The sequence below is a fragment of the Solea solea genome, chromosome 15 (genome assembly GCF_958295425.1).
Source record: "Solea solea chromosome 15, fSolSol10.1, whole genome shotgun sequence".
NCBI classification, from domain to species: domain Eukaryota; kingdom Metazoa; phylum Chordata; class Actinopteri; order Pleuronectiformes; family Soleidae; genus Solea; species Solea solea.
In genome coordinates this window covers 9,884,214-9,941,469 of record NC_081148.1, presented here as the reverse complement: position 1 = coordinate 9,941,469, position 57,256 = coordinate 9,884,214, and the positions used below count along the sequence as shown (strand labels likewise).

The 57,256-nt window shown below is 39.7% G+C and overlaps 3 protein-coding genes and 1 long non-coding RNA gene across 4 annotated transcripts in view; 2 read left to right on the top strand and 2 right to left on the bottom strand.

Annotated features, from left to right (window-relative positions):
* Nucleotides 1-16,024: 16,024 nt before the first annotated feature.
* LOC131474359 (uncharacterized) lies at nt 16,025-22,256 on the bottom strand. The gene is made up of 5 exons (XR_009242282.1): nt 21,899-22,256; nt 21,219-21,292; nt 16,617-20,767; nt 16,368-16,539; nt 16,025-16,272 (listed from the first exon to the last, which is right to left on the bottom strand). It is a non-coding gene; the product is annotated as an uncharacterized LOC131474359 (long non-coding RNA).
* Nucleotides 22,257-23,665: 1,409 nt separating this feature from the next.
* Nucleotides 23,666-43,779, bottom strand: adss2 (adenylosuccinate synthase 2). Its single transcript, XM_058652174.1, has 13 exons — nt 43,512-43,779; nt 35,196-35,298; nt 34,679-34,747; nt 34,545-34,595; nt 34,322-34,388; nt 29,995-30,102; nt 29,478-29,559; nt 29,271-29,397; nt 27,381-27,535; nt 26,251-26,375; nt 25,957-26,054; nt 25,532-25,681; nt 23,666-24,412 (listed from the first exon to the last, which is right to left on the bottom strand). Exons 1-13 carry the CDS (start codon nt 43,701-43,703, stop codon nt 24,360-24,362), a joined length of 1,380 nt encoding a protein of 459 aa, XP_058508157.1. The 5' UTR covers nt 43,704-43,779; the 3' UTR covers nt 23,666-24,359.
* Nucleotides 43,780-45,188: 1,409 nt separating this feature from the next.
* Nucleotides 45,189-49,797, top strand: LOC131474358 (RB-associated KRAB zinc finger protein-like). Its single transcript, XM_058652175.1, has 3 exons — nt 45,189-45,207; nt 46,892-47,083; nt 48,492-49,797. The coding sequence occupies exons 2-3, from the start codon at nt 46,909-46,911 to the stop codon at nt 49,478-49,480; spliced, it is 1,164 nt and encodes a 387-aa protein (XP_058508158.1). The 5' UTR covers nt 45,189-45,207; nt 46,892-46,908; the 3' UTR covers nt 49,481-49,797.
* Nucleotides 49,798-53,189: 3,392 nt separating this feature from the next.
* Nucleotides 53,190-57,256, top strand: part of LOC131474062 (equilibrative nucleoside transporter 1-like) — a 34,806-nt gene continuing 30,739 nt past the window's right edge. The window contains exon 1 of the mRNA XM_058651797.1: nt 53,190-53,304. The gene's annotated coding sequence lies outside the window, so the exon portion shown is untranslated. The remainder of the gene's footprint in view (nt 53,305-57,256) is intronic.

The following is a 57,256-nucleotide window of genomic DNA, read 5'->3' as shown; positions in this document are numbered from 1 at the left end:
AGTTAAGGGTTATATACTGTATGATTGATAATATTTATATATATGTTGTATTTTTCTAGTTACTACACTAAAAGTAACTCTTAAAAATACACTTAAACTGTTAATGATTATTCATTGTCATTGTTTTTAAATAGCAAACATGTAGTAAACATGTGATTTCATTTTAAAAAATGCTGGTTGTTTTGGTTTATTTTAATTTGTCTTCTCGACACATATGTTGGCGAACTGTTGACTTTCTCTGTGTTAGCTGCTTGTTTGCTGACAGGCTTTTTTCTGGTGAAAAAAGAAAAAAAGGAAAACATGACAAACCACCTCTTAATCACTGCCCAGGTGTGTGTAAACACAGCAAAAAAAGGGGGAGGGGCACACAGGTTTACATATTCATACATAGAGAAAATTATGACGTGTGTGTGTGTGTGTGTGTGTGTGTGCACGTGGGATGGCGAGCATGCACATCCTTCCTCAACCCCTCCTTACCTAAACAGAACAAGCGCCTCCTGGGCAAATATTTAAAGTCAAAACAGGCTGGGCCCATAAAAAGCTGAGAGGTGCTGCTGCTGCTGCTGCCGCTGCTGCTGCTGCTGCTGCTGCTGGTGGTGGTTGTGGTGTGGCTGCATCTGTTGAGGGTGAGGGAGGGAGACATGAGAGAAGAGGGGTGGCAGCAGCTGCCAAAATGAGTATGGACACTGCTGACACCAACACCTGTCCATAGTGGAGACACACAGCCAGCAAATGTCCAGCCACAGCCCTGCAAACACACACCACATCACACACGCACATACACACACACACACACTCCCACTCACACACACACACACACACACACACACAAACACCATGTGTGGAACTATCTAATTGTTGAATAAGTTGTATGACAAACGTTAAGTACTACACACAGACACACACACACACACACAATCACACCTGTGGTTTCCCTAGGCCAGGGACATAACACACACACACACACACACACACACACACTTACCTAACCCAGACCTCTGTACCTCACCACACCCCTTTTCCTCTGGTTGACCCCCATCTGTTGCCTCCCTGGGGAGTGAGTGTGTGCATCTGTGTGTGTGTGTAAGAGTAGGAGGTCATGGGGCGGGGGGGGGGCAGGCAGGCATTGGCTCCGGCTGCCCATTGACCAACAGCTGCTGGACTTCTCATGCTGGGCTGGACGGCGGGGAAGGTGATGGCAGCTGATTTGATGGGAAGGTAAAAATCTGAGGACAAGACGCGAGGACCTGGGGTTTGGAGTCCAGTCTGAAGCTGGGTTTTACAGGCCGAGGTGGGAGCAAGGGTTGGAGCTGGGGTTTTGAGCCACGGTAAAAAGGCCAGACCATGAGTGAGGACAGGGAGGCTCCAGGAGTGACAGCCTAAGAGTGGGGTTGCCAGAGATGAGCAGAAAGGCCTTGGAAAGAAGCCAGATTCTGTGCAGGGTTTTGATGCCAGAAAGACACAATGAGGTTACATAGAGGTGAGGCCAACGCCAGGGCTATGTTTGAAACAAACTGGAACATGTGACGTCTCACCTGAACAAGTCTAAAGATAAAAGTGTTGCAACGAAAACAGGAGGTCAAACAATCTTTGAAATTCCCATAGAGAAGGATTCACCTACACCTCTAATCCACTTCAATTCTGCTGGGATGCTTTCTGGATTATAATCATCCACAGAATGCAGTTTAGTAACATTGACCACAAACGCATTTCTTGCCATTGAACCCCCTTTTTTTGACTGGAAAGTGCGCACCAATCTCCATAGAGAAAATCATTAATTTTACATTACATTACACAGGAGTTGTTGAGCGAGTGCTGCCCCTGCCAGAAAGTTCACTTGTGTTGTTTAGTGATGTTGATGTTTCAAATTGTTCGTTCAGATTTTCCCATTAGACAAGCAGCTCCTGTGTCCGCTTTTCTCTATGGACTTTGGTGCAGGGGGGAATAAATGATCTGCAGAGTTCAACTTTCAGCTGAAAAAAGGCTGTGAAACGGCGAGATAAAGCTGTGAATATGACAACTTAGACTCAAGCAGACATAGATTTTTATTAGAAAAAAAATCACAGAAATCACTTCAAAAACCCTTTAAGTTAAGTTAAGTGTCAATTTAAGTTTTTGAGGCTTTATCAGGGTGAAGAAGAGAAAAGAGACAAACACGTGTAGGGCCTCAAATATTGTGGATGTTGATTATTAAAGAATAAGAAGTCACGTGTGTGATGTATAATTGGTCTTGTGTAAAAGAAAAAAGAAATGTCGACTTTGCTTTTCACGGACAGGAATTCAGGCCTAACGCTTGCGCTGCAGCTGTTGGTGATAGTTGTTAGGAGGACAAACAGGTTTGAGCGTGAGGTCTGGGCTTAACATGAGCTGATATAAGAGCTGACAGCTGTTCACAGTGTCGACCGTCACACATCTGCTGCGGACGGGTTCTCTTACAGAGTGGCCACAGTTCAGGGGCTGGGGAAGAGGGAGGGAGGAGGGGGGAGAGAAGGGGGGGGGGGGGGGTGAACCCGGGTGAGGCAGGAGAAGGAAGGCCAGGTGAGACAGTGGTAAAAAAAAACAACAACAACTTTGCAGGCTTTTATTGCCACAGATTCCACAGTAAGGTTACAGTCACAGGTGTGGAGTGTTGGGTGTTGGAGCAGATCAGGTGGCGGTTCACTGGTGTCACACAGCTCTAAATCACTCATGAATACTTTTATTTACGTTTTAAAAAACAGGCTTTTACATTATCATGGTTTTGAGCGTTGGAATGTTTGTGTGGAATGTTCCTCTAAAATGTGTAAAAAATTTAGTCAAATGAGGCAGATGTGCCTCATTTTAAAAGCTGCTACTCGTTGACCTTTGCCCAAAAGTCAGACCACCTTAACGGAGACACAGAGAAAAGGTCACGTGAGCGGGGAGGAGGTACACTCATCACCTTTGGGGCATATCTCCACCTTAACCTAAGGCAGTATGGAATAAGACTCCTCTGCTGCTAAAAGGAATGGACATTTTAAGAAATATTGATATGATTAGTTCAACACAATCTCTGCAAACAATAGGAAATAATTACTGTAGTTATGAAAATGTGTTCTCTTTTCTGTTTTTTTTTATTATAAGTCTTGTTTTATCTGAACTGTACCTTAACTAACTGAGTAGTTTTACATTGGCCTTATTATGTTGAAGACTTGACTTAACTCTATAAGTTACTTATTATTAAATGGTATTTGTGTTATCTGTATAAACATTCAGACAGTGGTGTCATCCAGTATATTTATTAATATTTACATAAGGGCACAAATATTAATATAACTCTGGAGGACATTTAATTATATATTCCTTTAACTTACACAAAAGTGGTACAGCTGTCTAAAATGAAGTGTGATTTTCCTGTTGTCTTATATGATTGTGTTTTTATCTATTTTATTTTGGAAGCTTAAAGCTGCACTTATCAATAGCTTTATGTAAATGTGTGATGTGAAGCAGGTCTGACAAAGTCTTGAGCTTCTCTTCAGCTCTGTTTCACATATTTTGCTGCTTCTTTTTGGTTTCATGGCGTCATACAGTGTCGGTTCACACTGACGCTCAATGTTTCCAGCAGCAGCAGCAGCAGCAGCAGCAGCAGCTCAAAGCTTTATAGCTGTAGACTCTACCAGCTCCACGTGTCATGTTATAGGTGAATGTAGTGGAGGAGTTCACATTCACTGAGATAAACCTCTGTGGAGACTAAGACCCCGTTCAGACCTGGTAGTAACGTCCAGGTCGTGCTCAGCAGCTCTGAACAATTAGTCCTTAGATCCAAGAACCACAGAAATCACATTCGGGGGACGTTTGAGTACGTTTGAGGACGTTTGTATCCACATTCCTGAACTTCATGAACTCGATCGCTTCTAATGACGGAGTAGTAGAGACGACCTCCTCACCTGAGGTCTTCTGATCCACGGCAGTTTCCTTTTTTTTTTAACACTAATCAGTGCCTGTATGTTATTTGTTTTCAAATCAATGATTTAATTCAAACATATTTCATGTTATATATCAGCATGTGTAGAGTGTTTGATTCTCCTGTCTCTTTTTTCTACAGACACACACACTGACAGCAGACACACCTGTACAGTTAGATTCTTTGAAAACCTTTCATTTTGTTCTCGAATTAAAGGAGATGATGAACTCTAGGTCTCTGTTCCAAATGTTCTCTTTCACCGTTTGTTTCAGAGAACTGGGGATTATTCCTTAACCTACAGTTCCCTTTGGTCTCTCTTTCACTCTGTGTCACCACAGACACACAAAACCCACACACAGTTATACTGAGAGTCGTGTGGAGATGACAGGCTGAATCAGCACTGTGTGAAAACATTATGGCAATGTTTGAATGTAATGGAGATTTGTTGATTGTGAAAAGTTACACACGACAGATTGAAGGCTTTTAATGTCTCTATGTGTCCATTAGTGTCTTATTTCCCACTAAAGTATCCATAACAACTTCATACGGTGAAAATATGACAAAGTTTTAACTAAATATTTAAGAGTTTCTTGGGGCAAGAAAAAAAAAACTTTTTACATTCACAGTGAAACGTGAAAGTAGAGAATTACAGAAAAACACAAATATCCAGCATCCGTGTTTTCAAAGATCATGGACACACGTGTAGGGAGAGAGGTTCGACTGAGAGAAACACGTTTGTGTTTGTGTTCCTGTGTACACATGAGGGCATCGGAGCAGGTGAATCCTAACACAAAACTCATTTGCTTGTCCATTTACTCTGCAGCAGCAGCAGCAGCAGCAGCAGCAGCCAGTGCAGCACAAAGAGGCCTCACTGTGGGATTCAAATGAAGGAGGGAGGAGGAAGGGGAGCAGCGGCTCATAGAAAGCATGAAGGGCTTGTTGGCGGGGTACAGAGGTTGAGAGGGTAGACGCCGGTATTGAGTGAGTGGCACAAGAAGGGGGAGGAGGTGACAGATGATGAGGAAGGAGGAGTTTGGTTACAAAATTAGCTCAGCTCTAACCCAAATCATGGGGCAGCATTGCCCTCTGGCCCACTGTGACAGCGTCCAGCCTCTCATCAACACAGTCGCACAATACTTGGGAAGGTTAGGCTTCATGCCAGATGCCCGTGTGTGTGTGTTGAGTGTGTGCGTGTGTGTGTATGTGTGTGTTCAAGGTGACACAATTTATTGTCAACAAGACAACCTCAGCATCAGTGAGTCAGTGAGTGTAAAGCAGACAGGATGTTTCTCTGGGTGAGAGTTTGTGGGCTTTTAGAGGTTGATGGTGCATTCACATCCAGTCAAATAGGGACAGGAAGCTCAGTGACCACAGGGAAATTAGCTGCAGGTGAGGCTGTGGTCAACAGCCCACAATAGTAAACAATGACATGGAGGAGGGAGCGAGAGGGAGGGAGGGAGAGAGAGAGAGAGAGAGAGAGAGGGAGAGAGGGGGAGACCTGTGTGTGTGACTGTTTTTGTTGTCAGTGCAATTTTCCATAAATCAAATTAAAGATTCATCTGGAGAGATGAACCTGCCTCTAAGTGAGTGTTTAGCTTAAGCAGTTATTTGCAGTCAAATACCTCCCTCTAGTGTTCATACAGAGAACTACTGCATACAGAGGCGACTGGATCAGATCAGTAAAGACAAACAATTATTAGTGATAGGTAAATGAATGATACCGAGGCTTTGGAGCTTGTGTCGCTCTTCCTGAAGCCGAGGGGTTCAAAACGCTGTGTCGGAGCTTGTATCAAAACACCGGTGTCACATGACCGAAACACTTAGTGCTTCATTGCTTCAAATGTTTCAAAGCGTTTCATTGGCTCATGGTCTGTCAGTGCGTTTCATTGGCTCGTAGTGTTTCAATGTGCTGTGAGCCAATGACAGCTTGACAGGTTTGACAGATTTGAGTGGTTTGGCGCATTTTCGTTTTAAAATACAAACATTAAAATTGAATTACAAGGCTTTTTTCTTCGTCATTGTCAGAAAGTTATTTGTTTTTCATTACTAAAGTACTAAAGTATGACTTTTTTCATAGAAGATGAGAAGATGAGGTTCTTCTCATCACTTACAAATCCCTCCATAACCTGGCTCCCTCATATCTCACTGACCTCCTCCACCTACACTGTCCCACCCGCCGCCTCAGATCCGCTGACTCCAACCTCCTCACTCCCCTCAGGACAAAGCGCCGAACCCTGGGGGACCGAGCCTTTGCTGCAGCCGCCCCCACTCTCTGGAACTCACTCCCACAACTCATCAGGAACTCAGACTCACTACAGACATTCAAATCATTACTCAAAACCCACCTGTTCAAAACTGCATACACTTAACTCTCTATTTCCCATTGTTTTATCCCAGTCCTGTCCTTTGTTTTTGTTTTTGTTTAGTCGTTTTGTGTTTGTACAGCGTCTTTGAGTGTTAAGAAAAGCGCTATAAAAATACGATGTATTATTATTATTATTATTTTTGTCACATTTTGGACAACATACTAAAGTATGACTTTTTTGTCAAATTATGGACAACGTACTAAACTATGACTTTTTGTCACATTTTGGACGACAAACAAAAGTATGACTTTTTGTTGTCATGTTTTTGACGACATACTAAAGTATGACTTTTTTGTCACATTTTGGACGACATACTAAGGTATGACTTTTTGTCACATTTTGGACGACAAACAAAAGTATGACTTTTTGTTGTCATGTTTTTGACGACATACTAAAGTATGACTTTTTTGTCACATTTTTGACGACATACTAAAGTATGACTTTTTTGTCACATTTTTGAGGACATACTAAAGTATGACTTTTTTTCACATTTGGATGACATACTAACCTATGACTTTTTTGTCATATTTTGTTTGTCATATTTTGTATGTCATACTAAAGTATGACTTTTTTTCATATTTTTGACGACATACTGACCTATGACTTTTTTGTCACATTTTGGATGAAATACTAACCTATGACTTTTCTGTCACATTTTTGACGACATACTAAACTCTGACTTTTTTGTCACATTTTGGACAATATGCAAAAGTACGACTTTTTTGTCACATTTTTGACGACATACTAAAATATGACTTTTTTTCACATTTTGGATGACATACTAACCTATGACTTTTTTGTCACATTTTGGATGACAAACTAACCTATGACTTTTTTTCACATATTGGACGACATACTAAAGTATGACTTTTTTTCACATATTGGACGACATACTAACCTATGACTTTTTTGTCACATTTTGGATGACATACTAACCTATGACTTTTTTGTCACATTTTGGATGACATACTAACCTATGACTTTTTTTCACATATTGGACGACATACTAACCTATGACTTTTTTGTCACATTTTGGATGACATACTAACCTATGACTTTTTTTCACATATTGGACGACATACTAACCTATGACTTTTTTTCACATATTGGACGACATACTAACCTATGACTTTTTTGTCATATTTTGTACGTCATACTAACCTATGACTTTTTTGTCATATTTTGTACTCTATACTAAAGTATAACTTTTTTTCACATTTTGGATGACATACTAAGGTATGACCAGTGCCGGCCCTGAGTAATTTGGTGCCCTAGGCAAGATTTTAGCTGGCGCCCCCTTGCATCGCAGCAGTCAATTTCACAATCAACTTTCATACAATCACACAGAAACTGCATGTGTGTATTCAAGATTTTATTTCTTTGAGTAAAAAATATCACACCAAATAAAAACTAAAGAAAGAAACAAGTGATAAATTAAAAAGGACAGGAGCACCTGATGCTGTGTCACTGAAGAGAGAAGAGAAGTATATGTGACGACTGCATGTTACATTTTAATAAAAAAACAGATGCTTGGTGTGCTATACATGAGACTAATATAGACTAATAATGAAAATGTGATGAGATTCATTCAACTTTATTGTCATTGCAATGCAATTCAGTCTAACCAGAGTGCAAAAACCAGTAAAGTGCAGTGAAATGAATATATATGTATAGCCTATGAATGATTTGGGAAAGCTAAGGTATGAAATATTAACAGTAATACACTTTAACTGCACTTTAACACTGATGTAAACTTTAACAAACATAAACTGTGACACATAAAACCAAAGGCTTACAACCACCCTATTACAAAGGGGAAGGACAACTTAAAGCATTTTAACTGACATACAAGCAGGAAAGACACCTGTAAAATAACACCTGAACAGGCCTAATGTTAAGTTTCCAAACGTCCCTGATGAATTTAAGGTGGAGTAACATTAACACACGTCGACTCAGCTATTTATTGATTATTAAACAATGTTGCTATCGTCCGAAGTAAGCTAGCAAGCTAACACTCTGCTCCAACAACGGTAACTACGATGCATTATTTAATAATCTTTGCTATGACTTTATGTCGCTGTGGGCTTATATAATATTTCGAAATAATAGTAATAATGGCACTGGTAAAAAAAAAAAAGTAGTATTTATAATTTAAAAAAAATAATAATTTTTTTTTTTTTTTTTTCCTCCGTTTTCGGCGCCCTCTGCGGATGACGGCGCCCCTAGCATTTGCCTATACTGCCTATGCCCAGGGCCGGCTCTGGGTATGACTTTTTTTCACATTTTGGATGACATACTAACCTATGACTTTTTTTCACATATTAGATGACATACTAACCTATGACTTTTTTGTCACATTTTGGATGACATACTAACCTATGACTTTTTTGTCATATTTTGGATGACATACTAAAGTATGACTTTTTTTCACATATTAGATGACATACAAAAGTATGACTTTTTTGTCACATTTTTGACGACATACTAAAGTATGACTTTTTTTCACATTTGGATGACATACTAACCTATGACTATTTTGTCATATTTTGTACTTCATACTAACCTATGACTTTATTTGTCATATTTTGTACATCATACTAACCTATGACTTTTTTGTCATATTTTGTACGTCATACTAAAGTATAACTTTTTTTCACATTTTGGATGACATACTAACCTATGACTTTTTTGTCACATTTCGGACAACATACTAACCTATGATGAAGACATACAAAAGTATGACTTTATGTCACATTTTTGACAACATACCAAACCTATGACTCTTTTGTCACATTTTGGACGACATAATAAACTATGACTTTTTTGTCACATTTTGGACGACATAATAAACTATGACTCTTTTGTCACATTTTGGACGACATAATAAACTATGACTCTTTTGTCACATTTTCGACGACATAATAAACTATGACTTTTTTGTCACATTTTGGACGACATAATAAACTATGACTCTTTTGTCACATTTTGGACGACATAATAAACTATAACTTTTTTGTCACATTTTGGACGACATAATAAACTATGACTTTTTTGTCACATTTTTGACGACATACTAAAGTATGACTTTTTTGTCACATTTTTGACGACATACTAAAGTATGACTTTTTTGTCACATTTTTGAGGACATACTAAAGTATGACTTTTTTTCACATTTGGATGACATACTAACCTATGACTTTTTTGTCATATTTTGTTTGTCATATTTTGTATGTCATACTAAAGTATGACTTTTTTTCATATTTTTGACGACATACTGACCTATGACTTTTTTGTCACATTTTGGATGAAATACTAACCTATGACTTTTCTGTCACATTTTTGACGACATACTAAACTCTGACTTTTTTGTCACATTTTGGACAATATGCAAAAGTACGACTTTTTTGTCACATTTTTGACGACATACTAAAATATGACTTTTTTTCACATTTTGGATGACATACTAACCTATGACTTTTTTGTCACATTTTGGATGACAAACTAACCTATGACTTTTTTTCACATATTGGACGACATACTAAAGTATGACTTTTTTTCACATATTGGACGACATACTAACCTATGACTTTTTTGTCACATTTTGGATGACATACTAACCTATGACTTTTTTGTCACATTTTGGATGACATACTAACCTATGACTTTTTTTCACATATTGGACGACATACTAACCTATGACTTTTTTGTCACATTTTGGATGACATACTAACCTATGACTTTTTTTCACATATTGGACGACATACTAACCTATGACTTTATCGTCACATTTTGGATGACATACAACCTATGACTGGGCCACACGGTGATATAGTGGTTAGCACTCTCGCCTTGCAGCGAGAAGACCTGGGTTCGAGCCCCGGTTGGAACAAGGGCCTTTCTGCATGGAGTTTGCATGTTCTCCCCGTGTGTGTGGGTTCTCTCCGGCTTCCTCCCACAGTCCAAAAACATAACACATATTAACTTATGACTTTTTTTTCACATTTTGGATGACATACTAACCTATGACTTTTTTGTCACATTTTAAACGACATACTAAAGTATGACTTTTTTTTCACATTTTGGAAGACATACTAACCTATGACTTTTTTGTCACATTTTAAACGACATACTAAAGTATGACTTTTTTTTCACATTTTGGATGACATACTAACCTATGACTTTTTTGTCACATTTTGGACGACATACTAAACTATGACCTTTTTTTCAAATTTTAAACAACGTATTAAACTATGACTTTTTTGTCACATTTTGGACGACATATTAAACTATGATTTTTTTTTGCCACATTTTGGACGACATACTAAACTATTACTTTTTTGTCACATTTTTGACGACATACTAAAGTATGACTTTTTTTTCACATTTTGGAAGACATACTAACCTATGACTTTTTTGTCACATTTTGGACGACATACTAAACTATGACCTTTTTTTCAAATTTTAAACAACGTATTAAACTATGACTTTTTTGTCACATTTTGGACGACATATTAAACTATGATTTTTTTTTGCCACATTTTGGACGACATACTAAACTATTACTTTTTTGTCACATTTTTGACGACACACTAAAGTATGACTTTTTTGTCACATTTTTGACGACATATTAACCTATGACTTTTTTTGTCACATTTTAAACGACATACTAAAGTATGACTTTTTTGTCACATTTTTGACGATATACAAAAGTATGACTTTTTTGTCACATTTTGGACGACATACTAAACTATTACTTTTTTGTCACATTTTGGACCACATACAAAAGTATTACTTTTTTGTCACATTTTGGACCACATACAAAAGTATGACTTTTTTGTCACATTTTGGACGACATACTAAACTATTACTTTTTTGTCACAGAAATGTATACAATGTGCATGACCTCCTCCTATTGTCATTCTAACAGTTGTAATCAATATTATTTAAGATTAAATCAGAAGTATGCAACTAACAAGTTAAGAAAAGGAACTGTGTCAGCATTTAGATAAAAACAACAATCATCATGTGAGTTCATCAGGAAAAGGTACAGATGAGGCTATATCTAATAATTCCCCCTTTTGGCATGATTTAATCATGCCACAAATACATCTATGAGGGAAGAGCCAGCTGCCAATATCATATCAGCTGGCCTCAAACTGTGTTGCACTCAGTAGTCCCCAACACCCATCCCTAACACTTCCCTACTGCACAAGTAGCCACAGTAACATCTTAAGTTATTAAGAGTGTCTTTATGCATATGTTTAAACATTAATTTAGGTGTCAGTCCTCTGTTTACAGAAGATACTTCACTCTTTCTCCTTAAAGGCGACATAGACCGGAAGCTCCAATTAACGCTGCGTTTGTGTGTGTATCTGCGTCATTACCTCGTTTATGAATCCCTAAAGTTTCAGAACAAACAGTTCAGCCACTGCTGAGAAAATAGGGTTTTATTGTTTTCCTGGGCTCTGCCAAGCGGATCGGCACTTCCTTAATTTGATGTTGTCATCAGAAATCCTCACCACTCCTCTCACCACCGTAGCGCCTCCCGGTGCGGGCACTAGTCCGGGCACATCTGGTTGCGTACATTCAACCGCAGAAGAAGAAGAACTACTCTCGTTGTAGCTGCTGAGATGCAGAGCATCCACCGTGCCAGAGGGGGAGCTGTGTATCTGAGAGCTGGCCTATCTATTACGTCACTTCCAGGTACCTGGCCAATCACAGGACAGTGGGAAAGCTCTCGTTGGCTGGCCAATCACAACACCTTCCACATTCTGGGGGTGTGATTTGGTCTTAAACAGCGCAGCTGACGAGAGCGTCAGTGAGGAGATATTTTGATCGTCACGTTTGCAGCGATTAGGAGGTTTTTAACCATGAAAACAAGTTAATAAATGTAAGTAGACCTCCATAACTAACATATATGTGTGATACAAGCATTCAATGTCACCTTTAATGTTTGTGCTTTTTATATTCTCCACAACCACGGGAAACCCCAGTTGACATATTTCAAACAAACTCCCCTCACAGTGTGTGTGAGCCAGAGCTGCTCATCAGGGCTGAGGCTGAGTAATTGTGACTGTGCCTGCCTTAGGTTGCTGAGTTTTGAGGTGGAATCTTACCCGTCATAAGCTTATTTAGCCTTCTATACTCTCCTGACATAGAGGGCCAAGTGGTAGATTTCCACGTAGATGTATATTGATACACAGGAGAATATTTAGGTCCATACTTTTGAGAGTAGTAGCTCTGAAAATAATTTCCTGTCTGAATGTTGTAAACGAACAGCTGTATAGTGTAATTTAACAGTAGTTAACCAACCAGGATGGTAGTAGAGGAATGCTGGGCACAACATCACCTATCATCATAAAGATAACAGCCGGAATATCTATACCCTATCTCCCCCGTAAATTCCCCACAGAATTAACCTTGGCAGGAAAAATGTCAGCAGAGTTCTCCCCACTGACTTCCTCCCTTCAATAGTACTCAAGGTTGAGAAACCACCCATAACAATTGTTCAAGAATTATTTCTTTTTTTATGAGCCTTTGTTTAACACTAATCCGTGCTTGTGCAAACAAATGTCTTTTGAGTAAACTCAAAAGCTCATTGATTTTATTGTAATATATAGGTGAAAACGTCCTGTATATTCGGGGCTTATGTATTTTATCATTTATCAAATAAGTCTCCCTTTTTAAGTTCTTGTGTCTCCAAAAAGGAGCTCATTCATTTTAATTGTATAACGTCCCCATACAGGCTCATATATGTATTTTAACACTGAAATAGTAACATATATCCTCTTTATTAAATTCTAATAATATTGATTACACACAAAAAACTCAAACCACTTCACACACACACACTCAGAGCTCAGAAGACTGAAGTGCATTAACACAAAATAAATTCAAAGTGATCACAACACACAAACAACACTAATCCCAAATTTTCAAGTCGACTCATTCATACTTTCCTATAGCATGCTTTTTGCTGCTTTTTCCTTTAATTCTCTAAATTTATGCTACCTTGGACATAGGCTTCAAAGATTGGTCTCATCGAAAACTAGTTCATGAACTCAATATTCGGGAGGCGACTTAAAGCCCACATAGACCGGAAGCTCCAATTAACGCTGCGTTTGTGTGTGTGTATCTGCGTCATTACCTCGTTTATGAAACCCTAAAGTTTCAGAACAAACAGTTCAGCCACTGCTGAGAAAATAGTGTTGTATTGTTTTCCTGGGCTCTGCGAAGCGGATCGGCACTTCCTTAATTTGATGTCGTCATCAGAAATCCTCACCACCGTAGCGCCTCCCGGTGCGGGCACTAGTCCGGGCACATCCGGTTGCGTACATTCAACCGCAGAAGAAGAAGAAGAACTAGTCTCGTTGTAGCTGCTGAGATGCAGAGCATCCACCGTGCCAGAGGGGGAGCTGTGTATCTGAGAGCTGGCCTATCTATTACGTCACTTCCAGGTACCTGGCCAATCACAGTACAGTAGGAAAGCTCTCGTTGGCTGGCCAATCACAGCAACTGTTTGGTCTGAAACAGCGCGGCTGACGAGAGCGTCAGTGAGGAGATATTTTGATCGGCTCGTTTGCAGCGATTAGGAGGTTTTTAATCATGAAAACAAGTTAATATATGTAAGTAGACCTCCATAACTAACATATATGTGTGATACAAGCATTCTATGTCTACTTTAAAACTTTCCTTTTTGATAAAGCTTATAGTTAGAGCTGGGTCAGGGAAACCTGGACCAGGCAGATGGCTGCACATTTCTGAGCCTGGTTCTTTTCCTCTCCACTGATGCCTAGTGCTTGCTCATTGTGTGAACTGTTGGGGTTCTCTGCTCTCCTTGATGTTGTCTATTATATCTACAGTGCCTTGAGATAATGTATGCTGTGATTTGGTGCTATACAAATACATTTGAATTGAATTGAACAATCATCATGTGAGTTCATCAGGAAAAGGTACAGATGAGGCAATATCTAATAGGTTGTTGCTGAAGACAACTATGTTGCTGAAAACGGTACATTTTGAAAACGGCGCCTCCTGGTGGAAGCAGATAATACTAAAAAAACAAACTGTTACAACTTTGTGAATCCTGGTCCAATCTGAACCAAACTTGCTAGGATTGATGATAGTCCAGCCCTGAAGCTGCCTGTATAAAAATATTCAATTTCGCCCCCTGGTGACGGCAGACAGAATTACACATAGTTTTAGATGCTGCTCTAACAGGGATTGTTGTATCCACCTGAAACTTGATATGTGAGACCCCAGACCCATCCTGAACATGTCCGTAAAAGATTACCTCCCCACAGGAAGTAGAAGCCCAAAACAGGAAGTAAAGTCTAACATTGTCAGATCTGCACGAAACTTGATATGTGAGTCAAGGGACCTTCCCTGAACATGTTTACGGACACGCCTTCCACCCAACAGAAGTCGTCCATTTTAAACACGAAGTACCCTCTAACATTGCGCAGGGGCGGCGCTGAATATAATTAGCACTGAAAATAACTAGTACCGCAAGTGGTGAATGAACGGGAGATGAGCTAGAGGCGCGCATGGCAACGTGGGTACATGGAGACTCCCGAGCACTCGAGCTCGAACCCGTTCAGAACCGCTTGCTGTACTGGTTTTAAAATTTCTTTGTTCCATATAACTCAAATCATTAAAACCAATTCATTTTGTGGACAAAACAAGACATTTGAGAACATCATTTCCAGGTTTGAGAAACAATGATAAACATTTTTCAACATTTTCTGGTCCAAGGAATCGACTTCACTGGTGAATTGATTAGGAAAAAAAAAAATCAGCCCCCTTCTCCACAAAAGCATCATCACACAACCAAAATGTCGGTCATCTCGTCTTCCTGTCGAATTCATGATGCACTGGATGCTGAGACTGGAAGAATCGTCTCCTCGCCCCTCTCTCCATCTTGGGTTACCAGTGTTTGCAGCTTGCAACAAGCCACTGACTTCTTTGTCTAGCGCTCGGTTGTCCCAAGTCTGAACTTTACTTTGGGAAACATCTTGTACATCTGTGCCTCACACTTTGGTGTTTTATTTAACTGCTGAATATTTTCCTGCACTAATGTGTGGAGCGTTATCTGGCTGTGATTCATCACATCACCGACCTGAGGCTGAGACAGTCAGAAATATTAGCATAGCATGTGTGGCTGCTTATATTGCTGCTGGTGTTAATGGTACTGCAACACTGTTCAAATAAAAACAACTCTACAAAGTGCTTTCCATAGCAGAAAAATAAAAACCTTTAAGAGTAAAATGGTAGCTAGAATTAAAAGATAAAATGAAAAGCCAGATTAAGTAAAATAGTAAAAATACATCTGTAGTTAAAAGAAGGCATTTTAAAGCAAAGTAGTGTAATGTTCAGTGGCATATCTTTATGCATTAGCCATATTTAGTGTTAGTGGCCAGAAGTAAAGAAGTTGTGAGATGGGGGCAAGTAGCAGCATCACCATCCACTGTAGCATTCCCTGCTTTAGAGTCCAATTTATTATATTCCCTTTAAAACCTTGTACAAATCCATATAGGGTTTGAGTTTTCTGGTTAAGATCAACCGAACACTTGAAGCAGTGTCAAAAGGTGCCAAGTCTACAGATCAGTGCAATTCGTTTTAAAATAATTCCACATCTTTATGTTCAAAGCACTAACTTGTCAAAATAACGCTCATCATAGAATCACTGAAAAAATACAAGTCAACCATAAAGTTAAGAACAAAAGTTTTACTTGATATAAAGAAGGCAATAAATACAAGTTTTCAACGTCAAACATTACAGGCTGAAAGTAGCAGTGTCTGTATTTTAGTGTGGTGATGCATCACATGTACAGTGTTTTGTCATGTGTGGTTTTGGGTCAGTGGGGACAGGGGGGTATAAAGTCCATTTAAAAAAAAATCAAAAAATCTTGTTGACCATGTCCTGTTGGGCAGAGTGACGTAGCAGCCATTGAGGCATGTGACCAGTTTGGCAAGGTCCAACATCTAACAAAAAAAATAAAATAAATAAGAGTCAGCACATTTTAGTATTAAGTAAATATGGATTAAACATATTGAGTACTATCTGAAAAAGAACATACCTGAAGACATCCCGTGGAAAAGGTCGGTTCATCTTGGGCGAAGTCCTCGTCGTAGAAGGGTCGGTTCATCTTGGGCTAGGTCATCACCACAGCCGTCCAGGACGGGACTTCTCCAGGTCGTGGTGTCCAACATGGAGTCCTCTGATCCAGGAATGTGCTGCAGCCTTCATCTCTTCAAAACAAGGAAGAATTTGATAAGTCACAAGAAAAAAAAAAAGTAAACAATTGACAAATCTTCAGGTAGCTCACCTGGTCAAGTGTGACAGGTCCTCACATCCAGTCAGAGCTCACCGATCGATGCCCTCCCTAACCTATACCTGCCTTTCCTGTCCTACACTGACAGTTACAAGCAATCTTTGCCAGCCATTTGGGATGATGCTAACCCCAATGTCTTGGTCAGCTCCATGAAAAACTGTAACTCTCCCAGTTGCCCAGACAAACGTTCCTTCTGATTCTGTAGCCTCGCCACAAAAAGGTCCTTTGCTGAAACCCTAATTTTGCTAAGCATGAAATCAATTCCACTTTCCTGTCCTCAGATCTCATTTTCACTCCCTGCAACCTTTCAACAGCCATTGCTGTTGTAACATCTGCAAGAGGCAGCAGTTTCACAATTCAGAGCTTCTTGTGTGTTTAGCAAGATGTGGCACAAGAGTATTGACAAAGCAGACACCTGAAAATGCTTGACCACAATTTAAACAAATGCTTCACCATCTCAAGTGATGTGATTTACACTACAAACCTGTCCATTCCAATCGATGGTTTCGGAGGAAGATACATGCATATCATGACAGGCCGAGTCACAAAATCAGATGGATCCTTGTCTGATTTTGGAAACTGCACAGCCACGGTATGCCACTCAGTCAGGATCCGTGGCCAGATTTCCTCACACACAGAGAAGAAGGGGAAGGACGAAATGCCTTACCATGTTACGAGTCGACTCAATTTACCTTGTTCTCTGCTGTGTGAAGAAGACCCAGCTCATAAAATCTTGACTGATTTAAAAAAATTGAGCAATTAAATAACTCAAACATCGATGCTGTTGGGTCATGCAGAGAGCTTGCGATCTCTTGCATGGTTTCCCAAACATTTAGAGGTCAAGTTACTGACCCCAAGAATGTCAAATACAATGATTTTCTGTACTAAACTGACAAACCATTTGGGTAAATTAGATCAAGTATTTAAAAGGTGTTTACATTGTTAGTAGTCTAATGACACTTCTTACCCAACACATGAAGACGCAGTGAATCAGGATACGGCTACCTTTAGCAGATGCAACAGCAGCAGTGGTGGTGGAAGGCTGCAGGGAGAAAAAAATTGATATGTAGACAAGTTGGAGGAATCATTTAATGCATAGCTCAACAAGAGTTAAAGCGGAGAGAAACTTTAGGGCAAGTCTACAAAAATCAGAGGAGGAACTTCACCAACACAACTAAGAGATAGCAGTTTCTCATGCAACCAACCAAGACATTGGGATTAAGCATCTTCCTAATGACTCTACAAGCTGCCTAAATTGTGAAATTTGAAAGAAAGTCATGGGTAATAACCGTCTACAGACACTTGTTCGCTGAAATAGCTAGTGCATGGTGAGGTGTTAACCCTATGCTCTATCAAAAATCCCACTTTGGGCAAGCCATAAAGTCCTATCATTTCAACCAGCTGCCAGCTTCGCAAATAAGAGGCAAAAGACCACTTGTGTTTACACATTTACATGATCACTGTTAACCACAAAGCTCCAGACACCAAGTCAATCCAAGAAACAAATCAAATAACGAAAAATAAATTAAAAAGCTGCAGCTGCTCACTCCTGCTACAAGAGGGTACTTGCACAACAGTCTTTAACATGAAGCCAAATTCTGTCTGATTTCTGTCCGAATTCACCTCACAAAGGTTTTATTTCAAGTCGTATCGATAGATAAAAAGTTTGAACATTTGGCGCAACTTTCACTTAAATAATCCGAGTTGTCTCTCTGCCAGGTTTGTGTCCTCCTAAAGAAAAGAAACGCGCTCTAATCCTGCAACCTACAATCTCATTTTTGAAAGAAACTATGCAGGATAGCCCTGCATCCCTAAGGCGAGTAACGCATAGTTTTGCAGGGGAAGATATAAACCCCCTGCTGGGAGGCCTCCCAACATAACGCGCAAAAAGACTATGAACACAAAAAGGTTCAACTCCTTTAGAGGGAAATAAACTTGGCAGAGTGAGACAAGTCAGCATTAATATTGAACACGATTTCAGTTAGCGACTACAAAGGCAGTACTGAAAGTTTAAGACTTAAAATGGATATCAAAAGTGTGCCAACAAATGCCAGATTTAAACTATATAACATTATCCATGGGCTGAATAACACCTACAATCTAATGTGACTACACTTGCATATAAATCAAAAGTTTAGCTTCATTATCAAATCAGGAACCAGTTATCTTATCAAAGCAATTACCAGTTGAGAATAAAGGAAGACCTGGTCTAGCTCATCATAATCAATTACTGCATTTTTACAGCACTTTGAAAGAACTTTAAACAAGCTACAGTAAACTTTGATGCATTTACTACATGATTCATCAGCTTCCACGTTTGTCAACAGTCCAAGTTGCAACTATGATAACTGAGATTCAAGACCAAAATTACATTTTTAAATTAAAGCCATTTCAAAATAAGGTACCATGATTTCCTGCAGAAATCAGACGCCTCAAGACCAATCAACTTTAAAATCAGTTCAACTCATCAAGTTGAGACTATAAAAGTGACTAAATTCGACACAGGACAGACGGATACCGGACACACAGGACAGACAGACGGATACCAGACACACAGGACAGACGGACGGATACCACACACACACGAAACCTTAGTAGGAAAAACAGATCAGAAATTATAGACTGGCATAAACACCAAGTACAGTCATGACACAGTGGCCATGAAGAATCAAGATTGAGGTCAGAGCAGGTATAGTTATGGCACAGCGGCCAAGCAAGAAAGAAAAACTGCACTTACCATTTGAAATTTTACCTCAAACTAAAACGCAATCTAATTAAGATGGACATGCAGGGATGTCGGTGCTCCTCTTGATTGATGCTAAAAGAAAAGTACAGGTTAGTTCACTTACTGTGCATGGACGCGGAAGGCACCCATGTTTGCCTAAATGACTATACGCGCAAGGCCAGACGTACAATAACACAAATAGACCACAAAGGCACGGGCACAGTTAGCGATCATGGCCTACTTGCATTAAGGGACGTATGGCCATACAAAGACAATGGCAGGGCTGCCATCCAAAGCCAGGTACTGTGTTTGTAGATCACCAGGATCTATTTTAACGTTCTAGGGCTAACGGTAGATTAATGGCCACGATGGAAAGGAAAAAAAAAAAAAAAAGGCACAGCGGCCAAGAAGTCTAAGCCTTGTGACAGAGTGTACAAGGCACAACATTCATTTTATTTCTACCATCTAGCTTTAACTGTACACCAACATCCATTTAAACCTCATTTAAGATCTGGTCCTCCAACATCACTATATTTTAGTGCTAAAGAAAACAGTTCGAGTTAATATTTTTTTTCCCTTTTAGAAGTGAGGAAAGGCACGAGGAGGGCCAGGAAAGATCGACACGGCGGCCGGAAGAGCGATGGCCCGCGGCCTGTGTAACAGTTGGAAAGAAAAAGTGATTAAGGGCACAGTGGCAAGGCAAGAAAACGCCTACATACAGAGGCGTGTTCTTACCTTTGCATGTGATTCGTTAGCTGTGGGCAGCCAGACTAGCAAGTCAGTTGCCTACACCTAAGTACCTTCACTTTTAAAAAAAAAAACAACACACAAGTTTCTTTTGTTTATTCCCCTACTCTGCAAACCCTACCACACATGGGGGCCAAGACGGTAGCCCCCAGAGAAGAAATAAATAAAAATATGGACTCACCATTTGTAGACGGACCTAAAAAGGAAATGTTAGTGCATTATAACTTATCAATCATCTAAGCCCTTCAAGAAACCATATCTACTTTAATGTGAACTGCTGAACATAATCATATTCTCAGACCATCTTAACTATTCAATCCAGGATTCTCAGTCACACACAACCCATTCATTTAGAGAGAGAATTTCAAACCCTCCATCAGTCACCTCATTCTTTCAAATCACTTGCTCAGCAGTTCCACAAAAATATAAACAAGGACCAGATCAGACCACCCAATAAAGTGGACAGGAACATACAAAACCAACCTGTGGCAAATGCTCCATGTACAACCCTCAGCTATTTGACAGATGGAAAGCAGGAGAATAGAAAGAACGTGGCCATGTTGGACAATGCAGAGAGATGTAGGCACAGCGGCCAAGAAAGAGTGGGGACACAGAGGCCACCCAATATTAAATCATGACACCTTACTATTTGATGATCTTCATGAAGATCAATCTGGGGGGAAAAAAACAAACAAAAACATGTTAGAGTCCAGTCTCCAGCCTTGACAATGTTCAAGTTCATACAGTTACAGGTGTAAAATAACTAGGTAAGGTGTTCTAGAATGTGTTTGTATGAGGTACAGACATGGTTCACCCAGCCTGAGATATAAAGACTCATTTTCAGGGAAAACATTCCCGCAGCACAATTTCTATTCTAACAATGAAACAAAGAAATTAACATAATCACAAGTGATGTAAATTAAAGTTGATTAAGATTTATGGAATGACTTTTAAGTTCAAGTATAGAAATGTCAGTAGCCACAATCTTTAAAAACACAAAAAAACGTATATTATACATGTGTGATTAAATTAATATGATATATTGCCATCAGTTAAATACATTATGAAAATTAGCCATAACATTTTCAATGATGTAGTAAATTATCTCTAAAGGTGTCACTCACCTTTTTTTGACAGCCTCAGGCTTTTGTATATGGCGGGTCCGACCAGGTCTCCGTGAACAGGAAGCAGGTTGTTCCTTTAAAAAAAAAAGTTTGTATTTTAATGACTACATTAAAAGTTTAGAATTATAAAAGACATGTATTACCCTGAATGTGTTTTTAAACATTTAACATAACGATAAACAAATAAGTCTTTCCAGTGAAAAATAATAGTAATGACCATGAGTGGAACAGTGAGTTAACATAGCACAGCAGCCATTTTAACTTGTTTTTATTCTTGTTTTGTCTATTATGATAATGGATTGGTTTAAGTGTTTGACTTTCAGATTGTTTTTATTTTGTTAAATGTGAATATTTCCTAATTTCTTTGCTCTATTTAAGCAATCACTGAATCCAAATAATTTAAGAATATAACCAAATTTAGTAATGGTATACAGCAGTTAACATTTTATGGATCAAACATGAAAATAAATCACAGGTTAATGAAAATAGAAATTAGCTGCAGCCCAATTTAAACCAATGATTTAACTACTGTAACCAGACAAAACGGCTGCCAATTCAGATAACTTGCTGACAATGAGGCACATCTTGAATATTGAGGTAAGGCTAATTTTGAGCTAAGTTTGATCATATAATTCAGCAAGCAGGGTCATCATTTACATAACTTGACAAAAGTTACTCACCATTCTAAACGGGCCACCAATCTGGACCAAGTCGAACACGCCATCCTAAAGCGCCTTGCTGCGTTTTTATAAAAGGAGCTGATGCACGCGGCCACCTTTTCGGCGTCTGACGTCACGCCGCGGTAGTTTTCTTTTTTTTCCTCTTCGTTTTTTAAAGTTCCCTCATTTTTTGAGGTTTTATCGCGGTTGGTGCATTAACGCCACAAGTTCCTTCTTCCCGGAACAGTTTCAGTAGTTAAGCAGACACTTTTTTCACGTCTTTTTTTTTTTCCACGGCTCGTGCAGCTTCTCTTCAAAGAAGCAGCGGTCATCAGCTGATTGAAAAACACCTGCGAAGACGAGCAGGTGTGTTGTCTCCGCTTTATGCTTCTTCTTCTTCTTTGCTGTTGGCAAACAACGATTTGGTGCATTACCGCCACCATCTGGTATGGAGTGTGGCTCGAAATGTTTAACTGAACTGTTACTTAAAAGTAAAAATAATAAAATAAATAATAATTATATACATATATATATATATATAAACATAATTATAATTCTTATTATTTATTTTATATTTATATATAGATATATACATATATAGATATATATACATATACAGATATACATACTACAAAACACACACAAAAAACCTATATATGTATTCATACACACACACAAATCCTATATTTTCCCAATCAACTTTGTGGTTTTAAGAAACTGAAGTAATATCTTGTAACACTCACTCCGGTTCTTCCGCAATACATCTACCAACTCCAATTCCTCATCAATGTTTTTTTAATCATTACTTCTCTCTCCCTTTGGTATTTCTGACATTGTGTTATAATATGATGAATGGATTCCTCCTGCCCACAGTGATCCCATCCGTCTGTATTGTGTTTATTGATGAGAAATAATGTGTTGTTCAATCCTGTATGGCCAAATCTGATCCTCGATATTATATTTTCCTCTTTTCTGCTTCTTTCCGTGTGCCTAGCCACTCCCACTTTTCTTTGGATACTGTAAAACCATCTTCCTTTCCTTTCCTCCTCCCATTGTTTTTGCCATCTCTCCTTTAGTTTTTGTTTAATGATGGATTTCTGTTTTGCTTAATTTTATTGCTAAATCTATATTATTATGTCCTGTTGGTGCTTTTGCCACCTTGTCTGCTATTGTGTTCCCTTTAACCCCAATGTGTGCTGGTATCCATAAACATATTACTGTGAGTCCCATCATCTGAATTCTATATAATGTATGTTGTATTTCTATTATGAGGTCTTGTCTGCTTTCAGAATGGCTGGACTGTAGGCTTGTGAGCAGTGTTGGGTAGTAACACGTTATTAGTAGCGCTGTTACGTAACGTTGTTACTTGATTTTTTTTGAGTAACTAATAATGTAACTCCATTTCCGTTACCAAACGCTGCATTACTCCGTTCCTTTTGGTGAGGTTTTACAACGGCACACAGTTCTCATAACATTTTAGCGATCAATACATTTTAATTGAATTGAAGAAAAAAAAGCACTTGTCATCCTCTAGAGTCCCACAGGTAATCAAACACGTGCCATGAAGAGGACTGGACAGGTCAGGGCACGGCATGATGGCGAGCGAGAGGGGTAGATAAGTTTCTCGTAAATAAACAGATGCTACTTTAATGATTCGATTTCCTTCTTATCCCAGACTCTGTACAGATTCATGGATAAACAATAAATAAAAACATAAGCACGTTCCACAGCGTGGGAAGATGAGTGTCTATGTTTTTTCCGTGAACAGTGCTCAGTGGAGGCACCTCCTACAAGAATTTTAAAGGCTAATTTATTTGGTAGAATGACAAGGCAACATTTTTGTGATAAAAGAAAAAAAAAAACCTGAACAAACACAGAAAAGACACATTTAAAATATTAAGGGATCCCTTTATCAAGTCAGGAGTGTCTGTGTGTGTGTGTGTGTGTGTGTGTGTGTTAAACATGAAGCAGGACAATTCCAGAGCAGCTAAAGAATCAAAAGATAAAACCAATAGAAACTGATTCACACCAGATTGGCACAGTGCATTTGAACACAGTATAGATGAACAAAAAAAAGAAAGAACATTAATTAAGTTTGACCAAGCAAACGCCTGTGGGCAGTTACTGTGGTCAGTGTGTGTGTCCCTCATGTCCTCTCTCAGTCCTGAGGGCAGCTGGTGTCGCGTGGCTGAAATAAAAGGCTGTGGTATAAACTGGGACAAAGTAAATAGAGACTTGACCGTGGAGGTTGTTACCCTAAAGTTTACAACTGTTAAAAACGCACATGGAGCTGCTCAAGTGAGGAGGTGAGTCTGGTCTAGACACGGTAGAGTCCAACAGGTGCAGAGCGTTAAGAACAGACGTAGTGGTCGTGTCTTTAGTCGGGAGAGTTGAAGAAAGGTAGGTCAGTAGGCTGAGGGTCGAGGTGAGTCACTGCTGTTCATCCATCCTCTCTGCTTGAGTTTGTCCCTCCTCCCTCTGTCTAGAACCGCTGGATCATGGACTCCCGAGACTTGCCCACTCCGATCCATTTGACTGAGGAAACACAGAAGCAGAGGTGTTGAGACACACAAAGGTTTTAGGCAGGTGTGGGAAAAATGCTGCAAAGTAAGAATGGTTTATTTTCTTCATTTATAAAAGCATTGAGCTAACAGAAATCTAAAACACATCAGTAGTTGGTGTGACCACACTGTGCCTTAAAAACAAGATCAATTCTGTGTCCTGGGAACATGGGTTTCATGTTTTAACTGCACTTATGATGGAAGACACTGTGTTGGTCCTGACTTTTACTTGTTATACTTGTCAGTGCAGTCAGAGGTCAGAGGATAAACACATGACATTTGGCATGTGACGATATGAACATAAATTCTTGAGCAGAATAATTCACCATATATTTGTGGTTATTGTTCACATATTCTTAAATGTTGTTATTAAACACATACAAGCAGAGCTTGTAACCTACAGACCTCAGTCCTCTCTGACATGCAGCCTAGGGTCTCCCCTGCACAGAGTCTCCCTCAAAAAATGTCCACAAATACAGACTTTCATATCCTCAAACTACTGTTATTATTATTACAAAAATTAGAAGTTACAATTATATCATTATGTACATTGACATTAACAAATAAAAGTTACATTGTTACATACAAGGATACATACATACATGTATTATTTTAAAATCTTAAATCAGTTCATTTTAAAAGGTCATAAAATGACTAAAAAGATAAATACTGCTCCTTTTGGCAGTTTGTAATAAATCTCTAGCAATAAGTTTTGCGTTAGTTCATTGTCATACGCTCTCGCTGTTATCAGCTGACTGCAATCCATCAGTCACCCTGCAGTCACAGCCAGTGTCACACCAGGGACGACTCCTTCCTCTCTCATTTCTTGCTACACCAATGCTGCCTCACACTGCTGCTGGTAGCAAAGCTTTGCTGACACAATTCCAGCCTCCAGTTTGTGAGAGCATATTCAAGTCACTCACATAAAATACTAAACACAGCTCATATGGTGCTGGCTGAGGTGAGAGAGTGTTTCCAATGGTAATTCAGTCAGTGTCAGTGAGGGAGCCAAACAATTACTCACTTAACCGAGAAAACAATCAGGATATTTGGAACAAAATGATCGACACGTGAAAATAAAGAAATGCTGTACCAGGCACTCCCAGGTGCTCCTCGATGAAGCAAACGTATTTCTGGGCGTTTTCAGGCAGCTCCTCAAAGCTTCTAACAGCCGAGGTGTCGCTGTTCCAGCCGGGCAGCGTCTCGTACTGGACCTCAACGCGATGCAACACCTCCTGATTGGCTGGTGGCACAGGATCAATAAGAAGACAGGTTATCAATGTGCCTTAACATTTTAATAAAAAATAACCCCTTAACCCAGAGATCCTCAAACATGGGTCTTTTTGCTGCAAGGCAACCGTGCTAGCCACTATTCTACCATGTGACCCAGCAGTTTATACTCAATTTTTAGAATGAAATGACAGACTTGCTGGAGAGAGGGACAACAGAGGGTATTTTCTCTAATGAGAGGCACCTTTGGTCTCTCATTAGAGAGTCCAAAGTTAAAGACTGGCTCACCTGGAAAATGAGGTATAGTTTGGTTGTTGACTTTGTAGGCCACGCCCACTTTGATTTCCGGGCACACATCCAATATGTCGAGTTTGGTGAGTGCTAAACTGAAAGACAAGAGAGGAGGCTTTTCAACAAACCAAAGAGCAGTTTATTATTCTCCTTTCTAAAGTTGATTTAGATGACATGTCAAAGCCAGAGCAGATAAATGTGTGTGTAATTTAGGAAAGGTTATATTCAAATTCTATTTGGAGTTGACAAATCTTATTAAAAACCACATAAATGACAACACTTTGTACTCACGCTGTGAAGCCATTAATCATGTGTGCATATTTGATGAGCACCAGATCCAGCCAACCACATCGTCTCTTCCTGCCTGTGGTGACGCCCACCTCCTTCCCTCGAGTCTGGAGCAGCTCTCCGATCTCCTACAAGCAACAAAGTCAGTGTCACTTCTTAAAGAGGAAGTTCCAATTCTGTTTTTCTTGACTTAAGGTGACGACTGAGTGAATCAACGACAGAAGCCAAAAATATTCAGTCTGTCATTGAACCTTGGCCTCTGTGACCAGGTGTCTCGGCAAATTTTATTGACCTTAACAAATCTACTTTACTGTGAGTTATTCATGGTAGTGCAGCAAACTCTCCACTGGGTGGTGCTGTCTGAAAACAAAACTACTCGACATGTCAATAGAACAGGTTTTAAGCAGAAAGTTGACTAACACAACTGTGCTGACTGTGTAAGGTGTGGATGAACAAATGGTTCAGCCAATAGACAGAAAGTTAACTTCTTCCAGAATGGAAACATTGTTTTCATCATTTTTAACAAGAATTTACTAGTTTGCCTCATGAGAGCACATTAAATGTCTTTTGATTCTCTATCAAATGACATTTGATATGTTTGGCAATTATTTTGAAACTGTAGAGATAAAATTACAAATCAATTTGTAAAAAAAGAATCAGAAGTCATCACTTTAGAGTATATAGTGTACTGTATATAGTTTTCTGATATGTTTTCATCTTGGATTAGTTGTTATAAACATTTTTACTTTAAAAACAGTATTTTAAGGGCTAAGCTTAATGTTTATACAGCATGTTTGCATACTGATGGCTGGTTTAAGGTTCCAGTGTGTAACATTTAGGAGCATTTATTGGTAGAAATTTGAATATACCGTTTACAAAAATGTATAATTGCTTTAAAATAGAAATAGTTTGATTTCCTTTGCCTTTAAATAAGCATTTAACGTGTATTTTAGACATGGGTTTCGCTTTAAAAAAGCCAGAAGCTTACAGCCCAAACAAATGAGAACGGTGTCTTTTTTTGGTATGCTAAGGCCACCATAGTTCCTTGATGCCTAGTTTGAAGTTTTACCATTAGATGTCACTAATTCCTACACAAAGAGTCTTTAAGTTACTGTGTGCACGCGCCCTCTTACATTGCTCTGCTCTGAGGGGAATGCTCCGATGCCCACTCTGGTGGTGTACGCCTTGACGACGCCGTACACCTCCCCAACGTTTTGAGGCGGCATACCAAGCCCGGTGCAGACCCCGCCCACCGTGCAGTTGGATGACGTCACAAATGGGTACGTACCTGCAATGACATGAGACGTGAAGACATGTCACAGGACATTTATATCATCGGGAGATTAAACAAAGCTAGTGCGTCATTACAAAAATGTAAACTCATTTTTGTTTGTTTACACTTACAACTGCATGTGAGAGCCAGTCAATCAGTCCCTGAGCCCTGAGTCAGTGTGGCATACTAATGCAGCTTCATCTTCCATTAGCATTTCCCTTAGGAGTACTTTGGTTACTTTGCTCTTGGAGCACAAGTAAAGAGTTTGCCATCCACTGTAGTGTGTAGATGAGGATGAGCCGAGACCAAATCAATGGGTGACATGAAAGTGGATTACCACTTATGGCGTATTTCCACCGACTCTACTCGCCTCGCCTTGCCACGGCACGGCACGCTTTAAGTAGCGTTTCCACTAGCATAGTTCCTGCTCCAGCGAGGTTCCAAAAGCGCGCTGAGTAGGTACTATGTGATGATTGGCCAGAGTGCCGTCACAGGAAGAGACGTCCCACATACAAATCAAGCCGAACAGTGCCAAACTGTGGATCAGTTAAAACTTCTAAACAATCCTGAAAATGTGGGTTAATCTCCAACAACTACCAGGAGTCTGGTGTAAAGTCACTAGTCACTCGTTTGTGTGTGTGTGTGTGCCGAAGCGAGGCGAGTAGAGCCGTTGGAAATAAGACATTACACAGTAGCTTATCATAGCCTTGCAGACAAATACCTGTTGCCTGGTTCAAAACCAGAAAGTTAACTCTACCCTCTCTGTGAATCTGAGAGCGTATTTGACTTAAGGCTATGCTGGTTTGAAGATAACTGGGACTCCTGAAAAGATAGAAGACTATCTATCTGCCAGAACAAAGGCTCAGTGAAGTTGGAAATCGTGTCAATTGTCTAGCGATACATGAGGACATACCCTAGGGTGACAGCAAACCTGGCACTAAATCACCTCAGAGGTTTTAAAGAAAAGGGTGTGCTTTGGAGAATGTGTTTTAACAACTGAAAAAAAATGTGTAATAGCAGCGCACATGCAAATCATCCCAACATTCAAAGTGACTGTTGTGCAATAACAGAACAGGTTTGGTGACTGCTACAGACCTAGTGTCTTTAATCAAAGCGGCTCTTTAGTAAAACACTGAGGTCCTAAGTGTGCCCTCGAATCTTGATAAGACTGATTGTGCAGATAAAGTTAAGGGCCTGTGCTACTGCAAGGAATTCTAATGAAGTACAGCTTCAGCCAGTCAGTAAGTGAGATTGCATTACTATCAGTGTTCAGAACACTGTGACCCCACAACACCAGAGGTTTAACTAACATGATGACTTTAATAATAAACAATGAACCGCAACTCATATTTAATCTGCTCCGTGTCGTCACTGCCCTGAGACACAATGAGATATAAAAGACAAGTCTGTTACCTCATTAGATTCAGATTCACTGTGCGTTTGTGTTCATGCACAGATGGCCTTGTGGCGCTTTTGTGTTTTTACTTGTGAGCGTGTACGTCAAGCCTTGATGCAAGAGCACATCAGTAGCATTCGGCAGACTTACCGTCATTCTTAGCCTGAGCTCCAGGTTGCAAAGAGCATCACAAAACTTTAAATGTTTCAGCGTGACATCACTGGATCAGTTTATATGCTCTACACATCGAATTCCATTTATTCTTTTGGTTAGTACAGATCATTTGGCTCAGTGTCACCAGAATCATTGCAAAATGCACAGAATCAACACATGAATACACAGTGACATACTGACCAAAGTCTATGTCCAGCAGTGCTGCGTTAGCTCCTTCTACCAGGATCTTCTTTGGAGGACCGTGAAGAGCCTCGTACATGTAGTGCACACCATCTCTTACCATGGGCTTAATCCGCTCCACATAGTCCTAAAACAAAATCATGCAAACGTCACCATAAATGAGACAAAAATGATGTCATGTATTACACAATACAAATGCTATATTACCTTTAATTTAATCAGCTCTCCCTCGATATCAATCTCCAGAGTTGGGTACATAGACTTGTACTGCTGGGCCAATACTTTATACCTGTAACAGTCAACATTGTTCCACTTTAATTCATTTGTTCATCATATGAGCTGGTGATCTTAAGGGTTTTGTTTTCACATTTCCAACACATTTGAAAACTGAAGATGAGACAAATTGCATGAATAATTGAACAAGAACAAGAAGCAGATTGTCTGCTTTGCATTTGGATGCTCAGTGATGGAAAATACTATGCACAATTGGCATTAATGGAAAAAAGTAAGACCAGACCTGCTGCTCCAAGGTCTTTTGGTCAAAATGCAGGAAAGGCTCCTGAGCTCATTGGTGAAAAGAAATGTTTCCTCAAAGGAAGGGAACATGATAAGTACTATACTGATCGCAGACTTTAATTGATAACTAAACCAAACTCATGACACAAAGGTCTTTGCAAAGCTTAACCTGACTGTAACCCATAAATCCTGTAGTTATGGAACTGACCTTTCAGAGAACTGAGTGAAATCAGCCAGTAGGTCACATATCCGGAGGCCACTTCGAGCTGCCTTGGCCGAGTACACTGGTCCAATCCCCTTCTTTGTTGTTCCCAGACTGGGCGGGGCCAAGAGAGGAGGGATGGGGAAAAATAAAAAAACAGAAGCAGCATTAGCAAGCGATCTCAATCTACAACATGGCTGTTTTCTTTATATAGATTCAAGGTTCATCTCCCAAATTACTGTGAAAACGTTGGACTATTATAAGCAACTGAATGCAACTTCTTGATGGAGGACTGACATTTAACAGGTTTTATGATGACTCTTTTTTTGCAACTGAACCTCTGACCTAGCATGACGTAAGAGACTGGTTAAGAACACTGTGATAAGTGTGTTACTTCAAACTGAGATAAGATAAGATGGCCTTAAACTTGACCAAAACACTGCAGACAAAGTTGTCCGTCACCTCTTTAATGATAGTTATGCACATTTTCACCGGCTCTACTCGCCTAGCCTTGCCTCGCCTCGGCACAACACAGCACGGTCCGGGTTGCATCTCCACTACAATGAAAAGTAATCGCTGCACGGAGTCATCGATGCACAGCTGCGTGAAACTGCGGTGACTTTGTCTTTGTTGACACACACACACACACACAAATGAGTGACTAGTGACTTTTACACCAGACTCCTGGTAATTGTTGGAGAACCCACGTTTTTAGGATTGATGAGTAGTTTTAACTGATCTACAGTTTGGCGCTGTTCGGCTTGATTTGTGTGTGGGAAGTATCTTCCTGGCCAGTCAGTGGCCAGCAGTCTGACCAATCATCCCATAGTACCTACTCAGCACGCTTTTGGAAACTCGCCGGAGCAGGTACTAAAAATAGTACCTGGTACCAGGTACTATGCTGGTGGAAACACTACTTAAACGTGCCGTGGCGAGGCGAGGCAAGTAGAGCCGGTGGAAATATGACATTAGTGACTCCAACAGCCAGAAATAGGCCTAGTAAGAACAAGTGTAATGCTGAATTGGAGGAAAAACACTTAGAAGTGATCAAAAATCTTTTTTTACAGGTCCAACAGAAGTTACATAGTGTTGCGTTAACGTCACCTAAATTGGCATATTTAAAAAAACCTGGTGAATCAAACAGAGCTTGTAGCTCTTACAGCAAAAACCTTTTGGGTTAGGGTTGAAGTTCAACACTTCATCTCTGTATCATTTGGAACTAGACTTTGCTTCCACAGTACAGTCCCCATATGCACGGCAGAGGAAAAGAGAAGAACAAAAATACCATGTCACGGCAGTTAAGCATTTACACCCTCAACATGACACCCTCAACATGTTCCTCTTATAGCTCAGCCAAGGCAAGACACCGTAGAATCTCCACACCCGTCATGTGAGGAGCGGAGGGGGAAATAACTGAAGATCTTCTCTGGTTATTTAGTTTCATCATTAGCAGCAGCCTAAGTAAAACATGCAGGATCCAATCACCTGCTGAAAGTAAAAGTGCTGCATTCAAATGATTATTTTAGTATTTTGTAGCATTTAATACCTTTCCACTCCAAGCTCTTTCTTTGGGGAAAATACTATTTTATTTTACCATTTTTGAAAAATTGAAAGTTATAGAAGTAAGTATCAAAGCTACTAGATGGAGAAATCATATGTTCATCTGTAATGCAGTGGCATAGATGTGTAAATTAAAGTAACATGAAACACACTCTCTCTCTCTCTCTCTCTCTCTCCCTCCCTCCCTCTCCCTATCATGTTATATAATATTATATTATATATGTATGTAAAAAAATATAGAAACCGAAGACTAAATTCTGGCTAATGTTCAAGAAATGTTATATTCCTGAACTGTGCATTTATTCTTTTGTATGTTTAACTTGGTTCTGTTAAATCAAATAGTAAGTTCTTATATTTTATACCACTAGGCGTTTTAGGGTGCGAGATCCTGATGGTTTACAGTATTGTGGTATTGTGTCACCTCCTTCAGCTCTCGTACCATCAAACACACAGCTGACTCACTGCTCGCACCGAGGAGGAGAGGTCATGTCCCACTGTTTCTAGCGAGTCATTAAAAACAGCCTTTGATAGTGTGACTTTTGAATACCATGATGATAAGCTGATTCTGAAGGCATTAGAATAAAACCTGGTACAAAATTCACATGTAAAGAATTCATTGAATACACCTATGAAACTAAGAATGCCGGAATGATAGTTTTCAAGCACACCCACTGACTGATACAATAACATGTACGTCTAGACAGTGTGAGTGTACTCTGCTCTGGCTTCCAGCATTAGAGCTGCAAATCCACCAGCCTGTCTGACGATCTGCTGAAAGCTTAAAATGACGGTGCCATTAAGGCTCTGTGATGCATTCTCTCTCTTTCATACACACACATATACAGTACATAACACATGCACACACAGTTACTGGCTGGGTGTTCTGGGTCTTTGGTTGCCTCTAATGAGTTTCAATGTCCTCTACAGTCACACATACAGTACATGGTTCTGTTTTTACAAAGTTGTAGAAGAGTGCGGCGTGAAAACACTACTGAATATCAGGATTTACTGCAGGAATCCCTGAGCGTGGGACCTATTGGTCTGTTGATAAAGCAGAGTCTCTCTGTCTGCTGCTCGACACTGCACACATGCCTTTCTGACAACCCTGAGGACAGGACACCCCCAGGCAGAGGACTCCTTACATTAAAGCCATAATGAGTGTCACAGTGGACAGTGTTTAACATACTTGTAGAGGGTGAGACCACATGTCTATGCTAATTAATAATGTATGTACTATATTTCTGTATTTCTTTTCCATCTTAACTTAAAGCTTTACCATAACATTGTATCATTTATCGAGACCAGAGTTGGGTACATGTCGAGACTGTTCCATTTATAATATTTTTAAAGTATAGTGTACTATTGAATAGGTATGTGTATAAAACCCTCAGTGGATTTGTTTTAGACCAACGACGTGTTCAGATGCATGTGGATAGCATTAAGTACGGCTGTTGACACCTGTCATTAAAACTCATCCTGGGTGTGTCTCCCGTGACCATGTGAGATTGCAAGAACAAAATAATGTGAGTAACGAGTCCGACTGTATAGGTGTTTTCGTCATCAGTGATGGGTGTGTCTGTCTGTGTGTTTGAGTGTGTCTGTGCAAGTGACAAGGAGAGCAAGAAAGAGAAAAAAAAGATGGGAGAAGTTCGAGTAAATCAAAGCTCTACTCGTGCTGCTGTAACATTTTTGTTGGATTTTGAGGAGGCGGGCTCTAACGCGTACCGAGGATGGGCGGTGTTTGTTTTTGCTCAGGAATGTGGACGCATGCGTTCCTAAAACCACCTCCGTGTGTCCGTCTGTAGACACATTCAGGACAGACTGGGAGCTTTCAGACTTGTACTTAGCGCAATATGCATGTGACGGATGTTAATACCAGCTCTCAACTGGGTCATCATCAACTTTAAAATTGTTGCGATTTTAATTAACTGTTTTTGTTTACAAGCAGTTACAGAGCAAAGTTATTGTTTACTTTGAGTAACGTTTCTGTTCACTGGTCTAATGCAATTCCAACACTCACTCCCCTATTTGCTCAGTTTTTTTGTCTCGCACAAACAGCTGAGAGAAATGGCTGCTAACTTCCCCACTAATGAACTCACCGACTTGTTTCCGTGTCAGAACAAATGTCAATAACATTTGCTTATCACCCTTCTTTACAAGCAAACTGTGCTGCAGCCTTCTGCAGCACTCACATGACCACGTGGAAGGCGTCAATAGTAACGCCATGGGCTTTGCTTGTGTTGTACTACACAGTAAAAGTGAGAGAACTGTTGTGAGAAATGCAGATATTTCTCCGATACGGGCACTAGCAAATATGTTACGCTTAACATCAAGCATCACGCTGACAGCAGCTGGGACACAAACAAGCCTGAGGAGAGTTGGCAGAGTGATGCAGAATGATGAACCTGGCCATTCTTTCTGCAAACTTGGCCATGAAAGACAAAACCTGGCTGGCTGTCACGCATTTTAAAATGTTTAATTAGTGTTTAATGAAATATGTGGCACAGTGTTGCTGTAGCACTGCACTGCGACAAAAAAGGAATAACCAATATTTCATATATACTGTATAATAGCTAATATTCACTTGAATAAACACACGTGCTTTAATCACGCAAAGCTGAGCTCTAAAGTATTTCATCACAAGGCTAAATAATGCATCACCAATCCGGATTCCTTTCTGGATTTCCACAAAAAGACAGGGTGTGTGCATGTGTGTGTTGCAGCCATTTTTTTTTTTTTTTTTTTTTTTTTTTTAAAGCAACAGGTTCCTTACTTCTTGCCTGCTTGCTCTTGTCTCTGCTGTTCCTGAATGCCATCAACCGCTTGGTGGAAGTCAAACACTGCGGAGGAGGGAGAGAGGGGACACACACTCTCACACACCTCAGAGTATGCAGGGCTCACACATTCACATACGTGCACGCGCACACACTTTTGCATGTGTCCGTTCAAACATTCACATACAGATTAATAAAAAAAAAAGACCAGGGAGGACTTACCAATGTGTGCTCTGTCTGAGATGATCAGCCTTTGCTCCCAGCCTTTTAGACCTACATATACAAATGCACTTTGAGTTTTGTGTTGTCTGCTATAAACTGTGTGTGTGTTTTTAAACAAAATATACATCACTAACTTTTTCCTTTGCGTTCATTCCTTTCTGCCTCTTCAAACAGGCCGGGAAGGTGGATCACAACACCATTTCCTGTCATGAAAAAAAGATTGCATGCATACGCTTTATTAGTGGGGGCAATGTTTGCCTTATAGCTCAGAAAATGTTTGTTGTTGTCATATGTGTATGAGTATGTGAGCCTGCAGAAACATGATTACTTATCGACGGATCATACAGCTGAACACGTCGATATGTGAAGGCTTATGAGCCAGAGAGAAAGGGTAAGACACCATTAGCTAATGAAATTACTGCAGATGAGTGGATGTGGCAAGGCCTGCAGTCTGGCTCCACGTCAAGATGATCACATTCACTCACTATAACAGAATATCGTCAAAATGGAGGCTGTAAGAGCGAGTGGTGACGAGTGCAAAGCTTTTAGGGGTCTGGAAGAGTTTATCAGGAAAATAGTAAGATGGCCTTAGCATTGCGAAAATGTGAGAATGTACTTCGGTGTTTTCATGCATCTGTGTACATTACACACCAATGAAGGCAGTAACCTTGGGGTTGATGATGCCGCTGGGGAGGAGGTGAAAGTCGTACTCCACTGAGTCGACGACCACCGTGTGTCCTGCGTTGTTACCGCCCTGTGGTGAAAAGAAACACAGCGAACAATGAGGGGGGAGAGAAGCAGAAACAGAGGCTCTGCAACTTTGTTTGAATGAGCTGGAAGACGGGCCGAATAGTTTAGCGAGTAGCAACAAGTACATTTACAAACTTGCTGTTGCTTAGAGAGTTTCCAGTGTAAACAAACTGGCTGATGTGTCAACGAAGCCAAAGTAAAATGGAGTGATGTTACCATGGTTTGAAAATGATACAAATAACCTTTTAAACCTAAGGATATGCCTGGTCACCAGCACAAAAACAACCACAACTCCAAACCTGTCAAACAGTCAGTAAATACCTCATGACCTCCAAACTACAAGCTGTAATCATACATAGCATTATGTAGCTGGAAGAATAATGTGTTACCACTTAGCCAGTGACAAATGATAATTCAATATTTGTGTACTTTAATATGCAACTGACATTAAATATGTTTCAACTTTTGGTTGAACAAAATAATCTGAAGACTTCCTCTTCAGCCGTGTTTAATTTTAACAAAAAAGAAATCCTGAAATTTGGAAAATGGAAGTTAATCACGTTCAACACATTTACTCCAGTGTTTTCTTGTTCATAGACGTCAGTGAAGTAAGTTGATCATTTCAAAGGGGCCTGTCCTGTGACCAGGACGTGTTCTTATAGCTTTTTCCCTGTGGATATAAATGAAGCTCACCATGTGCTTTGACCACGTGGGGTTATTCCTAGCCACAGCGGACAGTGGAGAGGGGGAGACAGATGGGAGGGGCAGATGCCTCTCCTTTTAAGATATATTTCCTATGCATACCATCCCCCACAGACCCTAACTCAAGTTCTCCTACAGTCTCATGATCAACTTCTTATCACAAGCAAATCAACTTCGCCTGCTCCTGTACTGTGGTTTGTGCACTGCTGTTGTTATCACTGGGAGGCTGAGGTGAATCTTGAATGATGGATGGTAGGTTTGTCTAATACCAGGTCAGGTGTGTTTTTAGTTCATGCTCACGATTTACAAAAAAAGGACCAGATTGAATGCGTTTATCCTGGGTCTCAGAGCAGAAGGGTCACATGTTAAAAAAAGAAATGGTGTTCTGAATAGAATTTTGAGGTCAAATAGAGATAGAGGTCTTAAGTTCAAGCCTTCAAGTTGGCAACCACCTGTGCTCTTTAAATATGTATGTAGTAAAAAACATCATCTTCAGTATGTGGAATTTGGTAGATATTTCTGTGAAAATAATAAAATATGTACAGTATCATTATCAGCAGCGACACATAGAGTAAATAAGTATTGGCAGCCAATACATAAAGAGGAATTTAAGTAACAGGCAGGAAACAAAACCCAAGTCATTTTATTACTTGTATCCAGAGCTCGTAGAGCTCCACACTAATTCAACAAACACATCACAGCACGACTTTCAATGATAAACAGTCAACTGATTTCTTCTTTTTTTCTTTTTTTTTTAAATCATTCCTAGACATGCTTACTGATGAAAGTCAGGACGAAGGTTACAGCTAATAAATGAACAATTGTCCATTATATCACACATGTAATGGTAAATAAACCTGCGACTGACATGTCAGTACCTCACTTGGTCCACTGGAAAAAATGTCTGGGATGTTCCACTTGTATAACTTCAAAAGGCCTTTGCTATCATTGTCATATTATTTAAACCCAATTTTGGATCTCCAACAACTTTAATAATCACGCATTGTTTGGCCTTCATATTCGACCCCATAAGAACTTAAAACAACTGACTCGTGTACAGTAAATATGTTTGTGGTGTTATTATTATTATGACACAGCCCATAGCAAATACAGTATATCCTGGTCATGAAATACAAAAACACTAGCTCAACTCACTGTGTAAACATGGCAAAGGGTTCTTTGAAGGCTTCACCCTCAGACAGGAAATAAGATGTGAACTTGTTGCTTTGCCGCATGGCTTCAAACGTGCAACTTAGAGGTTTTGGTTTCAGGTTTTGACTTGATGAATTATTAAGAACACCGTGCATTAATATGAATTTATAATAGGGATGAGCCAAAACGATACTCAGTAGCAATCTGATCCTGGTCAAAATCACTGGATATCGGACATATCGGCCATCGGATATAAAAATGTACAATCTGATTCAATCCAAAAATGCTTCACTATGCACGGACTGTTATAAAAAATGAAAATAAAAATCTGCAACAGCATTCTAGTGGATTCATGTTGTGGGCTGTTTATTTATTTTTTATGGGAGAGTTATATTTATAACACAGTTGGGGAATTATGTTTTTGAAATAGCTTGAAATTAAATGAAAGATGCAAATCACAAATAAGTTGTTATGTCATAGTTAAAAAAGTATAAATGGACTGTTGTATCGGACTGATATCAGTATCTGCAGAAACTGGAGTTTGTGATATCGGTATTGGTATCCGATACGAATAAAATGGTATCGTGCCAGGGCTGAACAATTTTTAATCAATATCTTATTACCATTACTTTGACTGATATTGTGATTACGATATGAGAGGGAATGGCAATTTTTACATAATTATGGCAAAATTATTATTTTATAATTCAAGTTATTTGAATAACTTGTTTAAAATGTGATATTTGTGCTGATCTGTGAGAAACATAGAATATGATAATCAATATTTAATCCAAAATGGTAATTTGTCACATTTTTTGGCTTTAAGAAATACTGTACTCTACTACTGGCTTTTTTTTGGGCTGTATTGGACCAATTTTGTTTTGATTAATTGTTCTGCCCTACTGCCATCCCATTAAGACCTGACATTTATTATCTAATATAACTTACAGTTTGAAATCAGCAAGCTCTCTGTTCTTTTTTTGTTACTTTTATGAACAAAACATATGTTGTATCTTTTTTTAAACAAGGTGAAACATGATATGGTAACAGGATACATCACAATTACGACTACTGACTATCATGCCATCGCTCTCCTGTGAGGAGTTTCGCAGCGACACAACCTTCTTTCCCTAGCTATCCCGACTGTAACTTGTAGGATCTTTGAGGTCCTGGATGTAAGAAACACCAGGCAAGACTGCTGGCACAGCCAATTTTATAAAAAGATCAACGCTATCAGCTCCAGCACTTGAGTGCTCACTCACACATCAACAAGGCCCATGCTAGTGTACAAGGCGTACACACGCTCTTATCTCTGAAGGAGACACTGTGCCAGGACACTGCCTGAGACTGGAATATTATTTATATGTGTGGAAACAAAAAAGCTTAGGGGCTGAGGGAAATCTACGTTATGTCCACTTGTTACCAACAGGCACTGTGTTGCACGGTGTTTTATCAGGGAGGATAATATAGTTTATCAACTGATTATTATCATGTGGATTAATGAATTTGTTCTATAAAACTTGTTTAGTCTGACCAATGAAAACAAATTGGCACAGCTGAGAGGTGTGAAATTGACTTTAAAATGATTTAACTCATTTCGTACAGTCTCTAGTGAGATTATAGTAACATCAAACATCAAACTTAACCGTTAAGTCTATTATAAGCACAGCATGTCACAAGCATAGCTAATTGCTTGTCATGAGTGCAGCACGTTGCGAGTACAGTGAGTTTTAGAAGACTTTTTCTGGAGTTTGAAGATGCAGTGATGAGGTAACAGCTTGATTACCGATTCATAAATTAAAAGATGGGCCATTTATCAGTTCATAGCTCATTTAGAATGTACATTACACCAAATTATTATCGATTTGCAAATCAAATCCCTGTCAATTACATGAGTGGGTTGATTTGAATGTAATGTGTGATTCTGTTTATATTCTTTATCAGTTAAAGAGACTCCAGCTCCTGTTCCTGGTCATGAAAGCCTCCCAAACCAGTCATCTTTAAACAGAGACTGGATGAACTGGAGTTGAGTCGCACTCGTGTTTGCTGATCTTCTTCATAGCACTCAGCTCTCTCTGGGAGCAGGGAAAGCACCAAGAAACACCTGTTTATGGCTTGCAGTGCTCTCTCTATCTGTTTCTATTTCCTCTCTCGTTCTCGTTGAAAGCCAACTCCAAAGAGAATATTACAATAAACATCAGTCATTTTTATCCATCGGTGAATTAATCCGTTTTGAAAACTTGAATGTTTTGGTTCACTCTTGGTGTTTTTAGAGCATTGCTCACCCGACTGCAGCACAGTTAGCGAGGGGCTGGTGAGTATAGACATCCCTCAGGACTGAGCAGTGAATCAACATGGCGCAAAAAGGGGAAAGAAAATATCAGGTTCAGATTCAGCAGGTGGTCAGAAACACGACTCTGAATGAATTGACGTCCTTGCTGGATTTGTAATTAAGCAGTTGTTTGCCAACAAATTCGCAATAACAGCTTAAAACTTCTATTCCTGCAAAGAAAACTTTTTTTAACACTAGAGCTGCAGCAATTAAATCAATATTTAATCTATTAATAACGGCAACTATTTCAAGTGAGTGTTTGATTTTTTGGTTTCTCTGTTAGTGTTTGAAGAAGAGGTTTCAGAAACATTTTACAACATTTTCTGTCATTTTATAGATTAACAACTACTCAATTAAAGGCGAAATGTGCAAAATTCAGTCACATTTACAGGTGAAATTGCATGTTGCAGCTGAATATCACCTCACTCTTTCCTTCCCTTCCAAATGAGCTGGAGTACCTATGTAGTCTTCAGTTTTGGGCTATAGTAAAACCATGGTGGTCCAAAATGGCTACCCAACTCCTGGTTTTAATATTGAAGGCCCAACAAGTCATACAATCAGGTTGCAGTATAAAGTAGAATTACTTTATTTTATACCAGTGTCACATTGTACTTTTACCGACAACCTCATTTGTGGATTTAAGAACATTGCAGTCGCCTGCACAGCTCAGTCTTTCTTTGACAAACTGTTCTCAGCTAAGTTCTTCACGTGTTCTTTTGTCACCAAGACTTAAACTTAAGCCATCAGGTTACTCTTCTTTAAGTCACAGTTTGAAGCATTGTAATGTAACCAGTGCTCTACAGGCTGGTCTGCCTTCAGCACTGTAGGCCGTTGAGGTCATCATATCATGTGCTTTCAAAACATTTCATCTTCACAGTTCACAGTAAGAATAGAGCAGTGAAAGCCACAAGCCCAGGACAACAACTCATGACACGCAAGACTCTCCGCTCCACCTGTTTTGCATGTGGAAACCAGAGTGTGAGCAAAATAAAACACCTGGGCTGACAAACAGAGATAGAGAGAGGAAGGTCACGCTACAATTACAGCTTGATAAGGTACAACAATAACAAGCACAATCAGTTTCTTGTGCAAATAACAAGTTATAATCATTTTAAAGGAATTTCCATGGTAAATGATCATTAAATCAAGATGTTAAACTGATCTTGGCAAGAGGCTACATCTGTTAGACACACTCAGTTATCATGTTTCCCTCCTTCCACCCTCTATGTGCCGACCCCACAAAGCACAATGTTATATATAGTGTTAACTGTATGGCAGCATCTAGCCAATGTTTATATCTTCACTGTCAATATATAGAAACACATTAATATTTATGGTAAATAATTACATTTTATCACATTTTAGTATTCACTGTAGTTTATATTATGATAGACTATTTCAGTCTTATTATTAATTTATCTAACCTGTGGTCAATATAGATTTCAACAGTTTCATTTATTCATTTATAATCCAGTAATAAGAGTACAAAAAGAGAGAGTAAGAGTACAGTTCTGGACTTCCAGGTTGTGGATAATCCTCCTCCATCTTTCAAGTCAGAATAAACTCATGTTAATCTTTTTTTTCCTTTGACGCAGTGAAAAAAGACAAGACAAACCATGTAGTTTGTCTATCTCGTACTGTCCTGATAGGTGTCATTCACCTTTAAGAAGCACTTTAACTTTTATTGTCTGTGCATAGTAAAATACAGATTGGTTACGGTCCAAGGAAGAAATGATTTAAGTTTGGTGAAGATCCAGCCATGGACCAAGATCATTTAAAAAAAATAAGAATAATAATAATGTCACTATTGCGTGATAGATGAGTGTATTGACATTGTGGGGAAACTGAGCTGCTTTGGTGGCAGTTTGCAATCCCTGACTGCCGTCTTTAGATGCTTAATTATTATAACATTGAAATCTAAAAGGTGTGTATAATACACATCACAACTTCTGAGAAGCTTTGAAAGTATTTAGGGCTGCAAAGAGGTCAAATGATGAATTGATTGCCAAAACAGCTGTTAAATATTTTACTGTTGACAAACGACTTTACGTAAACTGATATGAAGAAGAGTTTGGAGCCAAAACATCACCTGTGTTCACTGGGTTTGGATGTATGTGCCTTTGCACACTTTATGTTTAACTGGTGTCTTAACAGTCAGTCAGTGCAACTGAGTCAGAATCACAATAATACACGATCATGACTCCTTTGTAGTTCATTAAGGGTAATTCTTAAGCGATTTCACATGAGAGGGAGTATAGTATGAATATCAGTACAGCTGTGATATTCAGTACAACAGCACGCCATTGAGTGTGATATTGCATTTTTACAACAGTTCTACAAACACTATATTAGAGTTAAAAATTACAAGTTAAAAAAGGTTACGGTAATTTTTTTTATTATTATTATTATTATCATCCAACCAGTAATACGGCTCCACTAAACAAAAATAATCCCACAACCAGACCGAGTTGACCGTTGCTTAGCAACACAAACAATGAGCACATCCTGCACACTACACAGGTAACGTCCACTACTGGGATTCATGACCATGTATTCGTATGTTTCCATTAATAGTGCAACCAGGGTGGGGAAAAAAAGGTTAGTGTTTGAGAGTTTCTTTGGTGGTTTGTATGAATCCAGTGAGTTAACAGCTTGATCTGACAGTTCACTGCTCCATCGTTTCCTGCTCTGAGTAGATGGTCGCCCTTAACTTTTTTTAATGAACTTTCAGATCTGCAAGACACATCCACGTCACATTATAAGTCATCAAGTTTATACTAAGTATCTCATCTGGTCGGTGATCTCACTCCCTGATGTCACATAAACACACCTGGAGGTTTGCACGGAAGAACCCTGCTCCTTCTCTTCATCCTCTCCTGACCACCATTCATAATTTAATTTGAATGTTGTTTATTTTATGGTGTACTGTGTAACCCTGTGTGACTGTTGCATCTTGCTCGTGTGTGTGTTTTCTTCAGCGAGAGGTAGAGGGAAGCTGCCCTGCATTGATTATAATGCACACCTGTGCACAGAGAGTCTCTCGTCCAATCAAATTACTTGATCAGTTTTAACGTGTATGTTACAGTTCAAAATGACATGTTAGTAGTATGGTTGTATACGTATAAATTGTATACTATACGTATATAGTTATGTTAGCGCTATCTTACTTGTACACACAGTACACAGTAAAAAACATACCATTTTATTGTCAATGTTATATCCAGGTAAAGGGTTTGTAATGAGAATCGCTCACTTTAGGCAAACAGCAGTGTAATGAAATGTGAAACAAAATTGGTAATTACTATGATGAATAAAATATAATATTAAGCCTTCCTTATGTCTGTTTAAAGCAGAGACTAGTGGTAGTTTCTATGTAATAACCATAATTGTTCTCCATGTTTCTATTTAGTTTCATTGTTACATCACATTAAACCAAACATTACATATAAACGTCATGACCAGGCTAATACCTCAACTTTATGGAAATTACGTAGTATTCCTGTTCTATTACCTCCTTAGTGCCTATTATTATTACTAAGATAATACCTGGGAATTACATTAAAAAAGAAGATTTAATTACCATAACATTACATCCTCATTATGAGATTATCAGCACACGATTAGCTACTGAACAGTAATGTTAAGTGCTACCGTCGAGGTGACGGTGTGTTTCACGCAGTGGCCACAGTGACCAGGTCAGAAGTGAAGCACCGGGCGCTGCAGGTAGCAAACGGCGCCCGTATATACCTTGTCATGTGCGGACGACAGGAGTATGATTCACCTCGGCATTAAAGGTACGAGAAGCTAAACAGTTAGCAGGAATTCAAGGTGACATTAGCAAAACACAGGGGGGAACCACACGCCGAACGAGAGGGCGGTGATAGCTAAGTCGAATGTGTGGTTAACCGTCCGCGTGAAACACTGCACGGTGTCTTCGCTGGACGTTACCTGCGCGGTTTCCCGGTTCACTAGCTTAACCGTTAACTAGCTTCAACGGCTGCGAGGACATGACAAGTGAATGCGGCACCAACCTGACATCTGCACACCATATCCGCATCTTGTGCCAGCAGATCCACAACTTTTCCCTTTCCTTCATCGCCCCATTGAGCCCCGAGAACCACGGTCACTTTGTTGCCGATGTCCGTTCGCGGTCCCCGCTTTGTCGGGGTTCCGCTGCCGTTCGGGTCCCCGGCGGTCGCTTCCTGACTCCCACTCTCCGACATTTCAGCTTGCTCCTTGCCTCCCTGCCTTCCTGACTACACTTGTGCGCCCTTTCTCTCCCTGCACTGAGACTCAGCACTGACGAGAGATGAGAGGACCGGAGTGCCGCTGAAGTTAGCTTATGTTTCGACAGTTAAGGGGGAAATGGGAATTGGAAGATCCCCCTTAAATGATGCTCTTATTGACACAGTCATATCTGTTTTGTTCTCCATGTGAATGACAAATGGAAGTAGATATTTCCAATTCTTATTATATATATATATATATATATATATATGTATATATATATATATATATATATATATATATACATACATATATATATTCCATATTAAGATATTACAGAGTATATAAGCATACAATAGCAGAATAGACATTTGAGGCACACAACGAATAGAGAGAAATGTGGCTCAAAAGAAGTGATAGAACCGGAGTTTGTCTGAAGGAATATTTGCTAGTTACACTCAATTTAAACCAATTTATAGAAGTGACAAAGCTGTGTTTTTCAACAGAGCCCAAAAAACACAGTCTGACCTGTAATAGTTGATTTTTACACAGTTTCATATTTGTCCTCCTTTTCTATCTACTAAGATGGTGGCCTCTGTAAAGCTAAGCCCTAGCCTAAAACAAGGCTTATTCTAAGGATTATAGAAACAAACATTGATTGATTGCATTATTTATTATGGGCAGGATACTTGGCTGCCAGCCATTTTCAGAGCAGTGGTCGAATTGACGTCTATGGCAGCCAACAAGTTAAATGTCTGCTAGGAAACCCTCGTAAATATTATATTTATCACATTCCATGATGTCTGCAGAGTGCTATGTCACAGTTTGGCATGAGTGCAAGCATGAGTGCTGGTATGTTCATTTTCACGTTCCATTTTAGTGATTTTGACAAGGAGTTATGTTCATGTATTCACTGGGCGCTACATGTGAGGGCACCAGCAGATTTCCTTCTTTATTGTCTCGTTCGACCAAAATAAGTGTGTATGGTCCATGTAAACCCAAACTGAAGGTGAGCACATGGTCATCTGCATAATGAACCACTGCAGAAATGGGTGGATGACATAATGTACGTCACACAGACCCTCGCAACCTCTCCACACATGTATCCAGCCCTCACACACTGGACCTTTAATAATAGTACATTTTAGTACTAGTATAAAGGGCAATACTCTTTTTTTTTACTTTACCATTTGGAAACAGTTTAAATCATTTCAAAAGGACCACATAAAAGCTGCTGCATGTCAGGCCTAAACTAGATGGATCAAAATATTCTTTATAACTGTGATTTTTTTGCAGTAAAGACTTCATTTTATCAAACAAAACTTTCACAAATTTTCCTGTTAACGTTTTCCTTTACCGTCGAACCATAAACGAACTTCAGTGTCGGAGTCGAAGGAGCTCACTCCACGGCAACGTTAGACGCGAGGAAGTAACTCACGGCTCGCACATGCGCACAAGTGTCTGACATTGGAACGACTGCTCAACAACAACCTCAAAGACGTGAGCTGCTGCAGCATTATACCTCAGTTAAATAAGTCACTGTTAGTCTCGTCTTTTTGTGTATCGCATGTAATAAGCTAGTGTAAGATTGTGGGCGTAGATTTGTGGAATTTTAAAAGGCAGGTGAATCATCTTGATCATTACACGATCTTTGAAGACACTCCCACCTACTGTGTAGCCGAGGAGTGAACTGACTCAAAATTAGAACCCTAGATTGGCTATAATAACTGTATTAAAAGAATAATAACAATAATAACATTATAATATGTGTGTGTCATCATCATCGTCAGTAGATTTGACCATTCATTTTGAATATGACTTGAATATTCAAATGTATAAAATGTCACCTGTATAAAAGAACCGACATTGTTTCCTGAAACCCAGGTTTAACACATTTAAATCATTTGTCTAAGCTGATGTTTAGTTTACAGAAGCAAACCAAATAAAGAGGCAGATATTAACATGAGCAAATGTGCAGTTCTCTTGCATAGAACTTAAAATTGCTCTCAATATTTTCCTATCATTCAACGGTGGACATGTTCAGTCTCCAGATTACCCATCGGTTACTGGCAGCAAAGAGGAAAAAAGACCCTGACATATCCAGGTGTCCAACAAAGTTTTAAAGGAGGTTAAAACTATTACGATCTCTGTATCAAGTAATGGTATCTCAGTATTCAGTATATATCTTACTCAATTGGGAATACAATTATTACAATAGCAGTGTTTTGGTGACAGAAGTTACATACTGGAGCTTTAGGTACAGTGACATATTTGGGAGGTGTAGTCAGTGGTAGGTGTGAAGAATCAGTTGGAGATCAACGGAAATTTGGTGAACTTCAATAATACTGAGGGATTCTACACTTCCGGTTTGTTATCAATTGCTTGCAAAACATTGAATTTGCCTGAGGAAAGGAATCATAAGTGAAGGCAGAGCAACAAGTTCAACCAGTTACACAAAGTCATTTTCATTCAACAGGTATAACATACTGTAAAATACAATTTTTAAAAAAAGTGTTCATCAGTGTTCCATTGCTTAATCAAAGTTTTACTGAGGTCAATTTGCAGTGAGTGAACAATAGAACAAAAAGGTAACAAATAGCGATATATGAAATAGCAGAGTAAAATTAAGTATTTGAAATTGTCATATCTTTTTCCAACTACTTGCATGAACCACCACGGAATAAACCATATCCTTAACATGGACTGTAAGAACCTGAATTTGGCTCCCTCTTGTGGTGATCATATTTAGAGCACAGAATAACAATAATGATAGGTGATGGATTATCTGAGAGCATAATATACAACACTGTAATGTTGAAGCAACAGAAAGTAAAGGCTGATGAGTATAACTTTTAAAATGTTTTTTTTCTTTTTGTAAATTGTCAAATGGGTGTAGACAATATAGTTTACTGAGAGCAGTGGGTATGACATGACTTAACATTACACAAATATTATTCTGCTAAATCAGTTTCTTGGTCAGTTCAAAACATACTTACTGAATGTGTTATTGGTTTATTCTGCGGTGTATCCTCCTGAGACAATGGTATGTCCCTCTTCCGCTGCCGTGCATTGCCACTGTTGTCCTGTAGGGGGCAGCGGACTTGCGCCCTGGGGTTTGTTTATTGCTGCTTCCGTAGCTTGTCAGCTAACGCCATAGTAAAAGACGGAAAATCTCCTTCCACAGGTCGGTTGATTTTAAAAATGTCTGCTCCACTGCTTCTGAGAGCTTTTGTGAAGGAGCGACTTTCTGCTGCAGCTGAGGAAATATTTCAGTTCTTTGAGAGAACAATAGAAACATACGAAGAAGACGCTACGAGCTCTAAACAGGAGATTGAGAGACTCACGCGTCTGCTGCAGGAGTTTTCCAACCAAAGAGGTTTGTTGTTATTCAAGCGCATTCTAATCATTATCAACACCATCATCATTGTCATTTTTTAGGGCCTGAGCTCTATAAATACTATAGTTTTTCCCTCCCCTTATTTTAATTCCCTTTGTCCCACCAAAGGATCGGGCTTCAACATGCATGAGAATTTATTGAACTTTGGCTAAAATGTCTACATTTTGTTCTACTTTTTCCACCACAAATCATGCCCGAAACCCATATGTCCTAGATGTTCTAAAAGTGCATTCGTTATGTGTGAGGTCCAGACTATCAAACATTTTCCTGGACTCACATCCTAAACATAACACAAAGTCGGCCATCTTGAATGTTGTGCTATTTTATTTTAACGATTTTTCTTTTCATACTTACTTCATTTTCTCCCAACAGCAGCCTATTTGACTTCAAAATTGGGTCAGTGTATACTTAAGTTGTAGCCAGTTTTGTCTCTCGTGTTAGATTTTGACATTTCACTAGGCAAGAGGAAGTGGTCAATAACTGAAAGGATTATTGTCCAAATTACACCACATTAAACATGCTTGTCCCTGACCACAAATACGTTACATTTGGGATTTTTTTATTTTTATGTTTTGCAAGTCGGGCTGCAACAGTTACTCGATTCATCTATTGCTAAATTAACCGTCAACTGCTTTGATAGTCGGTTTGAGGGTTTCTTCATCATTAAAACACGTTTTCTGATTTTGCAGCTTCTTAAATGTCAATATTTCCTGGTTTCTATGACAAACAATAATATTTAAAACTGAATTTGTGTTTGTGGGCAAAACAAGACAGTTGAGAACATCATTTCCAGTTTTCAACATTTCTGACACTTGACACTACTGTTGCTGTTGGAAGATTTCCAACACATTTTTATCTCTATGTGTCACGTGTCCTCTAAAGGTATAACTACCAGCTTGTATAAAGCCTCACATTTGACCTAACACATTCTATTGTACATTCAGTGCACAAAGCAAGGACTATAAAGACATGGTTTGGTGTGGAAGAACTTGACTGGCCGAGTCCAGACCTCAACCCCATCGAGCACCTTATGGATGAACTGGAGTGTCTGATCTCATAAATGCTCTACGGAATAAATGGACACAGACACTTTAAAATCTGCAAAGATGTGTAGAAGCTGTTACAGCTGCAAAAGGGGGACTAACTCCATGTTAAATACCTGTATATGTATTTCAATACATCATGTTGGTGTAATGGTCAGGCGTACATTGTCCTATCTGAGCCAGACGTGACACATTTGATAACATTTCCATCACACCATGAACACACATGTAAATGTATCCCACCCAGTGAAAATAGTGTCTTAATTAAAGGGCAAAAAACACACAAATAAGAACAAGATTGCAGAAGTTAATTTCTTTGCTTTTGCTTTTTCTTTTTCCTCTAGTCCTCTCTCAGGCATCCACCTGTAAAGAGGAAACTGAGCAGGAGCTGAGCCTCACTCACTATCACAGAGATCCAGATGATCAAGCCATTAAAGAGGAGGATCAGGAAGTTTGGGTCAGTCAACACGGAGAACAGGCTGAAGAGTTCCAGGATGTCAATCATTCATATCAACCTCATTCAGTTGTGTATGAGACACGTGAGCAGGAGGAGGACACAAAACCCAGTTTACTACCTCAGACTCAAAACAGTGAAAGTGAGAAGCAGTTTGGGGACTCACAAGAAACTAAAACTGTACTGATTGTGTTACCCTTTGCGTCGTTTCAACCCTCACAATCTCCCATGCAAAATAAGATGGTCCAAGATGGCCCGGAAAATGACGAACCTACTGCCAGTTTTATGTCAAACCAAACAAAGTCAGAACAAGACCAGAGCACAATTATCATCTCCAAAGAATCCTCTGAGAGCTCTCATTTGAATTCACTCCCACCCGGGCACCACTGCCTTCTGTGCCATCAATCATTTTCCTCCAAACATTACTTGATAAATCATGCTCTTCGCATGCATTCAAAGGACGAAGGTTTTGTGTGTGCTGTGTGTGGGAAGGCGTCGGAGTCCACCGAGAGTCTCAACATGCATCTTAAATCACACGTGAGCTTAAGATGCTGCCACGTATGCGGCAAATACTGCAACAGCGCCAACGCTCTGGCGGAACACATGACCAGCCACACCGGGGTGAAGCTGCACCGCTGCCACGTCTGCGGGAAAGAGTGCGCCCGAAAGGGAGATTTAAAGATACACATGAGGATTCACACGGGCGAGAGGCCGTACTGCTGCTCTCTGTGCAATAAAACGTTCACCCACAGCGGACACCTGAAGAAGCACTTTAGAAGCCACATGGAAGACAGACCGCACCGGTGTGACGTCTGCGGCAAAGGATATCTACAAATCGCACACCTGAAGTATCACTTATCCACTCATGCACAGAACTGATTTTCAATCATGCAACAGATCCCTTTTCTAAAACCTAGAAATGTGACTATCAGCTGAGCAGCAGCACATTTATCAGCTGCTTATATTTACTCTTTATTTACTTTATAAGATACAAAGGACACCTAAATGTGGATTCAAATGGCACCTCATATGTTTTGCTTTCTCATTGATTATTTTATTTCTTCTGTGTTCATATATTTTCACTAAGTATATTGTATTTGTTTTACTCATTAGCTTTTTTTGGTCGTTACTGAATCACTTTGAACTGCATTAACCTGTATGACAGTGCCACATAAAATAAAGATGGGTTTATTGATTCTGGTCTGAAAGCAATATGATTTGCCAGTAGGTGGCACTGTTGGATCTTTTGTAGAGTATGTTCTCTATCTAGCAAGTCAGTGAGGGCTTTCCCTGCACAAGTTATCATAAAAACAAATATAACAAATTTATTTGTGTGTTTTTCTCAATAGCTGTTAATGTTATTAACAGAGCAGATATAGTTTTATCAAAATCTGATTATAGAAACATTTCCACTTGGAAGACTTGCTCCTTCATCTCTTATCTCTTAGGCTTCAGTTCTTTTGGTTTAAAAACATTTTCTCTCCAAGTCAAATTTTAAGTCACTTCACCAGAACTTTAAAGCCTTAAAGAAGGATTTCCATGTCCTATAACATAGCCGTAAGGGGACCTCAAAAATCCCACACAGAAGCTCATTTAGAAATCTCTTGTGTTTAGGAAGCTGCTTCAGGCGATTTAGATTCCTCATTGTAAAGCAAAAGAGCTACTTGAGCCTAAAACCAATGCCCTAATCTGATTATGCAACCACCTCCAAAGACAATCACCTGCAAACACTTCTGGATCCTCGGGGTGAGTTTCTCACATGTGGGCCATAATAATCATAGTTTATCACATGACCATGAAATGATCCAGTCGGTATGTTTTGAACTTAAATGTGTAGGCTCCTGCATCCTGACCCAGGCTAATTTCCCAACACTTTTCTGAGAAAATGCTGTAAGAGGTTAATCTTCTCTAGAGTGAAGGGAATTGGGTGGGTTTTTTTTTTATGTGGGCCAGACTGTGTTTCTTGGACAGTGTGTGTGTGTGTGTGTCCACTGTGTGGGAAATGTGACATTTTACACATACGAGCTGTTGAAGCTGAAGAATTTCGCTGGCACACGACCTTCATTAGGAATTCCGTTATAGCCCTCGGTTGCATAACTGAGTCTTTGAGTTACTCGCCAAACCTCCCAGTAGGATTTCTTATGCAGGACCACAGCCTGCTTTGAGTATACAGTAAAAGCAAAGCCAGGTGTGGATGGAGGCAGCCCAGAGACGTGTCTATTGCAAAGATGATGGATGGATTGTGGAGGAACAGATCTGACAGGATCATCCTCAGGGGCTGGGTTTGGTGTGGAGGCGGAGGCGGACAGCAAACATCTGCTACATTTTCAACTGGGAATTGGTGAATGAAGACGCGTCTTTGGATGAGCACGGCGTTTCGAGTTATTTTCATACTGTTTTCATTAATTTCAAACATGTGTCTGTCAATCAGAAGTATAAACATGATGATTGAATAATGACGAGGATTTCTGTTTCTACTTTGTCGTCCACAGAAGGCGACACAGAGGATACATTTGTTCCTAACTTTCTATCGCTAACCCCAGGGACTTTTAATCAAACGCTCAACCTTTCACACAAACGAGGACCGTGGCTATTAAAAGCCAAAGAGTGAATGACTGACACTACTGTTGCTGTTGGAAGATGTCCAACACATTTTGTATCCTCGCGGGCGGACACACACACACACCCTCTGTGTCACTTGCCCTCTAAAGGTGTAACTACCAGCCTGAATGAAACCTGACTTATCACCTAACACGTTCTATTGTACAGTGTGATTCACCAAAGATTTCAATCAGGATAATGATTGACAAACAGGATGTAAGGGAACCCCCGAGGGAGAAACGCCCATTTACAATACAGGCCCCAAAGAAATATAATACATGAAGCACTTATCTGTCCACTTCCTTATTATTTTTCAGTGCTCAGCAAAACTCACTTCTGCCGTTTATACAGATGTCTAAAGACTTTTCTTGGAAATGAAAGAATGAGACCCAATCGTTCTGCAACAGAGAGGAAATTGAACTTCTTTATTGTATTTGTTCATTCCCAGAAACTTCAAAGTGTAATATGCTAATATTTGTCTGACTCACTTCTCATTAAACTATTGTCGGAGGAGCAGGGCGTGTGTCTCATAAAGTGGATCTTGTTTTATTGCGCTTTTATTGTGCGGAAGCGCATTGCATTCACTTGAAAAAAAGTAATTTTTGGTTTGTTTTTTGGAATAATTATTTCTGTTTTTATGAGTAATTTCTTTTTTGGTTTGTTTTTTTCCGAGTAATTTGTTTTTTTCTGTTTTTCAGATCTGGGTTTAAGACACTGGGAGATAGTCCTGTCTTTAAGTCACATAGATATGGTATTACCATTAGTTTGTCGACTTTACGCAGGCCCCTGAGGACTTTGCGGTTGTTCAGAAGGAAAGCCCATTCAGATCTGCTAGACATAGCAATGTTTCTCCAGGGTCAGGATTACCTTATTTGACTCAGTACAGTAGTTGATTTTTTTCTAACAAATGCAATCCACTTGCGTATTGAGGCACTGTCTCTGTTCTCTAACAAACCCTAGTGTCTTTGCTCACTTTTGAAAGAGAATCAAGTCAATTAACGTTGTGGCAGATTAATCCTTTTAATGTATCTACGCAGCCCCAAATTATACAAAAATGTTTATCTGATAAACTGTTGTAGTTTATAGAGTGCTGGACTTGAGTACTATAAGTATTACTGATTAAGTGTTAAGTCAGTTTACGCTCGGTATCTGCTCATAGTGACTTTTTAATGGTTGTGTATTTGCATTTACAGCCTCTGCGATTGAGTTAAAGAGTTGCAGAAAAAGTCAACATAAAACTGAAACCACAATGGCCTTGTTTACACTGCAGCCCAGATAGGGTTTGTAAGCATATTCAGATTGTATCTAGCTTGAGCAATTTCAATCTGAATGTCTCGGTCGGTCAGATAGGATTCCAAAGTGTCTACTGCGTCACTTATGGCACGACTCGAAGTCAAACAGGACAGAAACAGGCACAGATTACTGTTGTCAATTTAGTTTATTGTTTAGACTACTTGGCCTGTATACTATAGAAATCTATGTGGAAGACGAGACTATGTCAATATGGACACACAGATCATTTGTATTAATATAATATGAACAATTGGTGCTTACAAATCCGATTTAGGCTGCAGTCTAAACGAGGCCAATGTTTCACTGACTTTTTAGCCTTTCTTTGGCAGGATACAGAGCCTCGTCATCTGTATTATTTGTTTTATAAGCTCTGCTTTCCCACCACCTTCCCTAATCACTTTCTAATGACCCTCATGCTGGAGCACCACTGCTACCTCCCAGACTGTTGGTAGTGGTGGTGTTCCAGAACCAGAGAAGGATTTGCTGTGTGAGAAAAGACTTTTTGACTTGGAAAGCATTGTCCCCTGTCTCTGAGCCAGAATTGGGCTCTGGTCTCGGATGCATGTTTTAAAGGGATCATAGTCCAAAGTAACCAGCTGGCCTGCTATTTGTGGGAATCTGGGCCAGTCAGAGACCCCCCCTGCCTCTCCCCCTGCAGCTCCCTCTGCTCTAACTGCACGGGATGCGCAGCGCTGGTTTTGGGTTTTACTGGCGAATGAGAGGAGAGAGAGGAAAACGAAACAGGTCGAATTCCTACATGGACGTTTTTTTTGGCTGAAATGTGAAGACATCAGACCGGCTGCATGAAGGTAAGTCTGCGCTTCTCGTGCGTCATTTGGAAAGTGAAAAGACGTAATGTGCAGACTGACACAAAAACACCTCGCCGCCGCCATGTGCATGTTGTTGTTCTGTGCTCAGCTGGTGGAGCTCCAGCTGAAACGGTGACAAGGTCAAATGGTCATGCAGTCGCGGTGCGCCGTTTGGTGAGATGAGTAGACCATCACCACCCCCTGCTGCGCACTGTAGTGAAAGCCTGCCAGCTGAACAGTGACTAAACTGGATCATGCTATCTTTAATAGTGTGATATCAGACTGTATTTAAGTGCGTGAGTGCTGCTGCTCTATTGGTCCTTGTATACGTGGAATATGTGCGTGAGAGTAACCCAGCACACAGTGTTGTGATAGCTGTGTGGAGGAAGTTAAAAGCTGACCTCGTTTTTTGGACTCAAGGTTGCTTGCTGGTCTCACACTCACACTGTGTGGACCCTCATAGACTTAATACAATACCCAGCCCCTAACCCTAACCTTTAACCTAACCTAAACTAATTCTAACCGTAACCTTAAAACCAGGTCAAGACATGTACACACAAAAACAAACAAACCCATACACTTGTGCTGCATCTAAGTGAGGACACTTATAGATATAATGCCTTAACCTTAACCATCACAACTACAACCCTACCCCTTAACCAAACCCCAATCTTAACCCAATTCTACCCCAACCCCCAAAGTATTAAGCCAAAATGTCCTCACAAAGATGAATTGAAACATGTCCTCATAGCCTGCTACAGACACGTACAAACACACACACACACACTCCACAGCAGGACTGCGTGAAACAGCTCAGGCGACAGACTCCTCTCCACAGTTATGAGGACACTCATAGACGTAAAGCATTCTCCAGCATTCTCTGAACTAACCCCTTTATTTTTTTCCAAACATAACAAACACTTTTATTTTGAAATTCTGTGAAATGATGTCATGGATTTTGTTCTTGTGATATCACAATGGAATGCTGTGATGTAAATTAAAAACTTGTGTTGCCCACCCCTGCTGAGCAGTTGTGTTTTTCCCAAACAGTTAGACAGTTTTTACACTTGAGCAGCCCTGTCCTTTTTGTCCTGTCCTTCTTGTCCTGTCCTGTCCTGTCCTGTCCTGTCCTGACCAGACTAGACTAGTTATTGTCCCCAGGTCATTTAATGTAGAGACCCCCACTGTTAAAGCAATTACTGAAAACCCTGTCAAGTTGTGAAGATTAGCCAAAATTTGCACAACCTAACAATTCAGACAATTCTCCACAGTGTTGGTGCATGTGTCTGATAACTCTTGAGGCTGCTTGCTTATCAGTGGCTCGTGCGTCTTTGTGAACGTTGCTATTCTCACAGTGATAAGCTGGGTTGTTGTTGCTGTCCGTTTTCCACCTGCAGTCAGCAGAGAGATGTTCACGTTTAGCAGGAGGTGGTTCAAGATGCTGAGCTCAAGGACACAAAGTCGGAGTTGCAAAGTGCTCAAATACTCAACAATAACGGGAGACACTTTTATTTTGTCTATTTAAATCATTAACTGGTGTTTCCCTGATATCAGACTGATAGTAATAATATAGGATCGGCTCATCCCTAGCTTTTTTCCAGTTCTTTACAAACTATAACTGAGGTAATGTTCAGTGGTTTAGGGCCTTTGCCTCGTAGCCAGATGTACTTTCCCGGTTTGTGTCTGCGTGCATCACCTGATCGCTTGTGTCCTGAGACAACAGGGCGACTATAATTAGAGAGTGTAAAGAGAATATCAGGCGGGCGGGGGGTGGGGAGCAGCATGCTGCAGCGTAATATGATGCGGTGGTGTAAAACCAGCTGACCAAGACTGGATCGTCAAAGGGGTCATTGTGTTTTTTACCCAGATGGGATGCAAAGTCATGAATACAAACAAGCGAGGAGGTTCGTCGAGGGCAACGCTAGAGCAGGCTTTATTTGGTGGAAACCAGTCAATCCTTTTGCTGGTTGTTAAGCCCAGTGTTTCCCCAACCTTTTATATAGGGACTCTTTTTTTTAAAGAAGGTAAAGTATTACAACCCCCCTTCATATATACAGTAGAGAGAGCCAGAGCAGAAGCAGCTCAATCCTCGAGTAACATCTGTCTTTCTGTTAATCACGTGAATGTGCAAAGGTTTGCTTGACTGGGTTCAAACTGAGCAGGTGACTTACAAAGGGCACCGTGGTGGCTCCATACTGATGGCAAGGTCAAAGGTCAACATCACCTGTGTCGCTCAAAGGATATGTCAACATCCACAAGATTGGCCCAAACACATTTGCACAAACATTACTTATTTTCTGCTGACTTGTCATAATGCCATGATTTTACCATCAATGTACTCACTTCACCTTCATTTTACACGGAAATCACCTTGAGATTAAAATCTTTGGACTGGGGAAGGTCTGTTCTCATGTTCAGGTTGTTTGTAGTTTGATGTTGGGCGTATGAAAGATGGAATAATAAATAATAATAATAAATAATAGGGAGATCCTATAGTTGAAAATACCTGAAAAATTTCCTACGGTAAAATACTTTGGTCTTTCAGAAAATGTCTTACTCCAGGTCAGGAGCACTTCAATTCAATAGTCAAAAGTCAATAAGCTTAGTTTTTTGTATTTATTTATCTTATACAAAAACACGCACACATACAACATGGGTTTGTTGAGTTTAGCATTAGTGTACCCTTAGATAACAAATGTCCATGCAGATTTATATTTGTCACGCTGCTGAGATGAATGCGTTATATTTCACAACAGGCACATGTGGTTTAATTTTTCTGCATGAAAAGTGAAAGAGCATAAAAGCCATTATTCATCACGCTATGAGCTTGTGAAAGTTATTCATGGTGGATCAGGAAATCTGATAATCAGAAACATAAGTTTGCCATTTTAATATTTCAAGTGCATCGTACTAAAGTCAACTGACTGCACAAAGAAGTTTAGAGCTTTTTAACATGAATACAATCACCCCAGCTCTTTACTACATTAGTAGATTCTGTACTTTTAGTCTTAGATGAATTTAAACTGGGCAGAATATGACTTCTAGTCCTAAAGAACACCAACCAAATCATTTCTCATCATTCTCTGTGAATGGCTAGTCGATATTCATTCATTCATTTTCTGCGGTCTTATCCTCCATATGAGGGTTATGTGGGCCGGATAAAATAAGCTAAGAAACGATAGTCCTTCATTTGTCCTGCAGTGGGGAAATTTACATTGTAACAGCAGCTAAGACAGTAAAGATACATTTCATAAATAATAAACATGGATCAATCCAAAATCGTCACTGCAGTGAAAATGGTGGAAGAAAATCAGCAGACCTTAGAGCTCTGATTTTTCTACTTCCTTTTGACTGTGGTTAATAAACAAGCAAACATGAATGGCCCATTAACTGCAGTTAGAATCAAACTATAAAGTCTCCTGCAATGAAATCTGACATGCTGCAAGGCCACACATCCATCACCATGACCTCCACACGTACTGTACTTTCCGCCTCTTCACATGATGGTCATACGAGTTCCTGCTCTGCCGCTAAACATTAACGTTGCACTTGAATAACGGGCATCATTCCCGGGGATTGAATCTGGTTGTGGTTGAATCAGAGATCCAGGTATTTGGAGCATTTGTTTCTGGCCAGGGTTTCATTTGTTGACAAATGTTAGTGGTGATGGATTCAAATTTGACCGCTCACAAGAAGGACATCTCTTTGAAAGGATTTGCTTTTGTTTTGAAATTTTGAAAGAGTGTATAGACTACACATATGGCACTATTCTATTGTACACCTGGAGCTAGAAACAGCAAACACAATCTACAGGGCAACAAACTGCAACCATCCTCCAACTTTTTTTTACCCTGGGATATGACATGTATGTAGGAACACACCAGTGGCAGACACAGCAGACCTTTATTGTAACAATAATAAACACTTGATTGTTGGCGTGGAGAAGTCAAGG

Coding starts and splice junctions, on each gene's coding strand:
- adss2 (XM_058652174.1), bottom strand. CDS start 43,703: ATGTCGGAGAGTGGGAGTCAGGAAGCGACCGCCGGGGACCCGAACGGC. Junction 30,103..34,321: donor CAAGAGCAAGCAGGCAAGAA/GTAAGGAACCTG, acceptor GGCCCCGCCCAG/TCTGGGAACAACAAAGAAGG. Junction 26,055..26,250: donor ATGATTAATGGCTTCACAGC/GTGAGTACAAAG, acceptor CTTGTCTTTCAG/TTTAGCACTCACCAAACTCG.
- LOC131474358 (XM_058652175.1), top strand. CDS start 46,909: ATGTCTGCTCCACTGCTTCTGAGAGCTTTTGTGAAGGAGCGACTTTCT. Junction 47,084..48,491: donor GGAGTTTTCCAACCAAAGAG/GTTTGTTGTTAT, acceptor TTTTTCCTCTAG/TCCTCTCTCAGGCATCCACC.